The sequence below is a fragment of the Myodes glareolus genome, chromosome 2 (assembly GCF_982192425.1).
Source record: "Myodes glareolus chromosome 2, mMyoGla1.1, whole genome shotgun sequence".
NCBI lineage: Eukaryota > Metazoa > Chordata > Mammalia > Rodentia > Cricetidae > Myodes > Myodes glareolus.
The window spans coordinates 107,895,326-107,950,662 of record NC_142027.1 but is presented as its reverse complement, the minus strand read 5'-3'; the positions used below and the strand labels follow the sequence as shown (position 1 = coordinate 107,950,662).

At 37.1% G+C, this 55,337-nt stretch overlaps 1 protein-coding gene across 2 annotated transcripts; it reads left to right on the top strand.

Annotated features, from left to right (window-relative positions):
• The first annotated feature begins 9,269 nt into the window (after positions 1-9,269).
• Positions 9,270-47,966, top strand: LOC146895478 (cytochrome P450 3A6-like). 2 transcript variants are annotated; one of them, XM_087903413.1, is made up of 13 exons: positions 9,272-9,509; positions 11,100-11,193; positions 19,855-19,907; positions 21,730-21,829; positions 24,960-25,073; positions 25,314-25,402; positions 26,198-26,346; positions 33,915-34,042; positions 34,793-34,859; positions 35,498-35,658; positions 38,056-38,282; positions 40,869-41,031; positions 47,638-47,966. In XM_087903413.1, the coding sequence occupies exons 1-13, from the start codon at positions 9,439-9,441 to the stop codon at positions 47,731-47,733; spliced, it is 1,512 nt and encodes a 503-aa protein (XP_087759539.1). In that variant the 5' UTR covers positions 9,272-9,438; the 3' UTR covers positions 47,734-47,966. The 2 variants fall into 2 exon arrangements, with proteins under 2 accessions (XP_087759540.1, XP_087759539.1); XM_087903414.1 differs by lacking the exon at positions 40,869-41,031 and having other exon boundaries at positions 9,270-9,509.
• Positions 47,967-55,337: the final 7,371 nt, after the last annotated feature.

Here is a 55,337-nt window from a genome sequence, read left to right as displayed (position 1 = left end):
GACTGCTGAATGTAGCCTGTGCCCTGCCCAGGCATGGCAGGCAATGAGGGACTGGCCTTCAGATTCCATGTCCCCAGTAGGAAAATACTAAGAAGACAGAGCATGGCTTGGACCCCACTGTATGTTCCAGCTTCAGGTGTAAGCTAAGATTCTGGTTTCCGGCCTGACAGCCAAGCTGAAAAAAAAGTAGGCACACATATTTTGGGGCCTCTACACTCCAGTGTGTGAAAGTGGGATCTGTGCTTCAGGAGGTCCCTCATCTTCAAAGTGGTGCAGATATATCCTGTGGAATAGGTGTTCTTCCTCCAGGTGCAGGCAGTTTCATGCTTTTGGTGGACACTGGCACTGCAATGATGATCCTCCAGGGGTTGGCAGGGCTAAGACTTTAGTGGATCCAGATGCCATTGTGGGTGGAGAGGTGTGGGTGGAAGCTGCTCCCAGGTCTTCTGGGCTCTGGTGGTTGGGGTAAGATTGGAAAGAAAGAAGTCAATCTTTCATTATTTGCAGATGATATGATAATGTACATAAGTGACCCCAAAAACTCTAACAAGGAACTCCTAAAGCTCATAGATACCTTTACTAATGTGGCAGAACACAAGATCAACTAAAAACATCAGTAACCCTCCTATATTCAAATGATAAAGAAGCTGAGAAAGAAATAAGAGAAACATCACCCTTCCCAATAGCTTAGCAACCCTTACAATGAAATGTCTCCCTATACTTAGCTCATTCACAGTCAAAAGATTCAAATAAAGCACAATAATATACATAATTCAGATTCTCTGTGTATAATCCATCTTTATGTGGCTTATTTCTCTTTACCCCTTTAATCTATGACTGCCTGTACTCTGTCATTTTGAAGACTTTGTTTTATTTTTTTTAAATTATTTACTTCCTTTTATAACTCTCTATACTCTTTTTCTTCCCTCTTCCAAGTCTATGTACATTTTTTAAACACACTGTCTTGTCTAGAGGTCTTTTATGTCTGAATCTGTCCTATTGCAAATGTGAAATCCTTTTCTCTTCAGAAGTGCTTCTTAAAATGCTAGGTGGCATGACTAAGACTAGGATTGCTTTGCCTTTGCCTTAGCCCAGTGCAAATGGCAAAGGTAGACATTCACTGCCTCTGAGACTGCTGGATAGGAGCCATCCTCACCACCTCAACTCTGGGTAGCTCGTGCAGCACAAAAACCCTTTTTATCTGAGTAAAAGCTAAATCTGTCATGCAGCACACTGCATGGCCAGGGTATAGCTCTATGTATGGAGGAAGGAATCCACCATGCTCGCCTTCCTGTGCACTCTTAGTAGACCTGTTCACACTGCCTGCTCAGGCAGGGGGCACTGAATTGCAAACATGGTCCCAGCTATTTTATTGCTAACCCCAACTGGACACACAACATCTGTATCTGAAGTGGTTGGAGGTCATCATCCCCACACACTTGTTGTGCACGATTTTCTACATGGGGGCTGCTTATTTGTTTCCTGGCTGGCCAGACCTGAAATAATCACACAAAATCTATCTCTATCTATCTATCTATCTATCTATCTATCTATCTATCTATCTATATCTATATCTATATCTATATCTATATCTATATCTATATCTATATCTATATCTATATCTATATCTATCTATCTATCTATTATATATATATATATATATATATATATATATATATATATATATTACTACACTTCTTGGCATATCAGCTCATGCTTCTTATTGGCTAACTATTATATCTTAAATTAACCAATTTCTATTAATCTGTGTATCATCACATGGTTGTGGCCTACCAGTAAAGTTCCATCTGGTGTCTGTTGTCTGTTTCCTGTGACAGCTACAAGGCTTCTTTCCAACTCTGCCTACTCTCTCCCTACATCTCTGCCTGTATCTTCTGCCCAGCTCTACTCTGTTAAGACATTGAGTAAAAGCAGCTTCTTTATTAATCAGTCACAATAAAACATTTACTGCATACAAAAAGGAATTCCACATCATAATATTTAAACTAAGAGGGCTTCAAAAGATGTATTAAAGCATAAGTGTCATAAATCATAATGTTTCTTGTTATAGTTATATGATTGTCCTCCAGTGGCCCATGTGTAAGGCATGGTCCCTGGATTGGTTCTGTTGGTTAGGGATGAAGCATCTGAGAGTTCTAATGTCACTTGAAATGTTTCCCAAAGACAATGTTAAGTCTTTATCCTGTCTGTGTCCTGGCATGAGATATGTGTGTTCACTCTAATATTCATTCCATCCACAATATGTGACCATTGGCCTAAGCCAGCAGAAAAGCCCAATCTTGGACTCCAACCTCTACAATTAAGCCTAAATGAATCTCTCTTTACTTCGTAAAATTTTTAATCAGTAAAAAAGATATTCCATCATGATATTGTCTTGCACCTTATTTAGGATATGTGTGTGCTCAATGTATACTTTGTTGTACGAAGAAATGGTTGCCCCACCCACACTTGAAAAGTTGAGTATCTGACTCACCAGCTGGAGGGCTTTACTCTCTAGACCATAGTCCCCAGAGGCACATCTTGTGTCCCATCCCACCCATTGTATCTCTAGAGATCTAGAAGTAGCCTCCCCACATCCCCAACTACCCCCAAGGCATCTGCTATTGCATTATGATAGGCCTGCCCCCACCTGGAAAGGTGTACAACTGTTCACCCGTTAGAGGGCCCTAATCTCCAGACCATAGCCCCCAGAAACACATCCTGTGCCTTACCCCAACCACCAGAGCCCAGAAGACCTGGGAGCAGCCTCCACCTCCACCTCTCCACTCACAATGGCATCTGGATCCACTAGAGTCTTAGCCCTGCCAACCCCTGGAGGAGCATCATTGCTGTGCCCGTGTCCACCAAAAGCATGAAACTGCCTGCACCTGGAGGAAGAACAGCTATTCCACAGGATATATCTGCACCACTTTGAAGACGAGGGACCTCCTGAAGCACAGATCCCACTTTCACACACCGAAGTGTAGAGGGTACAAAATATGTGAGCCTATTTCCATCTTGACCAAAGATCAAGGAGTTGGAACTTCTAATCCTTCCAGGTTACCATCTGTTCCTACCTTAAAGAAAGGTCCCACTTAGATTTAGAGCAGAGAGTTCTGATTTCTCAAGATTATTTTCAATAGGTGTAGCTAATATCCAGATCTTGTATTTCAGGAATAGAGAAGTAGATATTTTTCTTTTTCAAACAAAATTCTAGGGATCCAACTAAATCTTTAGTTCCCTTAAGGAGATAACATTGGGTTCCACCCATGGAGTGGTTTACCTGCAGAATATTTTGGTCTAGGGTATGAGTATTACTTGTTTTGTTGTAACAACAGATTATTAAATATTAATGTAACTCACAACCTTCAACTGCACTGTACATTTCCTTGTATTGTTTTAATTCAGTTTTTTAAAATCTTACTGCTATCTCTTGGGGTTGGGGTATTTTAAGCAATTGGAAGTTAAATGTGGGCAATTTTTGTGTTCATTCACTGGAACTCCCTTCCAGTACTATTCTATTTTTTCTGTTTTATTGGTTTCCTGTTTTCATACTCATATATTTCTAATCCCCCACAACCCTACCATGGCAAGCTGCATTTGGTGTTGAGGCTGGTCTGCAATATATGGTGCTACTACATGGGGGCAACTGGTAAACCCCAAAATGCACAGAAGTCTGACCAGGCACACAAGGGATCACATGAGGGACCCTGTAAGAAAATTGCACCACAGGTATAAAAGTGAGGAATAAGCCCTCAGAAATAAATAGTAGATAATATAATAAAAAAACTAAGGCAAGGCAAAAAAAGATGGGAGTCAAACTGTAAATATTTGTAAATATGGGACAAGGAAATAGTCTTCAGTTATCTGTACAGTTGTTTAGATTATTTTGATAGCTAGAGGAGCTGAAATGGAGTAAAGACAAAGGCAGAGATTTTTAGAGTTTGAAAATATTATATTCCTGCCCCCGTGTTGGTGGCATATCCACTGCCACTTTCAGACTGCTCCAGGACATGGAGAGGCCAAAAGGAGCCCTAGTACCAGTTCTGTAGTCACCTAGTCACAGCTTCTGTGGATGCTTAGTTGGTAGTAAGAGTAGAAGGAATGTGGTATATAGCCCAGAAATGGCCTGGGTTACTGCTGAGTCTGGCCCATGCACATGTGTTGTAGCCAGATGAGTCTGTGCAGTGGACCCAGGAAAGGCAGGAGACATAAATGTTTAAGAGACTATACCTCCCACAGTCAGTTTCAAGAGCCAGACACTGTAAGTGCCTAGAGGCTAACTGACCCAAGATCCAAGGAGCCTATATGGACAAGTCTATGGCTGGTATATGGCTGTTAACAGAGAAGAGGTTTCAGGAATTCTCCTAATTTTGTGATTACAGGATTTAAAATAAAAAAGCAAGGATCGTTAAAAAAAAATCATGTTTATACCTGTCTAAGCTTGTGGTCTCACATGGCAGTCTCTCAGAGCCACTAAAATGGCAGGCACCTGGAAGCTGAATTAAGTTTACAGTCTAGATCACATAGATCACAGTCTATGGCAGGATTTCTGAATGTAACCTGTGCCCTGCCCAGAAACAGCAGGCAATGAGGGACTGGCCTTCAGGGTTCCATATCCCCAGCAGGAAACTACTAAGGGGACAGAGCATAGTATGGACCCCACTTCATGTTCCAGCTTCAGTTGTAAGTGAAGATCATGGTTTCCAGCCTGACAGCCAAGCTGAAAAAACAGTAGCCTCAGTGAACTACAGCTCCAGGCCCAGACACATGTCTAGTGTCTGTGAAAATGTAAATGATCAAGTTAACCCTGTCAACTAGGCAGACATGCAACCTGGATTAGAAAGAGAGCTTACAGACATTTAATAAAACATCCAATGGTAAAGGCCTTATTTATAATATTCTAGAGGAAATCTTGAGCCACCAGCTACAATTATTAAAGGATTGTATAATAATCCTTATATTATAATAATGATCCTAGTTCCACTAGACAACTTACAGAAGCTACCAGACAGGTAGATATTCATGCAACTACAGTATGCTATACCGAAACAGCAAGTACATTATATTAATTACAGTCAGCCTTAGCATGCATGCATATTACCTACAAAACTTACTTCTACGACAGTATTATGGCAAAATGGTCTGCTTTTATGGATACAAATAAAATATAAGTTATTAAACCCTTATATTGAAGCAGTAGCTTTCTTAGCACAGAAGAGTATGATGGAATCTAGGAGATATTTTGGCAGAGACCTGACTGTAATCATAGTTCCTTATACTAAGCAACAGATTGATTGGTTATTTCAAAATAGTAATTCTTGGGCAATTGTGTTTGTTCAATTTGAAGGCCAGATTAATAATCTTTAACCAACTAATCAGTAACTGCAACTCACAGAACTATATTCCTTTAGTCTTTCTAAACTTGTAGCAAAAGATCCCTAGAGGATGCTATGTTAATTTTTACAGATGGTTCTTCCAATGGAAGAGTTGCATATGTTGTTAATGGAATAAGTTTAAGAAAAAAATTTAAACAATATGCAGTCACAAATTCAGTCTTACAGAAAGTAATACAAGGAAAATCACAACCCAAGGAATCAAGTAATGCCTACAATAACTCAGACATCTAGCGACCCTTCACCAGCACAACTCAAAGAAGGGAAACACACAAATTCTACTACCAAAAAAAAAAATAACCAGAGTTAACAACCACTGGTCATAAATATCTCTTAATATCAATGGACTCAATTCACCTATAAAACGGCACATGCTAAGAGATTAGATGCAAAAACAGGATCCAACATTCTGCTGTTTACAAGAAACATACCTCAACCACAAAGACAGACATCTACTCAGAGTAAAGGGTTGGAAAAAGGTTTTTCAATCAAATAGACCTAAGAAACAAGTGGCTGTAACCTTACCAATTTCTAACAAAATTGACTTCAAACTAAAATCAATCAGAAGAGATGGAGATGAACATTTTATACTCATAACAGGAACAATTCATCAGGAGAAATTAGGGATAAAAGGCTCATTCCTAAATATAATAAAGCAATATACAGAAAGCCAATAGCTAACATTAAGTTAAATGGAGAGAAACTTAAAGCCATCCCACTAAAATGAGGAACAAGACAAGGCTGTCCACATTCTCCATTCTCTTCAATATAGTGCTTGAAGTTCTAGCAATAGCAATAAGACAACATAAGGAGATCAAGGGGATTCGAATTGGAAAGGAAGAAGTCAAACTTTCATTACTTGCAGATGATATGATAGTGTACATAAGCAACCCCAAAAACTTTACCAAAAAACTCCAACAGCTTATAAGCACCCTTAGTAATGTGGCAGAATACAAGATCAACTCCAAAAAATCACTTGACCTCCTATACACAAAGAACAAAGAAGCAGAGAGGGAAATCAGAGAAATATCACCTTTCACGATAGCCAAAAATAGCATAAAGTATCTTGGGGTAACTCTAACCAAGGATGTGAAAGAACTACTTGACAAGATCCTTAAGTCTTTGCAGAAAGAAATAGAAGAGGATACCAGAAAATGGAAGGATGTACCATGCTCTTGGATTGGGAGAATCAACAAGTAAAAATAGCAATTCTACCAAAAGCAATCTATAGATTCAATGCAATCCCCATCAAAATCCCATCAAACTTCTTCACAGACCTTGAGAGAATAATAATCATCTTTATATGGAAAAACAAAAAACCCAGGATAGACAAAATAATCCTATACAATAAAAGTACTTCCGGAGGCACTACCATCCCTGACATCAAACTCTATTACAGAGCTTCAGTAATGAAAACAGCTTGGTATTTGCACAAAAACAGAGACGTTGACCAATGGAATCGAATTGAAGACACAGATATTAATCCATAAACCTATAAACACCTGATTTTTGACAAAGGAGCTAAAAGTATACAAAGGAAGAAAGAAAGCATCTTTAACAAATGGTGCTGGCATAACTGGATGTCAACCTGTAGGGGAATCAAAATATATCCATATCTATCTCCATGCACAAAACTCAAGTCCAAATGGATTAAAGACTTCAATATTAATCTGACCACACTGAACTTGATATAAGAGAAAGTGGAGAGTAGTCTACAACACATAGACGCAGGAGACCACTTCCTACTTAGAACCCCTGTAACACCGACAATAAGAGAAACAATAAATAAATGGGACCTCCTAAAACTGAGAAGCTTCTGTAAAGCAAAGGACACTGTCAGTTAGATAAAAAGACTACCTTCCGACTGGGAGAAGATCTTCACCAACCCCTCATCAGACAAAGGTCTGATCTCCAAAATATACAAAGAACTCAAGAAACTAGACACTAAAACTCTAATTAACCCTATTAAAAAAATGGGGTACTGAACTAAACAGAGAATTCTCAAAAGATGACGTTCAAATGGCCAAAAGACACTTAAGGTCATGCTCAACCTCCTTAGCAATCAGGGAAATGCAAATCAAAGCATCTTTGATATACCATCTTACACCTGTCAGAATGGCTAAAATCCAAAATACCAATGATAGCCTTTGCTGGAGAGGATGTGGAATAAGGGGAATACTCATCCATTGATGGCGGGAATGCAAACTTGTGCAATCACTTTGGAAATCAGTGTGGCAGTTTCTCAAGACATTCGGGATCAACCTACCCCAGGATCCAGAAGTGCCACTCTTGAGAAAATACCCAAGAGTTGCCCTATCATGCTACAAAAGCATTTGGTCAACTATATTCATATCAGTATTATTTATAATAGCCAGAACCTGAAAACAACCTAGATGCCCCTCAATGGAAGAATGAATTAGAAAGTGTGGAATACATACACTTTAGAGTACTACTCAGTTGTAAAAAAACAAGGACATCTTGAATTTTGCATGCAAATGGATGGAAATAGAAAACACTATCCTGAGTGAGGTAACCCATACTCAAAAAGATGATTATGGTATGTACTCACTCATAAATGGATTCTAGCCATAAATATGAGACATTGAGCCTATAATTCAGGAACCTAGAGAAGCTAAATAAGAAGGTGAACCCAAAGAAAAACATATAGTTATCCTCCTGGATATTGAAATTAGACAAGATTGCCAGGAAAAAATTGTTAGATTGGGGGAGGGGTTGGGGTGGACGTAAGGGGAGATGAGGAGAGAGAAGTGAGAAAGGGAGGATGGGGAGAGCTTGGGGGCATGGGATGGTTGGAATGGAGGAAGGGTAAATATGGTAGCCGGGAAGTATATATTTTAATTAAGGGAGCCATTTTAGGGTTGGCAAGAGACTTGATTCTAGAGAGGCTCCCAGGTGTCCAGGGAGATGTCCCCAGCTTGTTCCTTGGGCAGCAGAAGAGAGGGCGCCTAACCTGGCCCTATCATATAGCCACACTGATGAATATCTTGCATATCACCATAGAACCTTCATGTGGCAAGGGATGGAGATAGAGACAGAGACCCACTTTGGAGCACTGGACTGAGTTCCTAAGGTCCAAATGAAGAGCAGAAGGAGGGAAAATATGAACAAGGAAGTCAGGACCGCGGGGGGTGCATTCAGCCTGCTAGATGGTGGGACTGAATAATGGGAACCCACCAAGGCCAGCTGTACTGGAACTGAACAGGCATGTGATCAAAGAGGACTCTCTGAATGTGGCTGACAATGAGGGCTGACTGAGAAGCCAAGGATAATGGCACCGGGTTTTGATTCTACTGCATGGATTGGCTTTGTTTATTCTTAAGAGTCTGTTTATTGAGTTAGGCAAGACCTAAAACATACATAATTGTGTATATTCTCATTAGTTGTCTTTGTAATCAAAAAAGTATTTTAATAAAAAATAGAAATGAGAAAAAGAATATTCTATTAATTAAAAAAGGCAACAAAAATAATGCAAGATGAACTTTAGGTTTTGAAGGAACGACATGATTGTTTTGCCAGAAGTGCTTATGAAATATAATATTCCTTCTATAATACACAGGAATTCCAGAGAAAGGAATACACAAGTATAAAGATTTAGAGATGAGATTTGTATGCAAAGATTTAATGTTTTTAACAGTGAAGACAGCCACAGAAACATTAAAAGAAAGTTCATGTCAATCAGTCTACTGCATTTCTGATAAACAACTATGGCCTCTGGTCTCACTGAGAGCATTGGTTTAATTATTTATTAATGTCCTACAGAAAAAAAACAGTGCATAAGTCAAAATGTGGGTTAGCATGAACTATGGTGAACTGTCAACTTAAGAGAACACCCACATTCTCCATACCCATGACAGATACACACTTGGTCTTTCTATTGGCAGTATCAACTGCTCCACCCCATTTCTTAAAACATAAATACTGGGGCTTAGCTTCACAGTTTCACCCCTGGTCTCAGAAGGAGAACTAAAGTCCTCACCTACAAGGAAAAGTCAGAGAGCAGATTTCTTGGAGGAAAAGAGCAATGAACCCGATTCTAAACCTTTCCATGGAAACATGGGGACTCCTGGCTACCATCCTGGTGCTCCTCTACCTGTGAGTAAGGGCTGGATGCCTCTCCTTTGTGGCTCTAGAGATCGAATGATTCTCAGACTCTTTTTATCTATCTGAAAACAGGAAGATATAATCCAGTGGAAATTAATACTGCCACAGCTGAGCACATTTTGACTGTAAACTAAACCATGGATCTCACTGTGTTTTTCAGTCAAAAGTTCTCAATTACTGTTAAAGTTCCAGTAGGCTTAAAATGGTTAGACTGAGTTGTTTCTATAGGATTGTTTCCTGCCTTTGTTTGTCATTTGTTTGTTACAACAGAATATGAGGATTTGCAGGATATAGAACCCACAATGTGATAATCTAAATATGAGATATTACTTAGATTCAGGCCTGACTATTCTGAGAATATTGTCACAGAAGTTGGATTACAGACAACAGTTAATACCTAAATGTCTTGTGAGTGAGCATCTTAGTACAGAAAGCTGGCCTTGTGTATCTATGAAGAAACAGTATAGAATTAGTCACCTATTTGGGCACAGCATAGTGCTGTTCAACCTTTCCTGGAAAGACGAGAGGAAACAATATTTCACTTCAGTAGGGCACCACTGAAAGACCAAGGTAGACGTTTGTCTAAAGTCTACCTTGCAGAAACATGAGTTTATGTGGTTATTACAGGAATTTTTTTTGAAATGTTTATTGCAAGAACAGGAATGGCTCAAAGACAGGTGAAGCACCAAAATTTTATTCTTAAACAGAAGATGATTCGAACTTTATATCTTTAAAACTATATTTATTTTTATTTTGTGAATATCACAGTTTCTCCTGCATGTACCACCTGCATTTCAGATGCTCATTGAGGTTAAAAATAATGCATTGGATTTCCAAGGCACTGCAATTATAGACAGTTGTGAGCTGTCATGTGGCTGCTGTTAACTTAACCTGTGTTCCCTTCTAGAGCAGCAATTGCTCTTAGCTGAAAAGCCATAATTCCAGTCTAAAAGCTGCATCTGGGAAGCTCTGCACAATTTTCATTCTGAGGGGCAGAACAAATCAGAGAGTCTTCTTGTCAAGCGGTTATGCTGGTGGACTACCCATCACCACTGATAAACCTCACTATTGATTGCTCACATAATGTTGTTAAGGAATCACATGAATCTTCCATTGTGGTTTTCCACACTGATGATGATGGCTTACTTGATAACTCTGGTGAGCCTCTCTGTAACATTCAAATTCAAGGTTACAAAATTTTATTACATATTAACTCTAGGACTGGGGCCTTCAAGAATTAACCTAAAAGTTTATAATAAAATTATATGTTAACTGGATTATTGTACCACATTTTTATTTTAAATTTTTCTCACTAGATAGATTTTTTAGTTGTCAATAGTTGTACCCAAGGGGAAATAAATCAGTACTTACTGATATACTACTAAATAATGTGCATAAATGAGGAAATATGTGAATAAGTGTATTTATGCTTCTGAAAGATTGAATATGTATATTTATGTATGCGAATTTGTGAATGTGTGTTTAATATTCATGTTTAAATGTGTGTATTTTTGTATTACATGTGTGAATATATATGTGTGTTAACAAGCTCCCGACCTGTTTTATTCCTCTATGTTTTAGGTATGGAACCTCTTCACATGGACTTTTTAAGAAGCTAGGGATTCCTGGCCCCAAACCTCTGCCTTTTGTTGGGACAATGCTTGAATACAGGAAGGTGAGTTAAGTTTGTATTTCTTAATTTAGTTCTTGTGTCTGTGCCAGTTTCATGAACGTCATGAGACTATGTCAGTTCATCAGTGTATATGGCCATTGGATGCTACATTTTCCAGCTTTCAGAATAGTTTGTGCTACACGCTGATCTTTGATCATTTATCCTGGGCAGGATTTGACATGTGGATTTGGGGACCTGAATTCTGTGTCAGGTGTCAGTCTTAAATGTTAACACAGTATTACCAGATGCTATAAACCTGAAAATAAAGAATATTTTTAATTAATTAATGTATTTATTAAAAATTTCCACCTCCTCCCTGCCTCCCCTTTCCCTCCCCCTTTCCACCTCCTCTTCCCTCTCTAGTCCTAAGAGCAGTCAGTGTTCCCTATCCTGTGGGAAGTCCAAGGTCATCCCCCCATCCATCCAGGTCTATAAAGGCGAGGGAGCATCAGATTTAAGTATTTTCAGTACAGATTCCAGAAAATTACAGTTTCACTGATCAGTGTTTGAAGAAATATATATCAAGGTTCTTGGCAACATTTCAGCAACTTTAATGCAGTAGTCACATCAGAATTAAATACTAACATTTGCCTGTCTTGCTGAGTAGCTCTGGTGCATGCTAATAAAGGCACAGAGTTACTTATGAGGAATATGCACATAATTGAATCCTTGATATAACCATTACATATCCTGTTATTATTTTTAAGGCTCTAGCTGTGTTTTCTTACTTATGATTTCCTGTTTGTGTAAGTGGGGGTGAACTGAGAGCTCAAACAAAAAGGTTTTACTCCTTTTTACTTCAAAGTATAACCTTTTGCTGGATGCTGAAGTATGGAATTATGAGAGATGGGACGATATTACCTGTGAACCTCTGATGTTTAATCATTAAGTGAGTTTTGTACTTTGAAACAGAAGCAGATTTGATATTCAAAGAAAGCATTCATAAAAGTGAAAAAATTAGTTGTGGTGAGAGGTATATATATACATATATATATGTATAATGTTTATGTATTTTTATATAAATGTATATATATATAAACACACAAAACCAAATAATTTGACCTGTTAATATATACAGAGTCTTTGTTGATGCTTTATAAAGAGAAGGGCTCCTGTACTGTCATCCCTACGTTCACACCTGGGAGACCAACAACAGTGTCAGAGTGAAGTTTTACTGCTGAAAGATTTTGATAAAATCATAATTCTTCAAAACTGAAATTTTCTTTGCTTAATTTACTAATAATTTCATACTCCCATGCAAATTGAAATAGCAATAATTGTTCCTTCATTTTTCAGATGACCTTTTACACGTATTTCTTTTGAAATATACTTTTTGCATTATGTTTTCTTTTGTTTTGGGTTTTGTTTTAAGAAGTATCTCCTGTAGTGAAAACTGGCCACAAGCTTGCTGTATAGATGATGGCCATGATTCCCTGTATCTGTTTATTCATAACTTGTGTGTACAACAATATCTTAATTATGGGGTTAATTACAGGGAGTTGAGCATCAAATTCAGGGCTTTGCATATTTTAGGCTGAATCTAATCCAAGGAATGAGGGTTTCACATGGTGAGGAACTGATGGGGGAAGACTGAGAATGAGAAATATATAATAAAAAAAGGACAGAAGGAAGAAAGGAAGGAAGGAAACAAGCAAGGAAGGAAGGAACGAGAAAAAGAAAAAAGGAAAGAAATCCAGGAGGAATGAGAGAAGGAAGGAAGGAGAAGTGAAGGAAGGAAGAAGAAAGACAGACAAAATAAAAAAGAAAGAAGGAAAAAGAAAGAAGAGAAAGAAAAAAGGAAGGAAGGAAAGAAACAGATAAAGAAAAAGGGGAGAAAGAAAGAAAAAGAAAGAAAGAAAGAAAGAAAGAAAGACAGACAGACAGACAGACAGAAAGACGGTACTGGGTATTGTTTCATCATAAATCCATCAATAGGAAACTTTCTTGGCCTTCATAAGTATTATTGTTTTTTTTAACCATTCACTTACATGTTTACATGCCATTAAACTTACAGAACCTTCTTCAGGGAACCAAGGAGATATTTTTTAAGTTGAAATGTTTGTAGCTGTTTTATTCTGTTTTTTATATATTTTTAAGATCCAAGACATAATTTATTTATTAAAATTTCCACCTCCTCCCCTCCTCCCATTTCCTTCCCACTCCCGCCACTCCTCCTCCCCCTCCCTCTCTGGTCCTAAAGCAGTCAGGGTTCCCTGCCCTGTGGGAAATCCAAGGTCCTCCCTTCTCCATCCAGGTCTAGGAAGGTGAGCTTCCAAAGAAATTAGGCTCCCCCAAAGACAGTCCTAGCAGAAGAATCAAAACCCAGTGCCATTGTCCTTGGCTTCTCAGTCAGCCCTCATTGTCAACCACGTTCAGAGAGTCGGATTTGATCACATGCCCAATCAGTCCCAGTCCAGCTGGCCTTGGTGAGCTCCCATTACATTAGTCCCATTGTCTCAGTGGGTTGATTCACCCCTCATGGTCCTGACTTCCTTGCTAATGTTCTCCCTCCTTTTGCTCCTCATTTGGAGCTTGGGAGCTCAGTCCAGTGCTCCAATGTGGGTCTCTGTCTCTATCTCCATCCATCGCCGGATGTAGGTTCTATAGTGATAAGAAAGATATTCATCAGCGTGGCTATGGCATAAGGCCAGTTCAGGCACCCTCCCCTCTGCTGCCCAAGGAATAAGCTGGGGACAACTCCTTGGTCATCTGGGAACCCCTAAGAGTCAAATCTCTTGCAAACCCTAAAATGGCTCCCACAATTAAGATATATACTTCCCTGCTCCCATATCCAACCTTCCTCTATTTCAACCATTCCATTTCCCCAAGCTCTCCCCAATCTTCCTCTTCTCCTTTCTCTCTCCCTATATCCCCTTAACCCTGTTCCACCCCCGTGTTCCCAACTTTTGCCTGACAATGTTGTCTACTTCCAATATTGAAGAGGATAAATATATGTGATTCTTTGGGTTCACCTTATTATTTAGTTTCTGTAGGATCACAAATTACAGGTTCAATGTCCTTTGTTTAAGGCTAGAATCCACTTATGAGTGAGTACATACCATATTCCTCTTTTTGGGTCTGGGTTATCTCACTCAGTAAAGTGTTTTCTATTTCCATCCATTTGCATGCAAAATTCAAGATGTCATTATATTTATACCACTGAGTAAAACTCTAAAGTGTATATGTGCCACACCTTCTTTATCCATTGTTCTATTGAGGGGCACCTAGGTTGTTTCCAGGTTCTGGCTATTAAAAGAGTGTTGCTATGAACATAGTTGAACAAATGCTTTTGTAGTGTGATAGGGCCTTTCTTGGGTATATTCCCAAGAGTGGAATTGCAGGGAACTGAGGGAGGTTGACTCCCAGTTTCCTGAGAAACTGCCACACTGATTTCCAAAGTGGTTGCACAAGTTTGCATTCCCACCAGCAATGGATGAATGTTCCTATTACTCCATATTCTCTCCAGCATAGGCTGTCATTGGTGAATTTGATTTTAGCTATTGTGACAGGTTTAAGATGGTATATCAAAGTTGTTTTGATTTGCATTTCCCTGATTGCTAAGGAGGTTGAACACGACCTTAAGTGTCTTTTTGCCATTTGAACTTCTTCTGTTGAGAATTCTCTGTTCAGTTCAGTACCCCGTTTTTTAATTGGAATAATTAGAGTTTTAAAATCTAGTTTCATGAGTTCGTTATATATTTTGAAGATCAGAGCTTTGTCTGATGTGGGGTTGGTGAAGATCTTCTCCCATTCAGTAGGTTGCCTTTTTGTCTTAATGACTGTGTCCTTTGCTTTACAGAAACTTCTCAGTTTTAGGAGTTTTATTCATTATTGCTCTTATTGTCTGTGCAACTGGGTTCTACATAGGAAGTAGTCTCCTGTGCCCATGAGTTGTAGACTACTTCCCACTTTCTCTTCTATCAGATTCAGTGTCGTCAGATTAATATTGAGGTCTTTAATCCATTTGGACTTGAGTTTTGTGCATGGTGCTAGATATGGATCTATTTTCATTCTTCAAAATGTAGAAATCTGTTATGCCAGCATCATTGGGTAAAGGTGCTTTCTTTCTTCCATTGTATAATTTTAGCTCTTTGGTTGGAAATCAACTGTTCATAGGTTTGTGGATTCATATCTGAATCATTGATTCGATTCCATTGGCCAACATCTCTGTTTTTGTGCCAATTCCAAGTAGTTTTCATTATTGTAGCTCTGTAATAGAGTGTGAAGTCAGGGATGGTAATGCCTCCGGAAGTACTTTTATAGTATAGGATAGTTTTGGCTATCCTGTTTTTTGTTTGTTTGTTTGTTTTTCCATATAAAGTTGATTAATGTTCTCTCAAGGTCTGTGAATATTTCTGTTGGGATTTTGATGGAGATTGCATTGATTCTATAGATTGCTTTTGGTAAAATTGCCATTTTTATTATGTTGATCCTCCCAATCCAAGAGCATGGTGCATCCTTACATTTTCTGGTATCCTCTTCAATTTCTTTCTTCAAAGACTTCAAGTTCTGGTCAAATAGATTTTTCACTTCTTTGGTTAGAGTTACCCCAAGATACTTGATGCTTTTTGTGGCTATGTCAAAGATTATGTTTCTCTGATTTCCCCCTCTGCTTCTTTGTTCTTTGTGTATAGGAGGGCAAGTGTTTTTTTTTGGAAATGATCTTGTATCCTGCCACATTACTAATGGTGTTTATTACCTGTAGGAATTCTTTAGTAGAGATTTGGGTCGCTTATGTACACTATCATGTAATCTGCAAATAACGAATGTTATTTCCAATTCAAATCCCCTTGATCTCCTTATACTGTCTTATTGCTATTGCTAGAACTACCAGCATTATATTGAAGAAGTATGGAGAGAGTGGACAACCTTGTCTTGTTCCAGAATTTAGTGGAATGATTTTGAGTTTCTCTCTATTTAATTTGGTGTTAGCTATCGGCTTGCTGTTTATTGCTTTTATTATATTTAGGAATGAGCTTTGTATCCCTCATCTCTCCAAGACCTTTATCATAAAAGGGTATTGAATTTTGTCAAATGCTTTTTCAGTATCTAATGAAATGATCATATGCTTTTTCTTCTTTCAGTTTATTTATATGATGGATTACATTGATAGATTTTCATATGTTGAATCAGCCCTGCCTCTCCGGGATGAAGCCTACTTGATCATAATGTATAATTTTTTGGATGTGTTCTTGAATTCAGTTTGCCAGTTTTTTATTGATAATTTTTACATCGATGTTCATGAGTGAGATTGGCCTGTAATTTTCATTCTTGGTTGAGTCTTTGTGTGGTTTTGGTATCAGGGTAACTGTAGTTTCATAAAAGGGGTTCGGCAATGACTCTTCTGTTTCTATTTTGTGAAACATATTAAGGAGTATAGGTATTAGCTATTCTTGGAAGTTCTTATAGAATTCTGCATTGTAACCATCTGGTGCAGGGCTTTTTTTGGTAAGGAGGTTTCTGATGACAGTTTCTAATTCCTCACGACTTACAGGTCTACTTAAAATGTTCACCTTGTCTTGGTTCAACTTTGGTATATGGTACTTATCTAAAAAAGTGTCCATTTCTTTTACATTTTTCAACTTTGTGGCACACAGGCTTTTGTAGTAAGATGTAATGATTCTCTGAATTTCCTCTGTGTCTGTGGTCATCTCCCACTTTTCATTTCTGATCTTGTTAATTTGCATGTTCTCTCTCTGCCATTCAATTTGTTTGTCTAGGGGTTTGTCAATCTTGTTGATTTTCTCTAGGAACCAGCTTTTGTTTTATTGATTCTATGGATTGTTTTCTGTGTTTCTATTTTGTTGATTTCAGTGCTGTTTGATTATTTCCAGTCTTCTACTCCTCCTAGGTGAATCTGCTTTTTTTCTAGAGCTTTCAAGTGTGTGGTTAAGTCTCTAATGTGTGCTTTCTCCATTTTCTTTATGTGGACACTTAGTGCTATGAAATTTCCTCTTAGCACTGATTTCATAGTGTCCCATAGGTTTGAGTATGATGTGTCTTTATTTTCATTGAATTCAAGGAAGTCTTTAATTTCTTTATTTCTTTCTTGACCCAGGGGTGGTTCAGTAGTTGATTGTTCAGTTTCCATGAGTTTGTAGGTTTTCTGAAGTTAGAATTGTTGTTGAATTTTAACTTTATTCCATGGTGATCTGGTAGTACACATGTGGTTACTACAATTTTTTGTATCTATGAATGTTTGCTTTGTTACCAATTATGCGATCAATTTTTGAGAAGGTTCTATGCGATGCTGAGAAGAAGATATTATCTTTTCTCTCTGGGTTGAATATTCTATAGAAGTCTGTTAAGTCCATTTGTTTCATTACATTTGTTAGTTCTCTTATTTCTCTGATAAGTTTCTATCTGGTTGACCTGTCCATTGGTGACAGAGAAGTGTTGAAATCACCCACTATTAGAGTATCGGATTTGATGTATTCTTTGACTTCTAGTAATTTATTTTTGTATGTGGGTGCTTTTGTATTAGGGGCATAGATAATCAGGATTGAAACTTCCTCCTGATAAATTGTTCCTGATATAAGTATAAAGTGTCTGTCTCCATGTCTTCTGATTGATTTTAGTTTGAAATCAATTTTTTTAGAGATTAGTATATCCACACTTGCTTTTTTATTTGGTCCATTTGATTGGAAAACCTTTTCCCAACCCTTTACTCTGAGGTAGTATCTGTCTTTGAGTTTGAGGTGTGTTTCTTGTAAACAGCAGAAGGTTGGATCCTGATTTTGTATCCATTCTCTTAACCTGTGCCTTTTTATAGGTGAATTGAGTCCATTAATATTAAGTGATATTAATGACCAGTGGTTGTTAACTCCGGTTATTTTTTCTGGTGTTAGTATTTGTGTGTTTTCCTTCTTTGAGTTGTGCTGTTGGAGGGTTGTGAGATGCTTGTGTTATTATGGGTGTTGTTGGCTTCCTGGTTTGTGATTTTCCTTCTAATATTTTCTGTAAAGCTGGGTTTGTGGTTATGTATTGTTTAAAACTGTTTTTGTCCTGGAACATCTTGTTTTCTCCATCAATGATGAATGGAAGCATATTCATTTATAAAAACCTAAGCAAAGCAAATGTTTTTTAAATGAAATATAAGTAATTTTTCTAAAGGCTTTACAAGCATTAGCTAGAGCAAGAATGCAGAGACAAATGAAGTCTATGAAGGGAAAGAAAGTGCTCTTTAGAATCTCTCAGCTGGCCTATCACCCTTTCCTTCTTATAAACCAGTCCTCAATCTGATTCATTTTATATGTTCATCAAGGCAGTGATCATTCTTAATGATATTTACTATACTTGATTCCCATGTTGGACACAACTTCACCTTAATCTGCAGGAATTAGGGTCCCAAATGGGTAGATTGTGAGATGTGGAAGGTGAGGACTGGAGACAAGAAGTAAAGAAGACATATAATTAATACTGAGAGTCTTACATATGCTGATAACTCATGACAAGCATGTATATTAAACAGCATCACTTTTTTAACATACTATTTGCATGGTTTAATGGAAAAGGTCAGCAGAGAGGTAAATCAAACAACATTGGCAAATAGAACACAAGATATCCCAGATCTAGCTGTTTTAGAACTGACAATCACAGCCCAGGGGAAAGAATCTGATCCCAATAAACTACAACCTTAACTCCTTCAAGGATCAGGTCCCAGCCCTAGTCCAGCCAAGTCTGCTACCTGACAAGCACACAGAACTCATGTTTCCTTCTCCTTTCATTATGGCTTCTGAGAAACTATACACGAGCCTGGTTCTCAGCATGAGGCAGATGATCCACAGGTAGAACTCCATCACCTGCCCAGTTACCGAATCTCACACAGCTGAAATTAACATTGCTGAAGAGGAAATTCATATACTGGCCATCACACAAATCTGTTATTTACAGGTGATAAAATCAGAAGGATAAGGATTTTAAGGTCACCCTTAGTATATACACTGATTTTGAGGTACACTGAGTTACATGCAATTATATCCTACAATATTGCAATACCATTTAATTACAAATTACAAATTTTAGAGGTGTAAATGCAGACCGATTATTTAATTTTTATGTTTGCTTTATGTAAATTGGTATTTCCTCATCTTTCCATGTTGAGCATGTACACTAAATGGTCAACCTATTTTGCCTATACCTTATTGCTTACTTTTCTGTTAATCTTATCAATAAAATTTATATAAATTTAAAAATCTCCAAGCATAAATTATATGTTCAATTTACAGATTACAATAGAATTTTAGGTGCTTGGTCAGGTGATAGGGGCAGTAAGTGAGGATCAAATAGATTTTGCATATTTTTGGCAATCTTCCAGATTCTTGGTGCCCTCACACACCCAAAGAATAAAAAAGTCAGAGTGTTTCAGGATTTCAAAATCAATACATTATCAAAACAGTACAACAGATAATGAACAAATTCTTAGTTTAAATAGAGAAGAAAACATTTGAATGCATAATACTCTGGAAAATAAATCATGAATAACTTTAATTTCTTCATGTAATGTGTCTCTTGCAGCTTCTTCTTTTCCCTCAGAGACCTTTCAACTTCCTTTAGAGGAGTTAAATAAGGAACCTGGTGTCCGAGATTTGTGTCATGTCTTTTTCAAATAGTGGTCAACACACATAGAAAAGTAATGGCTTTTCCTTTTATTTTTCTTCCCAGGGTATATGGATATTAGATGAAGAATGCCGAAATAAGTATGGGGATATGTGGGGGTGAGTATTCTGGAAATGTGTATCAGATGGTATTGTGGTATTGTGATATGGCACCAAACTGCATGAGTAGCTTGTCAGCAAAGTAATTGGGAGGCATTGTTTATTTTATAGTGTTTGGAAGCCTGTCCTACCAAGGGTAGTATATGCCAGTATATGTTGTAACCTTCAGTCTTAAAGACTGAGAATGTTACATGTAATGATTTGTCTGCATCCTTTGATGGTCAAGCGGCTACTTTTGTCAAATGTCTTATAAGGCATTTTGCCTTTATTTGTTCTACCTTGGGTTCCTTTATATTGTGTGCATTTCCAATGGTTATAAAGAAAGTGTACCTTGTAACATTATTGCTTGTCAGTTGTTAATATTTTGACTTTAAAGCCTGGAAAGTTGGCTCAACATTGTAAAACATTACTATTTTGCAGAAGACCCACAATTTCTTTCCCAGTACCCACATGCTATATCAAAACCCAGGGAATCCAAAACCTCTTCAGACCTTCACAGGCTTCGCTGTGTTCATTGTATGCATACATATACTCAGGCATATGTTCAAACATATAAAATAAAAATATAATGCAAAATTATTTAATCTTTAAATTCAAACATGATTAATATCTGGTAATATTTTTATTTCTATGTATTTATATTGAAATCCACCAGCCTATGTTATTTTACAATGTAGGAAGGACTCTATTCCCAGCCTACATTCCACACATGGTGAAATGTTTTTATTATTGAGTAAACTAAACTTGCTGTGATATAGGGATGCCAGATATCTTCTACCACTGAAAATCCAATTCTCCTCTCCGAATAATAGATTTTTTATTTTATTGAAAAAGAATCATGTTCTTCTTAGTCAAAGACTATATCGCTCATTGGATGAAAATAGCTACAGAAGACTGATTTGTCATCACCTCTGTGTCCCCCAAAACATTTCTGGTACCATAGCTCTTATGGATAAATTCTGACACTGGAATATCAAGTTAATTATCCATCAAGTTATTACATATTAAATATTTAATATTACATATTAAAGAACACTGTTTGCAGAGGCAGAATGGAATCCCTTCCTCACTTGAGCTCCATCCAAGTAGGAGAGCATATGTGGTTAATATAATGATAGAAAACACATATTTTAGAAGCTTGGCAAGAAAGTGCTTATCAAAGGCTGCACACTGCATAGTTGGATGCAGTTTGACTCTTTTCTCGTATTACTAGATAACATCATTGCTAGCAGTGTACTTCTATCCTTGATCAGCTATATATATTGCTTTGACTAATTATGAGTCTAATTTTCTCACTTCCTTGTCCCTGGAATATAAAAACCTCATATTTAGAGTCATCTGAACTCTGATTTTCATCTTGTCATTCTCAAAACTCCTGCCCTCATTACAGTTTTGGGGCTTTTTCACTCTTTGTTTGACCTTTCTGCATAACTTAGAAAAAATATGACTCTTGTTCTGTTTTCTTTCAACTTGACCACTGCTGGGATTTACAGCTTCCTTCTGTTACTGATTTCCTCTGAATATCCAATAAACTTGTGCATGCACTTAAATTATGAAGAATAGTATGTTTTGTTCCCATGTGTTTACTTTCAGGGATATTAGTTCCTCCATGTTACCTCTAACTGTGAGGAATTTAGAGAGCTATTTTGTTGTCATTTATTTAATCCTTGCCTGGGTTATGTTTCTCTTCATCTCCTGAACTAAGCAGTGGCTTCTTATGTTGGAAATCCTAAGGTGACCTAGGAATGGTTGTTACTGTGTCTTGTAGAACCAAGAGTAACGTCAGCATCAAAGTTTAACCATATCTGTTTTTACAATACAGGCTATATGAGGGGCTGCAGCCTGTTTTGGTCATTGCAGAACCAGACTTGATAAAAAACGTACTAGTGAAGGAATTTTATTCTGTCTTCACAAATAGGCAGGTATGTATTTCTTTTTTAACAAATGTGATCAATATGCACACTGAAAGTTTATTATTATGAAATGAAGGTATATACCTATGACAATTAATATGAAAAATTGACCATCAATATGAAAGACTGCAGTAGGAGATATGGGTGGGTTTGGAGGAAGAAATGAGAAAGGAGAAACTTAATTATATTATAATTAAAAAGTAAAATTGTGACTATTAAAAATTTCAGTTACAAATATCCCAAGTGTTGGGATTGAAGGTTTGTGCCTCCGGGGCCAGTAATGGTTTCCTCTTCTTTAACTTACTACATATAAATTCAGATGAATATACCTAACTGCAACCTGCTGAGTCCATTGTATGTTTCTAAGGATGACCACTTGGTATGAAACAATCAGAGTGATCATCCCTGAAGTATACTGATTCTTCCTCTCTCAACTGCTGATAATTGTCTGTAGATCTTCATCTAGTAGTGGGTTCCTTGGAACTTCCTCACATGTTGTTGCAATTGTGCAGGTCTTGTTTAGACAGCCATGCTGTTGATATTTCATTGGTGTCCCTTCCTTGGTATAGCTAGAAGGTACATTCTCACAGAAGACTCCCTGGTCCTCTGGCTCTTAAAATCTTTCTGTCCCCTTTTTTGAATTATTTCCTTAGCTTTATGTGCAAGAGTTGTGATATATCTATGTATCAGTTGAGGAGAATACCATTACTCATTGTTCTCATCTTTTTGACTAGTCCTGTTTCATGTAGTGGCCTCCTTATGTTTCAAAGGAATCTTTTTGTTGAGAGGAGAGATCTACATTTCCATGTAGATATCAGAATAAGTTTTTTTTTTGTAATTTTATTAAATTATAAAAAGTTTCCATTTACGCCCCTCCTCCCAACGCCCTCCCACTCCCCCCCTCCCTCTCCTCCTCCCTCTTTGTCCCCAAGGGAAGTAAGCTAATTAATTATACTGGTTTAGAAGAATGGTCAAAGTAGGTTTACCTCTATGATCGATAATGTTCCTAGTCTTTTATTTTGATCTAGGTTTTCAGTACCAGGCATCATTTCCCTACATTGGAAAGGTTTTTCATCCAATTAGATAACTGTTGGTTATTACCAAGATGTGAGTACTACTATTTCACCTTTATGGATAACTTGCCATGATAGATCTTGTTTTGATTCATAGGCAATATAACTAAGTAGGACTATTGGTTGCATCACTTCATTGGTAACATGGCATCTCAGAGTCTTTGAATTACATTTCCCTTATAGTTAAGGATAATGAACACTTATTTTTTTTAAATGTTTATTTTTTTATTATGTATACAGCATTCTGCCCATATGTACACCTGCAGGACAGAAGAGAGAGCCAGGTCTCATTATAGATGGATATGAGATAGCATGTGGGTGCTGGGAATTGAACTCAGGACCTCTGGAAGAACAGTCTATGTGCTTATGCGCTTAACCACTGAGCCATCTCTCCAGCCCTGAACACTTATTTTAATGTAGTTTGACCATCAAAATTTTTTCTACTGAGAATTCTCTCTTTAAACAAGTACACTATTTTAATGAGATTCAATTGATATTTTGATATCTACTTTCTTGAGTTCTTTACTTATATTTCAAATCAACCCTTTGTCAGATGTGGGGTTGGTGAAGATCTTTTCCCATTATTTAGGCTACCATTTTATCTTATTGACAATGTTCTTTGCCTTACAGAATCTTTTCAGTTTTAGGAGGTCCCATTTATTAACAGTCAATCTCAGTACTTGGGCTACAGGTGTTAATTCAGGAAGTAGTGTCCAGTGCTAATGCATTCAATGTTATTTCCCACTTTCTTTTCCATGATGTTCAGTTTGGCTGGATTTATGTTATGGTCTTTCATCTACTTAGACTTGAATTTTGTGCATGACAATAGATACGTATCTCTTTGCATTATCCTACATGTCACCATCCAGTTATACCTGCACCATTTTTGAAGATGCTTTTCTTTTCCCACTGTATCATTTTGACTTTTTTGTTAAAAATCATGTGTTCATAGGTATGTAGATTTATGACAGAGTCTTTATTTCCATTCCACTGATCCATAATACCATCATAAAAAAATTCATCAAGACAAAGTCTCAATCTTGAACATCTATGCCCATTTTCTTTATATTAGGACCTCAAAGAAGGCTTGGGATGGCCTGTCTCTCAACACAACCATGATTTTTATTTTTTAGTGATAGTAATTCTTACATATTTTTATGTTTTCATTTTCATTCATTTACTTGTATGTGTGAAGGGCTCATTATTGCATTGTTGTAATAAATATGAAACATACTAGTATATAATATATCCATTTATAATGTAATTTGCTTATAATTATTTACTAGTACATAATTTTTATACCACTTTTGCTGTTTGCCTTCTCATTCCAAAATATACTTCCTTCTTTTCAGATGTCTTTTAAAAGGTTTTGGTGACTGATTGACTACAATAAGGGTTAATTTTCAGTAGCATGTACACTGAAACGTACTTGCAGGAACATAGCATCCTATCTGTATATTCACTGCTAAATGAAATATTTCTTTCTTCCCTAACAATCATTACCTCCTTATAATACCTCAAAAAAAGGACTAGATGAGCCTTTCTCTTCCCCATAGTGGAGTGTTCCTGGGTCATAGCTTATGCAGTTCTTTTGCAGGAAATTTGAGACTTGGGATTTTTAGGTTGCAATGGCCTTCTAAGTCCTAGATGGTGGCTGTTCTCATGTGTCTAGCAATTCATCTTGACTCTAAATTTTTTAATATATTATTTTAATTATTTGCATATATGTATGTCTGTGAATGGGTTTGTTAACATGAGTGCAATGTACACAAAGGCCAGAAGAGTATGTTTGATCCCTTTGCTCTGGAACTGCAGACAGTTTTAAGCCACCTGACATGATGCTGGGACCTGAACTCAGGTCTTCTGCAAGAGCAGCATATGCTCCTAACTGCTGAGTCTTCTCTCTGTCCCTAGTTTGAGTCTCTTTTGGTGAATATTTACTGAAAATTAAGCATAAAACTTGTCACCAGGAAGATGGTCAGTATCTATTAAAGAGGTTCTGACTGTTTTATACATGTTTTGTAACCAATCTCAAGGAGGAAAAACCTATTTTATTTGTATTATAGTCTCGTGGTCCAAATGGATTTATGAAAATAAGTATCACTAGGTCTGAGAATGAAGAATGGAAAAGAATTCGAACATTGTTGTCTCCAACCTTCTCCAGTGGAAAACTGAAGGAGGTAAGAAAGTGGAGGACTTTTCACTGTCATTGTATAAGACTGTGTCTGAGGACAGGTAGAATAATATCATACTCATCACAGTCCTTTGAGCATAATATTCTTCAGAATGGTTTTTGTTCTTTCTAGGTCTTACACAGACCGTTAGAATATGTGACTGGCCATTCATCATTTCTAAAGCCTTGTTATATTGGGACTCAGAACCTTACATTAACAACAGACTGTGTTGTGTTTTGTGATTAGATGTTCCCCATCATCCAGCATTATGGAGATTCACTGGTGAAACACATTGGTCAGAAGGCAGAGAAAGGCAAGCCTGTTAACATGAAAGAGTAAGTAGTGATGAATGCATTTTCTGGGGTCTCTTTGCCACATCTGGAGATCTCTTCAGACTGCTAGGTAGCTAATATTCCCTGTGTTAATTATTCCAGAACAATATTCCCCGTGTTGAATTAACTGAGAGCTAGAGTAAATGTGGGGTACGATGTTACACAGCTTTGAAATATTTGCAAAAGGCAAACTCCCAAATTACCTTGGTTAACACAGTTCACCCCCTACTGTGTGCAGGAAACAATATTAGATTAACTGTTGTCACCCTGCATATTCTGGAAGACAAACTATATATCTTAGAAAGAACATAATCTTAGGACAGCTCAGTTGTGGAGATTGGGAACTGTGGGAGGAGAGTGTATATGGAACATCCTCAGGAGTTGGTTTGGCTAAGAGTGTTACAGACTGTAACTTTGAAAAATCAAAAATCATAGTTTTTGTTGAGGTATATAGAAAAATATCAAAAAGAAAATCTCCCACATCTCCATCAAACTCAAAAGCAAGAACCTTCCAGAAAAGGAGAATTTAGTAAAACCCTGTTATCTTATAATGACATTGAAGTGATAATCTTAGGCTGTCCTGAGCATACTAAATACAAAATTTCAATAACTCTAAGGTAGTAAAAACTTTGTGAGTCTACTTTTATATTTTACTCAGAAACATCCTTAGTTCCTATATCACACTGGATGACTTCCTCTAGGGTATCACAGTTTCTAAAAGTCTGAGTAGTTTGCATGCTGTATGAGTTCAAGACTGGGGCTGCATGGGTAACATCCTAACTCTGTTTCTTGACTCAGGATCTTTGGAGCCTATAGCATGGATGTGATTACCAGCACCTCATTTGGAGTGGAGGTGGATTCCCTCAACAATCCCCAGGATCCTTTTGTGAGAAACACCAAAAAGCTTTTAACATTTGGCCTTTTCAATCCATTGATTTTCTCTACAGGTATATAGATTATTTTCAACTATATTAAGATATTAGACATATTTTAACAAATGTATAAAGCAAAAGATTTCTCACAGTACATACATACACTCTTGCCTTCCCCATCTTGCTTTCACTCCCATATGATCTGGTTCTCTTATCACCCATTGTTTTTTCACAACACATGTGGTTATCCATCATTGCCACATACTTTATATTTTTTGATAAATATTGGATGATCATGGCATTTTGTCTTTAATGTACTGAACTCATAATTTATATTTATACATTTACATATATTAATTCATCCCTCTATCTCTTGAATTAAAGTTAATTCAGTGTCATCTGCTTCAAATGTTTCTGATTTTTTGCTATGGATAGTGTATTTATTTTAGGAGTAGGTGTAGAAGTCTCTATCACAGCTTTGGAATCAAGGTAAATTCCGTTAACAAGCCCAGGATTCCTTTGTGAAAAATACCAGAAAGTCTTTAACATTTTGGTTTTTATCTATAGCTATGTAGGGTATTTTTTAAGTCTATCAATATTCTAAATTTGTTTTTAGCTAGCATAGAAAGTAAAAATACTCATGGCATACACACACACATGCATACACACACACATACACACACATATACACACACTACAGTACACTCTATTCTCTTCTATGTCTCTATTGAATGTTCTCATCCAGTCCTCCTTTATTTTTGCATATTAAACATGTTTTTATCAGTTTTGGTGCAAGTTGAGTTGTGAAATATGAAAAAAACCTATGATTTCTGTCCTTGAGTCCATTTATTTTATTTTTTTATGAGAAAGTAATTTTATTAAATTATGAAAGTTTCCATTTCCGCCCCTCCTCCCAACACCCTCCCACTCTTCCCTCTCCCTCTCCTCCTCCCTCTCCATCCCTAAGAGCATCAGGGTTTCCTGCCCAGTGGGAAGTTCAAGTTCCTCCCCCCTCCCTCCAGGTCCAGGAAGGTGAGTATCCAAACAGACTGGATCCCCAAAATCCAGTATATGCAGAGGAAACAAGCACCAGTGTCATTGTCAATGGCTTTTCAGAAAGACTCCGGGCCAGCCACATTCAGAGAATCTGGCAACATTCAGAGAATCTGGTTGGATCACGTCCTCGTTCAGTCCCAGTCCAACTGGCCTTGGTGAACTCTCATTAGATCAGTCCCCTTGTATCAGTGGGTGATCGCATCCCTCGCAGTCCTGATTTCCTTTTTCATTTTCTTCCTCCTTCTGCTCCTCATTTGGACCTTGGGGGGCTCAGTCCGGTGCTCCAATGTGGGTTTCCGTCTGTATCGCCATCCATTGTTGGATGAAGGTTCCCTCTGGTCTTGCCTTCTTTGCTCACGTTCTCTTTCCTTCTGCTTCTTGTTTGGACCTAGGGAGTTAAGTCCAGTGTTCCAATGTGGGTCTCTGTCTCTATCTCCACCCATCGCTAGATGAAGGTTTTATGGTGATAAGTAAAATATTCATCAGTATGGTTATGGGCCAAGGTCAGTTCAGGCACCCTCTCCTCTGTCCAGAGAGCAATCTGGGGATCTCTCCGTGGACCTGGGATCCCATTTATAATCAAGTCTCCTGTAAACTCTAAAATGACTCCCTTAGTTGAAATATATTCTTCCCTGATCCCATATCCATCCTTCCACCCTCCACCCCATCCCAGTCCACCGAGCTTTCCCCATTCCTCCCCTACTCCCTTCTCTCTAACCCTCTCCCCTTCCAACAACCCTCCCACCCCCCCATGCACCCGAGGTTACCTGGGACTCCTGTCCATTGAAGCTGCAGGGGGATTGGTAAAGAAAAGTCCCCAGACTATCTTGATACAAAATATACAGCTTTAATAAACAGAAGTAAGAACTACAACAGCTTACATCAGAATCCAACCGATCTGTCAGGATGCAGGAGCCAGGGGAAAAGAGAGCTTGTGGAGCACGTTTGCTAGGTTTATAGGCAGGCTTTTGCCTGAGGGCTGCATGCCCCGAAAACAGAATATGATTGGCTGAACTCCCCTATCAGTCTATTTCCTATCTCCAGGAGGATTGCTAAATCCTTGAGCCCATTTATGTCAGGATTTATGTTTATACATTTACATGTACTGAACCATCCCTCCATTTTTCGAATGAAAATGAAATGAATGTAATTTAATTCTTGCTACATTACTGATTTCCTACTCTCTATATTTTACTTATTCTCTTTTACTTAAAAGCTACCTTAGTATTGTTTTTCCCATCTAGACTCTTGAATGTGTTGATCTTTTTCTTGAGGAAGAATTATCCCTTCCAGTATGTTCTATAACATGGGCAAAATCATTTAGTCTGACTTATTCCAAATAATATTTCTTTCTTCTTTGATTTCCATAATAGTTTGTTGGCATGTTAATCTTCTTCAGCAGGTCTTGATTTTCAAAGACTGAAATACATCTTTCTAAGCCCTCTGATCTTACATGATTTGCATTGAGAATTCTGCTATAACACTGATGAATCTACTTGATATGTAACTTGGTCCTTCCCTCTTGCTTGTTTCAGTACACTTTCTTTATTCTGTGTGTTGTGAGCTTTTACCTTTATTTTATTTTTTTCATTAAAAATTTCCACCTACTCCCCTCCTCCCATTACTACTCTCCCCTACTCCCCCATCCCCTCCCTCTCCAGTCCTAAGAGCAGTCAGGGTTCCCTGCACTTTAGGAAGTCCAAGGTCCTCCCCTCTCCATCCAGGTCTAGGGAGGTGAGCATCCAAACAGACTAGGCTCCCACATAGCCACTACATGCAGTAGAATCAAAACCCAGTGCCATTGTCCTTGGCTTCTCAGTCAGCCCTCCTTGTCAGCTATGTTCAGAGAGTCCGGTTTGATCACATGCTCCATCAGTCCCATTCCACCTAGCATTGGTGAGCTCCCATTAGATCAGCCCCATCATCTCAGTGGGTGGGTACATCCCTCATGGTCCTGACTTCCTTGCTCATGTTCTCCCTTCTTCTGCTCCTCATTTGGACCTTGGGAGCTCAGTCCAGCGCTCCAATGTGGGTCTCTGTCTCTATCTCCATTCGTCGTCAGAAGAAGGTTCTATGGTGATATGCAAGATATTCATTAATGTGGTTATAGAATTGGGACAGTTGAGGCACCCTCTCCTCAGCTGCTCAAGGAACAAGCTGGGGCCATCTCCTTGAACCTGGGATCCCCTCTAGAGTTAAGTCTCTTGCCAACCCTAAAATGGCTCCCTTAATTAAGATATCTACTTCCCTGCTCCCTTATCCACCCTTCTTCCATCCCAACCATGCCATTCCCCCAAGCTCTTCCTAACCTCTCCTTCTCACTTCTCTCTCCCCATATCCCTTTACCCCACCTCACCCCTATCTCCAAGCTCCCAATTTTTGCCTGGCAATCTTGTCTGCTTCCAATATCCAGGAGGATAGCTACATTTTTTTCTTTGCATTCACCATCCTATTTAGCTTCTCTAGGATTGTAAATTATAGGCTCAATGTCCTTTAATTATAGCTAAAATCCACTAATGAGTGAGTATATACCATATTCATCTTTTTGATTCTGGGTTACTTTACTCGGCATAGTGTTTTCTATTTCCTCCATTTGCATGCAAAATTCAAGATGTCATTGTTTTTTACCACTGAGCAGTACACTAATGTGTATATATTCCACAATTTCTTTATCCATACTTCCATTGTGGGGTGCCTAGTTTGTTTCCAGGTTATGGCTATAACAAATAATGCTGCTATGAACATAGTTGAACAAATAATTTTGTCGTATGATTGGGCATCTCTTGGGTATATTCCCAGGAGTGGTATTGCTGGATCCTTAAGTAGGTTGATCCCAAATTTCCTGAGAAGCCACCACACTGATTTCCAAAGTGGTTGCACAGGTGTGCATTTCCACCAGCAATGGATGAGTGTTCCCCTTACTTCACATCCTCTCCAGCAAAGGCTATCATTGGTGTTTTTGGTTTTACATACTCTGACAGGTGTAAGATGGCATCTCAATATTGTTTTGATTTGCATTTCCCTGATCACTAAGGAGGTTGAGTATGACCTTAAGTGTCTTTTGGCCATTTGAACTTCTTCTGTTGAGAATTCTCAGTTCAGTTCAGAGCCCCATTTTATAGAATCAGAAGAGCTTTACCTTTAATATCACATAGGATGTTTTTTTTCTGCTCTTGCTTATGTGATGGTCTCCCTACACTTTTATATCTACTTGGACATCTCTTTCTTAGGTTTGGGAAGTTTTCTTCTGTGTTCTTATCAAGAATATCTTATATAACTTTGACATGAAAATCTTCTCATTTCTCTATGATGAAACTCATAGACTTTTTCTTGATCTCCCAAAAGACTTCACAAGTTTTACCTACCCTCTTGAACAAATTGATCACAAACCATAACTGAATTGTCCTATTCCTCTGTCTTGTTTCATGGTCCTCATCTTTTCTCATATATATTAATCATTTTATCTTTGATGTTTTCCACTGAATCTTATATTTGTGTTAATAAATTTTTATTTCTGTTATCATCTCATTGTTATCTCCTTTCTGTTTCTCTAACATTTTATGGAATTTTATTTTAATTTCTTGCCTCAATTCCCTGAATACAGCATTTAGTGTTTTCTTGGAATTATCAGAAGATAGGTATGTGTTATTTGAATTTTTTGAACAAATTTATAATCATTTTGATTTCTAATTTGGAGTTATATCTGCTTTTCTTTTTAAGAGTTGCTATTAACTTAATGATTATTGAAGGAAAATTCACTTGGTTTTTCATCATACTAGTACATTACTGCTGAGATTTTTCTGTCTGTGTTTGCATTAGAAGTGTAGTTCTTGTTGATTTAATTCATATCATCTTTTTTCCTTCAGTGAGAGTGTTTTTTGTTTAAGAAAGTCTAGGTTTGAGTAGGGTTAGAGATGAGTTTTCTTCTGTTAGCCTTGTGTTCAGGGCTCCAAGATCTCCACTCAGTCATTCTCAGTTCATTGATCATTTTCTTTAACAAGAGTTGTTATCCATCAGTAATACTGCCATGAAAATGTATTAGTAGCTAGTTAAAAAACTATCTTTATAAATTCTTTAAGTTCCAAATGTTTTAGCAACTAAGGCATACTCAATTCTCTCTCTACTATTTAGCTTTTTGTACTATAAGTGAGAAAAGGAGGGAAGAAAAGTAAGAAGTAAACTTTGGAGGACCTAGTGACTAGTTGAATGTTTCCTAGTAGGAAATAGAAGAGGTATGAGTATATAGAAAGGAAAAGGTTGAGACAAGAAAAAGATGGGGAAAGATGGGGAAATTTTATTTAAATGTACACTGAAATCAGAAGGCTAAAACTGTGCACTCATATCATATAAAACAGTCTCATCTCTCAGAAAACTGAGTCACAGAGATACTGGGAATGAGACCAGTCTATGTTCTAAAAAAGAAGAAAGGTTATAGAAAAAGGTTTGTTAAACAAAGAAATCATATAACGCAAAAAGTGAGAAAAGCAGGAATCCATATTGGCAGTGGACATGGTAAAAAAATGAGTAAAACTATAATGGAGAAAAAGACTGTGGAAAAATTTAGATAAGAAAATAACCTCGTCAGAATATCAGTTTATCTCACCAAAGGAGGATCCTCTGCATTATTCTCTTCCCTAAGTCCTGCTCCAGAATATATTTGATGTTGAGTTTCATTATCAAAATCTTCCCTGGGTCAGCCCAATTAAGGTTATGGGGTCAGGAGGATCAGTGTGCAGTTGGGGCTATGACTATTTATGTTTTAATGATTTTGTAAATGGAGTTTTCTTGCTAGTTTTTCATTGGGCTTGTTTTGTTCTATTAAATATGAATACAACTAAATAAGGGAGCAGTTTTCTGTGTCAGTTGTGTTGGCGAATGCTTTTAATTCCTGAGGGAATAATATAGAGGCAGGACGATTGTAATTCTTGATCTACTTGACCTAAGAGCAGGATTCTTCTTCAAACACAGAGCTTAGGGATGGAACTTTGTGGTATGATGCTTGGCTAGCAGGTCTAATGCTGCTTATTGTACCACCAACAATGAAATTTTTGCTCATTTTATTCAGATTATATTTAGTAATTTAATCTGCTCTAAAACATGTGATTCTCCCCCTCAGCACTTAGAGAGATGTCATACTGAGAGTGCTAGAACTCAGAGTTGCAGATAACTTTTGTGTATCCTTGTATATTGGTGCTGTACCCTGGTAGACATAGAAAACTTTTGGTTACAGTCACTGAGGAATGGTGAAGATAAAGAGAACAAGCTCTCATGGTCCCTTTTTAACTTATCAGGAAATATCTTCTCTGTAAATATCTGCGTAAACTCTTGGTTTTCATAGACAATTTTAATCACGTTAAGAGAATTCCCTGAACATCTAATTTTACGAGAACACTAGACAGGATGGATTATTGGATACCCTGTCCTATCTTTTCAGTTTACTTCATTCAATGTGCTTGTGTGCAATTTGATTTTATTCTATTTAAACCTCTTTAGATAGCATGTTTCAAGGTATCATGTTTCTGCATCATTGTGAAAAGTGTTTTATTGATGAAGTCTCCATCAAATGTATAAGTCACATTTGATACTATTTTACTTTGCATGGCATATTCTGGTATGACTAAGAAGATAGTATAAGCCTTTAAAATGAATTCTGAAGCTTTCTGTAATTTTGTAAGTTTTGGACATTCCTGTGAAGAATTAGTTTTGGATTTCTGTAAATATTTTAGTAGAATTCCATAATGACTTCCTGTAGAGAAAATGTATTCTTTGTGTATATGTTTTTATTAAAACTTCAACATCTTTACACTGACAAGGATATTTTTGTCCTCCAGTTATGTTTGGTTCTATGTTAGGTTTGTAGGTCCTGACACTCTAGGCAATATTTGTGTGGTCATACTTTCCTGCCCAAGTAATCCTGCAGAAGAGGGAGAAAAGGATTTTAGGAGACAGAGGAGTCAAGAACATTACAAGAAGACTTACAGAATCAAAAACTTGGGCTCATAGGGGCTCCCAGGGACTGGAATGACAATGAGAAAGCCTCTATGGGACTGATCTAGGCTCTCTGCATGTATGTTACAGTTGTGTAGCATGATCCTCTTGTGGGACTTCTATCAGTAGGAACAAGGGCTGTCTCCAACACTTTTACTAACTTTTGGGACCCTACTCCTCATATGGATCACTTTGCCCAGCCTTAATGTATGGGGAGGTGCTTAGTGTTACTGCAGCTTTATATGCCTTGTTTTGTTGACAGTCATAAGAGATCTTCCCTTTTAAACAGTAAAGAAGATGGAGTGGATTGAGGGGTGTGAACAAGGAGCGGGGTTCGGTATTGAGAGGAGAGGAATGAGGAGATAATGTAGACAGGATATAAAATAAATAAATAAATTTATTTTCAAGATTTAACATCTTAAGGTGTAATAAGCTTTATATATTTTACAACTTTTTTTTAGCTTTTTGTGCCAATTTTGTTTCTGTCATGTGATTTGAGTGTTTTACTTTTTAATTATACAGTTTTAAACATTGATGAATAAAGTAACTGTCAATAGTTAAGTTAACATTTTCATCCTGGTGTTTCTTTTTCTCTATAGCACTCTTTCCATTCCTTAAAGGATTATATGAAAAACTGAATATCTGCATTCTTCCAAGTGATGCTACAAGTTTTTTACAAAATTTTGTGAATAAAGCAAAAAAAGATCGGCTGGAAGATAACCAGGAGGTAAAATGTATTAAAAATTCATTTCAATTTCAAAGCTCTTCTGTCACATGCCACACATTTCCTATGAAAAATCTTATTAAGATATTTGATGAATTCATTGTGTTTAATCTGTGTTGTGGCTTGCCATCAAGTTGGGCAATTTCTTTGAGCATTGAGAGTGCCAATTGAATAAAACAGCTTTGTCTAATGAGACCAGTACATGGCAGAAAGTTACTGTCAGTAAGTTGCCAAAGAATCAGTATCTAATCATATTTTTATTACTCTGGGTATTTGGAATATTTGCACATAATCACATAAAATCTAACAATGAGCTCCAGAAACAGCAGTCAATAAATACGGGATGTTGTTTAAGAATATGTTAAGTAAACAGCAGGTTGATATTCAGGACTTTTTGCTAAACAAATGCATATGTTAGAAAAATTCAACAATGCAGTCAAGGGTCTGTCATCAGCAGCTACAGATGCTCAGAATGAGGAAAAGCCCTGAGGAAAGGTGTTAGATATGGCAGCATGATACGAGGCTATGATAAACTTCTTGTTCTTCAAAATCTGTAGATAACAGTTTTAGTAACCAGTGATTTAGGCAAACTTAACCATAGATTGGCCTGAAATAAGTCATTATTCATAAAAGAATTTAAGGTCTCTATCCTATATTATTTTTTACTTTCATTTTCACTATTTATTTTACTATTTCATTTTACTATTCATTTTTAACACAGCTTCTGACTTTGATATTTTTGTATCTTTTCAGCACCGAGTGGATTTTCTTCAGCTGATGATGAACTCCCAGAATTTGAAAGACATGGAGAACCATAAAGGTAATAATGGATGCTGAGAGTCTACAGAGAAGCATAGGGGAAGAGATTTGTATTTGAAATGTAGAGGGGGGGTCATTTAACCAGAGAAGGCTTCCTGTTAAACTGCAATGAGACACAGACATGTATTTAAAAAGCAGCAGCCTGAGGAACTTTCTAAAATCATGGAGTATATACATAAAGAAAATACCAATGCTATTGTGCCTCCTATCTATGACAGGAAAGCTACAGCCATGCATTCTCAACAGCATGAATGCCTAAACAAGACCTGAATTGTCCCAACAACAGCTGACATTCTAACATAGATGGAGAAAATCTCATGAAAACCCATCTTAGATCAAGAGACACATATAGATAAAGACTGTAGAAAGATTATTAGTTTTCCTCAGAGATGGGTCCATGATTGTTTATCCAATACTAAATAGTCAACCCAGAAACAAATACAAGAAGGGAAGGCAGAACTGAGCAGACTGATCATGTTGTATTTATATGATTTTTTATTTTTATATTAATAAAAATTATTAAAGAATTGCTAAATTTGAGAAAAAGTGTGGCATTGTAATAGGAGGAGGGGGGAGAGAAAAGAGAAAATGAAATAATAATTTAATTAAAAGTCTAAAATCTGTCTAATTTTATTTTAGCTCTTTCTGATATGGAGATCATGGCCCAATCAATCACCTTTATATTTGCTGGCTATGAGACTACAAGCACTACACTTTCGTTTATTATGTATTTGCTGGCAACTCATCCTGACGTCCAAAAGAAACTTCATCATGAGATTGATTTAGCCCTACCCAAGAAGGTGAGTTGATATTGCCTGGAGATAGAGGGAAAAGGTGAAACCTCAACAGGAAAATAGTTCGGTACTTGCATTTGAAATTATAGTAAGTACAGTAAGAACTGATTCTTTCAGCAATAGTGTCTGAAAATTAGACAGAGAAAAAATATATATACAAAAAAACTAATCTTTGTAAGTCTGTACAAAACCTGTAACATCCACTATCTCTAACTACAATAACACAGTCTAAATCAAGCCTAAAATATTTTTAGATTTTTAATATAAGCAAATATTTTCTTTAAACTTAAATGGGTGTTTTGCTTACATACCTATATCTGCTTTTCATGTACATATCTGAAATGTGACTAAGCCAGAAGAGAGCATCAGATTCCTAGGAACTAGAGTTCTAGGAAATATGCTCACCGTGAGGGTACTGTGAACTGAGCCTGCATCCACTGCAAGAAATTCAATGCTATTAACCACTGAGGCATTCCTCTAGAACCTCAAACAAGTGACCTGATACCTCTGTTATTATTAGTGGATATGCTATGGTCTGACTGCTGTTAATGGGCCCTTGCCTTGTCTCTGCTGGGCAGGCTGATTCAGCTATTCTCATTATTGCTTTCTAATCACATGATTCAGTTTGAACAAAGCAGATCATGGCGGCTTTCAACCTACACTGTTCACCTCTACAGTATGGTAGCTTCAGTGTCTCACAAAGTGACAGCTACATATCATATAAGCTGTTTTCTCATCTATGCCCAAAATTGGATGCAATGAGGTGTGAGGGACCTACTGTGGGACAACGGTTTTATCCTGTAAACATTTGTTTCTTGTACTTGTTTAATAAAATGCTGATTGGCCAGTAGCCAGGCAGGAAGTATAGGTGGGGCAATAAGAACAGGAGATTTCTGGGAAGAGGATTCTGAAATCTGCAGTCATGACCGAGCCACAGAGGAAGCAAGATATGATTGCCTTGCCAAGAAAGGTACCAAGCCACGTGGCTAACTCAGACAAGAATTATGGAATAATGTAAGTTACAAGAATTAGGAAATAAGAAGCCTGAACTAATGGGTCAATCAGTTTATAACTAATGATTACTAATAAAGACCTCTTTGTGGTTTGTTTGGGACTTAATAATTCCAGGAACTGGGCAGGACAGAAACATCAGTCAAGAAAGAAACTATATTCTGGGACCAGCTATGTTGTCAGTGAGGTGCCCTCAAAGCATCTTCAGACCTCATACTCACCCTCTGTTTTTGTTTCATTATGTCAATGTAACAAATACCATGACCCAAAATAACTATGGGAAGTAAACAATTACTTCATCTTATATTTTCACATGATAGTCTGTCACTGAGGAAAGTCAATAACGAACTCAAGACAGGAGCTTGAAGACAGGGCTGCATGCCACTCTACTTATCACTACTTCTGGCCAAGGTACTCCCTCACCACCAATAAAGCACAGCAGGATATGGAGGATGCTGGCTGCTCTCTGGTCCACACATTGGCCATAATTTAGATGTTCTCCTACAACTCAAATTTATCCTATAAGGATACAGTACCACTTGCAATTGGTGGGCCCCTGCTACATCAATGAACCATCAGGACAACTCTGCCAGATACACACAAAGAAATCTAATCTAGTAATTCCTATTCTTTCATCTAGACCTCCTTCTCAGTTGACAAGGCTGTGGGATATTGGAAGTTAAACATTCATTAGAACACCATTTTAAGCACCAGTGGAGGTACTCTATCAGGAACTATGCATGGGGCTGTTTCGGCTTTTAACTGGAATAGAAATTTTTGTTCAATTAGTCTCTATTTTTATCCATTTAACTGTGATGAGTTTCAAAGAAAAAAGATCTTATTGATGTTAGTCACTGTAATTTCATACACTATTCCTGTTTACTATGGCATTGGTTAATAAGAACATTCAAATTGCTCATTTATAGTAATGTTAAATTTAATCACAGGATTTAAAAACTGTGAATTATCCTCTGAAGGATTGATATGGATTTTTTAAAAAAGAAATGACTGTTATCTTCATTCTATTTTCACAGTCTGAACTTGTAGCCTCCTTCCTTAATAAGTTATCACACCCTCAATAACTAATTTATGTTGAAGAGATAGACATAATATGCCATTGATTATTACTGAAAAGGAAAATCGTACAAAAGAACACTCAAGATTTGGACCTAAGTATAAGTTTCTGTGAATATTCTTCAATCCTTATGGATTTCAGTGGCCCTTTAGCATGTGAACATACATGACTATTATAAGTAAGACTTGGCAGTGATAAACCCAGTCACTAGTTTGGTTTAATGAGGAGTTCCTACAAACATAAAAGTGCTTGATAATTTGGCATGAAAGTTAGTTTCTAATATCCAAATCAGCAAAATCTTTTTTTAATCTTCCCAGGCCCCTGCCACTTATGAAGCCCTGCAAAATATGGAATACCTTGACATGGTAGTGAGTGAAGCTATGAGATTATATCCAGTTGCTAACAGGGTTAGCAGAATCAATAAGAAAGATGCTGAAATCAATGGTATGCTCATTCCCAAAGGGACTGTGGTGATTATACCTGTCTTTGCTCTACACCGAGATCCAAAATACTGGTCAGAGCCTGAGGAGTTCCATCCTGAAAGGTATGAGGACCCTGAAAAGGGGAATGTACACAGAATCAGACTTCTCTAAGAAGGTTGATATGCTCAGCCTCTTTCTGTAAGCACATTAATATAAATTGATATTATCTTGCATGCATGTTTGATTTCAGAAAATTAGTAGTACAAAGTGATAATTATAGGAGAAAGTATATACGCTTTAACTGAACAGAAAATGACAGTTCCATATTTTGTAATTTTGTTTTAGAGTCTTAAAACCTGACTTAGTTATAGTTTTCAATACTGTGAAGAGACACTATGACCACAGCAACTCTTATAAATGAAAACATTACATTTGGTCTAGCTTAATGTTCAGAGGTTTAGTCTATTATCATCAAGACAAGAAGTATGGTTGCTTGTAGGCATACATGTGGCTAGAGAAATAACTCAGAGCTGTACATCCAGATTAGCAGGGAGCAGAATGAAAAGACTGAGTCACTATATCTGCCTGAGCTTCAGAGACCTCATAGGCACTCCCAGTGACACACTTCCTTCAAAATGGCAACAACTTCCAATAGTGCCAGTCCCTATGATCCTGTGGAGCCACTTTCATTCAAACTACCATAAGTACTTAATACCAATTTCACTAATATATGAAATGATTGAATATATTGCTAAATGTGTATAGATATTTAAATATTAGAAAAATATAAATTTCATCCTGTTTTAACAAATTTTTGCTTTCTATGACCTACAAATGCTGTTTTGTAATACATGCTTGTGTTTGAGTGTGTGTGAGAATGAATATATGTGTGTCAAATAGAGCAAACACAAATAACATGATTAGAAAATCAATTAGATAATTTTCTAAATTGTTAGGTTAATATTTCTTTAATATTGTTCATATTGTCACAAGGACTCTTGGACACCTTCCAAAAATGTAAAAATCATTTATTAAATATAAGAACCAATTGTATTAGATACTGATGCAGATAGAAGCTGCAGAAAGTCTCCTCTTTGATGTTAATATGAGTCCTCTTATTCTTGTTTCTCTCTTATATTCCTCTCTCTATATTTCTTCAAGTACATGACCTCTTTTTTCTCAAATTCTTATTTAGGTGCTCATATGTATTGCTATGGATTATATATACCTATAAATAAACTGACTAATTCATATCATGCTCCTCATGTAGAAATGATAGTTTAAGATAGATGCAATTAAATTATGAGACCAAAAATTTATACACCTCTGTTGTGAAGTTCTGGATGCCTAAGTTATTGTATCCTTAGCCATGTGTCTCTGGTGTTGGCTGTTGTTCTTTGTATAGTGCTTATTAGACAAGAAGAATTGACTTGCTCCTGTTTTCTGATTAGGTTAATTCTATGTCCCATCTATATAGCCACCATATACACATACTTTATCTTAGTGACTATAAGCTCAGACATCAATTATTATCAATTTCTATGGTTGTTCCAACTTTCAGATAATATAGACTCAGGGGGCATCTTTTACTAGGCTAGGGAGTGAGGAATGAAAATAGTTAAAAAGATACTGTTATTGGACAGGTATTGGTAATACATGCCTTTAATCTCAGCACTAAGGAGGGAGAGTCAGGCAGATCTCTGTGAGTGTGTGGCCACCCAGGCCTACAGAGCAAGTTCCAGGACAGGCTCCTAAGCTACTCAGAGAAATTCTGTCTTAAAGAAAAGAAAAGAAATATGATTGTAATAAATCATCATATATAAGAAGTCTATAGAAACTCCTGTGTTTCTCATGTGTGTGTATGTACTCTTCCCCAACAGGATTCCACCAAGCTCAACTTGTACACACAAACCAATACAACCTTCACCTGACCCCAATGCTGTCCTACAAAATAGCTTAGAAAATGTTTCATAATCTTCTTTGATACTTAATAACTCTCACAGAATAGATGGTTAAAAGTCTTCTAGAGCATTTACTGAATCAGCATTTCTCCTATGGGAAGGATGGACACAAATTTCAGGGATAGCAGAGTACAGAAGCAGCTGTGTCCTTGCTAACTACTTCACTAAATGACTTTTGGAGAAGGGTAAGGGGGTCACAGTTATTGGGAAAGGACCATAATGAGCAAAAAGAGGGCTGGAGAGAAAGAGGACAAGGAAAAGGAAAGAGACTGGGATGACTAGAATAAAATGCTTACAGGAAGAAAAGAGAGGATGGTGAGGGGAGTAGGGATTGGAATAGAAATAACTCATTCATAGCACGTATTTTCTCCATCCCCAGTGAACAAATCCCCAACTCAAGTGTCAGGTCAATCCTTCCTTCTCCAGAGCAAGTACTTTGTGATGTTTACACACTGATAACATTCAACATCTTTAATAGTTTAAACGTTAAAGACACATTTAATTTCAATGAGCATTCACCACTCATCATCTTGTTAACATTAGGAGCTCCTTTACTGTAAAGTTATAGAAAGAATATTAACTTCCAAATCTCATAATGAATTAAACACTCCATGATTGGAATATTGAACACCCAGAATCTGTATGATTCTGGCAGAGGGATGTAACTGAAAACTGAAAACTGCAAATGTGTTGCTCTTGTGCATTTCACGTTTCGTTATTTATGTTCTTGTTTAATTGTGATACCAGGTTCAGCAAGGAAAATAAAGATAGAATTAATCCTTACACATACCTACCTTTTGGATATGGGCCTAGAAACTGCATTGGCATGAGGTTTGCTCTCATTAACATGAAACTTGCTATTGTCAAAATCCTGCAGAACTATTCCCTGCTGCCTTGTGAAGAAACAGCGGTGAGACAGAATATTTTATTTGGGGGATGTTTTTGTTTTTTATTTATAGGTATTTCATAAACTAGTATATATAAAAATATACTGAATATATATAACATATATTGAATATATATATATATATTTATATATATGGATTGTACTGTTTTATTTCTTCCTAATGTATCCTCTATTGAGAGATCTGTATAAAGCCATGTGTGGGCTCTCGGGCCATTGAGTTCTGGAGCAATAAGTCTTTATCTAAGTTTAAATGAAAGATCCTGATTATTAAATGAAGATATTACTTATATGATTATGTATAGTATTATTGAAACTGAGTAATTTTTCTTGTTACCATTATATAATTATTCTACAAAATAATAGACTTTGTTATAGCATATTTTATACTTGTTTATACCATACATGGAACAGACATATTTTGTTATTCTCCTCTGATAAAATCCATACTTACCATAGACTCCCCTTTCTTTCTCCCCTTCTCCAAGTCCCCCTCGCCTCCCTTATCCCAAGATCCATTGATCCTCCATTTCCCTTCAGGAAAGAACAAACCTTTTAGGGATATATCAACTGAACACGGCATAATGAAATGCAATGAGACTAGGCATAAACTCTCATAACAAGGCGGGTGGAACAACACAGTGACACAAAAACTGCCTCACGAGCAGGAAAAAGAGTCAGAGACATCCATTCCTACTCCTACTTTTAGGAGTTCCTCAGAAACCCCAAGCTAAACAATCACAGCTTGTATGCAACAGGCCTAGTACAGCCCCATGCAGGCTCTAAGATTCCTGCTTCAGTCTCTAAGCTGCTATAAGATCTGTTTATTTGATAGTTTGGTACATGTTCACTAGTATCCTTGATCCCTTGGTTCCCACAACCATGGAGCAAATTTTTAAATTATAAATATATATTAATTTTCAAATTATATATTATATATATTTATATATAAACCTGAAACCATATATATATATACACACATATATATATATATATATATATATATATTTCCAAGAGGTATAATGGTCACCTTCTTGTCCTTATGCCATATCAGATTGTCTGTCCAAAATCCTTCACCAATCAAGAGACTTTCAACGTTCCACAGTAGTTCCCATTTATAAACACAGACAAAAATCCATGCATCAAACCATTATTCATGAATATGAAAGACTCCTTTGCTTAGCCATTTTATGTACTTTTCCACATATTTTATAGATTCTGGTCTAGACAATCGGGCATCCACCTACATTCTTATATATTCATGTGTTTTCTTTCCCTCTTCAATCATCATTATATCTTATCCTGAATGTTCAAATCAACCAAGCCACATCCAAGCAAGAACTTTCAGTAGATTTTCTCTGTGAAATTTTTTCCTGTCTTTTACATATGTTATCTTCAGGCTGCCACTGCCGCTACGCCCAAAGCCCATTGACTAACACATGCACTTTCCTGTTTTATTTTCTCTGTATTCATTAAAGCATCCTCTACTTTGTAAATCACCTAATTTTCTTCTTTCCAAAACTTAAAATGATTCCTCAAAGAACTTTTGTATATTAAAATCTATGAATACATTGAAACATTTTAAAAATATTCTAAATATTAAAAATTTATAAAATTATTTTAGCAGATGAATTTCTTTATGTATTCTTTTAAATGCTTTATTAATTATTGGAGAATTTACACATTTCAACTCATCCCATGACTACCCTCACCTCATGTCACACTCAGTGTTGTGCTCTATCTCCATTTTTTTCAAAGTTTATTAAAATATAAAAGTTTCCATTTCCGCCCCTCCTCCCAACACCCTCCCACTCCCCCCACTCCCTCTCCTCTTCCCTCTCCATCCCTAAGTGCAGTCAGGGTTTCCTGCCCTGAATGTAGTTCAAGTTCCTCCCCGCTCCCTCCAGGAACAGGAAGGTGAGTATCCAATTAGACTGGATCCCCAAAAATCCAGAATATGCAGAGGCTACAAGTCCCAGAGTCATTGTCAATAGCTTTTTAGAAAGACTTCGGGCCAGCCACATTCAGAGAATCCAGCCTCCTCCAGAGAATCTGGTTGGATCAAGCGCTCCTTCAGTCCCAGTCAACTGGCTTTGGTGAACTCTCATTAGATCAGTCGCCTTGTATCAGTGGGTGATCGCTCCCCTTGCGGTTCTGATTTGCTTTTTCATGTTCTTCCTCCTTCTGCTCCTCCTTTGAACCTTGGGGGGCTCAGTCCGGTGCTCCAATGTGAGTCTCCGTCTGCATCGCCATCCATCGCCGGATGAAGGTTCCCTGATCTTGCCCTCCCTGCTCACGTTCTTCTTCCTTCTGCTTCTCGGTTGGACCTAGGGAGTTAAATCCAGTGTTCCAACGTGGGACCCCATCTCTATCTCCATCTATTGCCAGATGAAGGATCTATGGTGATAAGCAAAATATTCATCAGTATGGTTATGGGCCAAGGCCTGTTCAGGCACCCTCTCCTATGTCCAAAGAACAATCTGGGGATCTCTCCTTGGACCTGGGATCCCATTTACAGTCAAGTCTCTAGTAAACCCTAAACTGACTTCCATAGTTGAGATATATTTTTCCCTGAACTCATATCTATCCTTCCTCCCCCTCCCAGTCCCCCGAGCATTTCCCATTCCTCCCCTGCTCCCTTCTCTCTAACCTCCTGCCCTTCCAGCTACCCTCCCAACCCCCCATGCACCCTTGGTTACCTGGAACTCTTGTCTATTTCCAGTCTTCAGGAGGAAAACTACCTGAATTTTCTTCAGGTTCACCTTCTTATTTAGCTTCTCTAGGATCATGAATAATAGGCTCAAAGACCTTTAATTATGGCTAGAATCCACTTATGAGTGAATACATACCTTATTCCTCTTCTTGGTCTGGCTTACCTGACTCAGTAAAGCGTTTTCTTTTTCTTTTTATTTATATATTTATTTTTTTATTTAATTTTTACTGGGAACCCCTCAAGAATCAAGTCTCTTGCAAACCCTAGAATGGCTCTCTTAGTTGCGATATAAACTTCCCTGCTCCCATAACCATCCTTCCTCCCTCCCCTCTCCCATTCCCCCAAGCCATCCCCAATTCTCGCCCTCTCCCCTCACCCTAACCATCTTCCCTTACTTCCACCCCCCCCATGCACCTGACTTTGCTTGGCAATCTTGCCTAGTTCTATTATCAAGGAGGATAACTATATAAATTTTCTTCAGGTTCACCTTCTTATCTAGCTTCTCTAGGATCACTAATTATAGACCCAAAGACTTTTAACTATAGCTAGAATCCACTTATGAGTGAGTACATACCATATTCCTCTTTTTGGGTCTGGGTTACCTCACTCAGTAAAGCGTTTTCAATTTCCATCCATTTGCATGCAAAATTCAAGAAATCATTGTTCTTTACCGCTGAGTAAAACTCTAATGTATATATGTTCCACACCTTCTTTAACCATTCTTCTATTGAGGGGCACCTAGGTTGTTTCCAGGTTCTGGCTATTACAAATAGTGCAGCTATGAACATAGTTGAACAAATACTTTTGTAGTATGATAGGGCATCTCTTGGGTATATTCCCAAGAGTGGAATTGCTGGGTCCTGAGGGAGGTTGACTCCCAGTTTCCTGAGAAACCGCCACACTGATTTCCACAGTGGCTGCACAAGTTTGCATTCCCACCAACAATGGATGAGTATTCCCCTTATTCCACATCCTCTCCAGCATAGGCTATCATTGGTGTTTTTGACTTTAGCTATTCTGACAGGTGTAAGATGGTATCTCAAAGTGGTTTTGATTTGCATTTCCCTCATCGCTAAGGAGGTTGAGCATGACCTTAAGTGTCTTCTGGCCGTTCGAAGTTCATCTGTTGTGAATTCTCTGTTCAGATCAGTACCCCATTTTTTAATTGGGTTAATTAGAGTTTTAGTGTCTAGTTTCTTAAGTTCTTTGTATATTCTGGAGATCAGACCTTTGTCTGATGAGGGGTTGGTGAAGATCTTCTCCCAGTCAGAAGGCAGCCTTTTTGTCTTACTGACAGTGTCCTTTGCTTTACAGAAGCTTCTCAGTTTCAGCAGGTCCCATTTATTCATTGTTTCTCTTATTGTCTGTGCTACTGGGGCCCTACTTAGAAAGTGGCCTCCTGTGCCTATATCTTGTAGACTACTTCCCACTTTCTCTTCTATCAGTTTCAAAGTGGACAGATTGATGTTGATGACTTTAATCCATTTGGACTTGAGTTTTGTGCATGGTGATAGATATGGATCTATTTTCATTCTTCTACAGGTTGACATTCAGTTATGCCAGCACCATTTGTTAAATACGCTTTCCTTCTTCCATTGTATACCGTTAGCTCCCTTGTCAAAAATTAGGTGTTCATAGGTTTGAGGGTCTTCTATTCGATTCCATAGGTCGACTTCTCTGTTCTTATGCCAATACCAAGCTGTTTTCAATACTGTAGCTCTGTAATAGAGTTTGAAGTCAGGGATAGTAATGCCTCCAGAAGTTCCTTTATTGTATAAGATTGTTTTGGCTATCCTGGGTTTGTTGCTTTTCCATATAAAATTGATTATTGTTCTCTCAAGGTCTGTGAAGAAGTTTGATGGGATTTTGATGGGGATTGCATTGAATCTATAGATTGCTTTTGGTAGAATTGCCATTTTTACTATGTTGATTCTCCCAATCCAAGAGCAGAGGAGGTCTTTCCATTTTCTGGTATCCTCCTCAATTTCTCTTTTCAAAGGCTTAAAGTTCTTGTCAAATAGGTCTTTCACTTCCTTGGTTAGAGTAACCCCAAGATATTTTATGCTACTTGTGGCTATCGTGAAAGGTGATGTTTCTCTGATTTCCCTCTCCGTTTCTTTATCCTTTGTGTATAGGAGGGCCACCGATTTGTGCTCTATCTCCATTTTTCTCCTTAATTTTTAAGTCAATCAAGACCATTTTATGTTATATGATTGTTCTTATTTTGGGGTCTGGTGTGAAATCTGACTTAAGAGATGTCCCAGCCTTAAAGAAAACAGACTGCATTTCAGAGCAGTGATCAAATAGTAATGCTCCTCAGCCTAAACTCAACCATTGTGAGTTGAGTTTACACATGTTACACATGTTCTTATGGGATATACACCTGGTGATTCAAGTCCTCAGATCTATTTTGTGTGTCCTTTTAATGTAAGGTATCACATTTAGAAATATGGTTGAAATTCTTTCTCTGAAGAACTTAAGAATGGGTTGTCATTAACTTAAATGAAACAATGCCCAAAAAGTTTAACATTATGATTTTTATATTAAACAACATTCAAAAGTCATTAGGTTATCATCATAGAAGAGGAATATAATATTGTCATTTTCTCTTTGGTGACATGAGGGTAGCTTTCTTTCTGCTCTACACATGAACACAATACAGATGAATAATTTTATTATGATCATAGGCAAGATTTAGCTATAACAATCAACAAGATGGCTCTAGCTACCTACAAGAAGAGTTTCTCTAACTAAGAGATAACGTGTTTGTACATTTTCATGCTGATATAGGATTCTTATTCTATTGGATGGCCATCTCTGCCATAAACTGACAAGAATATCATTTTAAAAGTTAATAAAATGAGTGAAAATTCCCTTTTGAGTACCATCCTTGAACTTTAGAGATACAGATAATTCATACCTTAAATGTTCCCAAAGTCCTTCCATTATCATTAACCCACAAGTATCAGTTTGAAAGTTTTAGAAATTGTTTAGAAATCAGAGTCATACAATAGCATTCACCATGTACAAAACCTACTTGTGATTGTCTTTGCAGGTTTACTGAATAAAAATTAACTTTATATAACCTGTTAAAATTTGTTTTCTGTGTGTTCACAAATGTTTTTTACAAGGTTCAAACTTCTAATTTTCAGTTAAAATTTAGATCTCTAGGGAAGACATCAAAATTTTGTTTTAGGCCTTTTACAGAATAGGTGTTCAATTTGTATGTTGAAGTGTGAATAGATTGAAGCATGTTTCAATATTCCAGATAAGCAATTAATGATTTTTTTGTGTTTGTCTTAGTAGGGGTCTCTATTTTTGTGAAGAGACAACATGATCATGGCAACTCTTAGAACAAAACTTTTTTAATGAGGTTGTGATTTAGCATTTCAGAGATTTACTCTAGGGAGCAATACAGCTGGGCATATTGTGGTGTAAAGGCAGACATGTTGCCAGGGAAGCCCACATCTTAATCCAAAGGCAGCAAGAAGTGGCTTGAGACACTGGGCATGGCTTGAACATATGATACCTCAAAACCCATCTCTATAGTGACTTACTTCCTACAAGACCACACATTCTTGAACAAGTCCACACCTCCTAATAGTTCCACTCCCTTTGGTGGCCATGTTTTGTCAAACCACCACATTCAGAAAAAGTAATTTGCTTAATTATAATGATAGATTTCTTTCTAGAAAGGACGCAGTCCATGAGGTTCAAAATTCTAAAGCCTTAACTTTGCATTCTGCCTCTCTCTTACTTTTAGATCCTGAAAGCTAGGGTAAGAGCCGTGTGATAACACAGAAATAAGTAGCTATTTTTCTTAATATGTTGGTTCTATCAGCCTTCTGTGGAATTCGATGATTCATTTAACTTACCAATGTATTTTTCAACTATTTTAGGTTCCCTTGAAATTAGGAAAGACATTCCTTCTTACTACAGAAAAACCTATTGTTCTGAAGATTATATCAAGAAATGGAAACATAAATGAAGGTTGATTTTTATCTCAAGTACTGATGTGTTCTTCAAACACTGCATACTAAGTACCTGGATCTTAATTTATTCCTGAAGAAAACCTAGATAAATATTACTTTAATCTACCACACTTCACGACAGAATCTTCAATTATTTTTCATTGACTTGATAGAGTCTTAATTCTTGTGTATGAAGGGAAAGTGATTATTTAGCAATCCATATGTTCTTTCATATAAAAGCTTTCCCATACCCAAAATAGTGCCATATGTTTCATTTCAACTCTGTTAAGAATTTTTAATAATTTTGTTAATATTGTTTCCATTATAAAAATCATTATTTTATCATAATAGTTGTGTATTTCACCGACAATTATTCCTTACATTTTGATGAGTTGTAAGTTTCTGTGTTAACCAACATCTACTTCACAAATACATTCCTTTGTTTAGATATGAGGCATATAATAGTGTATCAAAAGAAGATTCAAATTTAGAAGGCAATTTGATATTAGAAGGCATTTATCAGAATAATAAATAGTAGGTTCATTCTTGGGCCTCTTGGCTCTAAAATCATAGGTCCTTGGCTTGAAATACAGTACTCAACATGTGTTTCCTCCCACTGAATGGATTTGAAATATGAGCAGAGAGTGGTTTGTTACCCCCATAATATTAACGACACTATGCTATATATGCACTCCTTTGCCATGTTGATCATTATAGCAGTTCATAGGATTTACGCAGGTTAAGACTGTTAATTACTCAAACACACACACACACACACACACACACACACACACACACACAAATCCTCTCAAGCATTTTCCAGTACTATAAAAGATTGCAATCAAGAAAAAAGTTTCCTGGTCAGTACACTGTTGACATGGCCTATGACTAATGTGTTTACTGTTTTCTGCAATAGATCTTTACTCACATATTTTAGTTAGTAGCCAAGAGCAAGGACAGTATTTTCCATTACAGGTGGTCTTCGGAACACCACTGATGAACAATCTGACTGTAAATATCCTGTATATGATAAAGGGTTATTTATTAAACCCCTTTGGCTTCTGGAAGGTGCACAATCATCCATGTAGGGCATTTTTCATATGTACTTGTAAAGATTATCAAAGTGTAGCTTTCATCAGGGTTTGTTTGCATTACTCACAAATTGATTCCAGAAATGGCCTTGGTTGCTGCTGAGTCTGACCCATGCACATGTGCTGAGGCCAGATGAATTTGCAGTGGAGCCAAGAAAGGTAGGAGATAAAAACGTTTAGGGGGCTTTACCTCCCACAGTCAGCATCCAAAGCCAGACAATGTAAATGCCCAAAGGCTAATTGACCCATGAGCCAAGGAGCATATCTATGACTGTTAACAGAGGAGAGTATTCAGGAATTCTCCTAATTTTGTGATTACAAGATTTAAAATAAAATAAGCAAGCATAGTTTAAAAAAAACATCATGATTATACCTCCCTAAGCTTGTGGTCTCACATGGCAGTCTCTCAGAGCCGCTAAAATGGCAGACAGCTGGGAACCTGAATTAAGTCTACCAGCTGATCGCAGTCTATGACAGGATTGCTGAATATAGCCTGTACACTACCCAGGCATGGCAGGCAATGAGGGACTGGCCTTCAGGTTTCCATGTCCCCAGGAGGACACTACTAAGGGAACAAAGCATAGCTTGGACCCCACTGCATGTTCCAGCTTCAGTTGTAAACCAAGATCCTGGTTTCCAGCCTGACATCTAAGCTAAAAAAAAAAAGTAGCCTCAGTGAACTACAGCTCCAGACCCAGACACATTTCTGGTGTCTGTGAAAATGTAAATGAGCAAGTTAACCCTGTCAACTAGGCAGACATGCAACTTGGATTAGAAAGAGAGCTTACAAAATTTTAATAAAACATTCAATGGTAAAGACCTTATTTGAAATATTCTACAGAAAATCTTGAGCCACCTGCTACAATTATTAAAGGATGATCCCAGTTCTACTAGACAACTTACAGAAGCTAACAGGCAGGTATTCATGCAACTACAGTATGATATATCAAAACAGCAAGTATATTATATTAATTACAATCAGCCTTGGCATGCATGCATATCACCTACAAAACTTACTTCTACAGCAGTATTATGGCAAAATGGTCTGCTTTTATGGATACAAATACGAAATAAGTTATTAAACTCTTATATTGAATCAGTAGGTTTCTTAGTACAGAAGAGTATGATGGAAACTAGGAGATATTTTGGCAGAGACCTGGCTGTAATCAATGTTCCTTATACCAAGCAACAGATTGATGGGTTATTTCAAAATAGTGATTCTTGGGCAATTGTGTTTCCTCAATTTGAAGGCCAGATTAATAATCTTTAACCAACTGATCTGTAACTACAATCCACACAACTATATTCCTTTAGCTTTTCTAAACTTGTAGCAAAAGATCCCTTAGATCTATGTTAATTTTTACAGATGGTTCTTCCAATGGAAGAGTTGCATATGTTGTTAATGGAATAAGTTTAAGAAAACAGATTTATACAATACATAGTCACAAAACCAGCCTTACAGAAAGTAATGGAAGGAAATCATAACCCAAGGAATACAACAATGCCCACAATAACTCAGAAATCTAGCTACCTTTCAGCAGCACAACTCAAAGAAGGGAAACACAAAACTCTACTACCAAAAAAAAAATAACCGTAATTAGCAACCACTGGTCTTTAATATCACTTAATATTAATGTACTCAATTCACCTATAAAATGGCACAGGCTAAGAGACTGGATGCGAAAACAAGATCCAACATTCTGCTGTTTACAAGAAACACACCTCAACCACAAAGACAGACATCTACTCAGAGTAATGGATTGGGAAAAGGTTTTTCAATAAAATGGACCTAAGAAACAAGTGGGTGTGGCCATACTAATTTCTTACAAAATTGACTTCAAACTAAAATCAGTCAGAAGAGATGCAGATAGACATTTTATTCTCATAACAGGAACAATTCACCAGGATGAAGTCTCAATCCTGAATATCTTTGCTCCTAATATAAAAGCACCCACTTGTGAAAAGAAACATTACTAGAACTCAAGGTACACATCAAACCACACACACTAATAGTAGGATACTTCACCACTCCTCTCACCAATGGACAGGTCAATCAGATGGAAATCTAACAGAGAAATAAGAGAATTAAAATGGTAATGAATCAAAGGGAGTTAACAGACATCTATGGAACATTCCACCCAAATAGGAAAGAATATACCTTCTTCTCAGCATCTCAGCATCCATCGAGAATGGAACATTCTCGAAAATTGACCACATACTTTGTAACAATGCAAACTTCCACAGATACAAAAAAGTATTAATAACCACCTGTGTCTTATATGATTACCATGGAATAAAGTTAGAATTTAACAATAATTCTATTCCTAGAAAGCTTACAAACTCATGGAAGCTGAACAGTCAACTACTGAACTACCCCTGGGTCAGGGAAGAAATAAAGAAAGAAATTAAAGTCTTCCTTGAATTCAACGAACATAAAGACACAACATACCCAAACCTTTGGGACACTGTGAAAGCAATTCTAAGAGGAAAGTTAATAGCTCTAAGTGCTCACATTAAAAAAACCGAGAAAGCTCACATTAGAGACTTAACAGCACAGCTGAAAGCTCTAGAAAAAAATCAGCAGACTCACCCAAGAGGAGTAGAAGACTGGAAATAATTGAACCTCAGTGAAATCAATAAAATTGAAACAGAGAAAACAATCCAAAGAATCAATGAAACAAAGAGCTGGTTCTTTGAGAAGGTCAACAAGATTGACAAACCTTTATCCAAACTAATCAAAAGGCAGAGAGAGAACATGCAAATTAACAAGATCAGAAATGAAAAGGGGGACATAACAACAGGCACTGATGAAGTTCAGAGAATCATTAGGTCTTACTACAAAAGCTTATATGCCACAAAGTTGGAAAATGTAAAAGAAATGGACTTGTTTTAAGATAAGTACCATATACCAAATTAAATCAAGACCAGGTGAACAAGTTAAATAAGCTATAAGTCGTGAGGAAATAGAAGCTGTCATAAAAAACCTCCCAAGCAAAACAAGCCCAGGATCTGATGGGTTTAATACAGAGTAGAATTTTATCAGAACTTTCAAGAAGAGCTGATACCAATACTTCTAAATGTGTTTCACAAAATAGAATCAGAAGACTCATTTCCAACCTCTTTTTATGAAGCTACAGTCACCCTGATTCCAAAACCACATTAATACCCAAACAAGAAAGAGGATTACAGACCAATCTCACTCATGAACATTGATGCAAAAATTCGCAATAAAATTCTGGCAAACAGAATCGAAGAACACATCAAAAAATTATTCATTTTGATCAAGTAGGCTTCATCCCAAGATGCAGGGATGGTTCAATATACAAAAATCTATCAATGTAATCCATCATATAAATAAACTGAAGGAAAAAACATAATAAGATCATTTCATTAGATGCTGAAAACTCATTTGACAAAATTCAACACCCCTTTGTTATAAAGATCTTGGAGAGTTGAGGGATACAAGGTTCATTCCTAAATAGAGTAAAAGCAATATATAGCAACCCGACAGCTAACATTAAATTAAATGGATGGAAACTCAAAGCCATCCCACTAAATTCAAGAACAAGACAAGGCTGTCCACTATCTCCAGACCTCTTTAATATAGTGCTTGAAATTGTAACAATAGAAATAAGACAGCATAAGGAGATCAAGGGGATTCAAATAGGAAAGGAAGAAGTCAAACTTTCATTATTTGCAGATGATATGATAGTTTACATAAGCGACCCCAAACACTCTACCAAAGAACTCCTACAGCTGAAAAACACCTTTAATAATGTGGCAGGATACAAGATCACCTCCAAAAACACCAGTTGCTCTCCAACTCAAAAAGAACAAAGAAGCAGAGAGGGAAATCAGAGAAATCTCACCTTTATGATAGCCACAAATAGCATAAAGTATCTTGGGGGTAACTCTAACCAAGGATGTGAGAGAACTACTTGACAAGAACCTTAAGTCTTGAAGAAAGAAATTGAAGAGGCTACCAGAAAATGGAAGTATCTCCCATGCTCTTGGATTGGGAGGATCAGCATAGTAAAAATAGCAATTCTACCAAAAGCAATCTATAGATTCAATGCAATCCCCATCAAAATTCCAGCAAAATTCTTCACAGACCTAGAGAGAACAAAAATCAACTTTATATGGAAAAACAAAATACTCAGGATAGCCAAAACAATCCTATACAATAAAAGTACTTCTGGAGGCACTACCATCTCTGACATCAAACTCTATTCCAAAGCTTCAGGAATGAAAACAGCTTGATAATGGCAGAAAAACAGAGACGTTGACCAATGGAATCAAATCGATGACCCAGATATTAATCCACAAACTTATGAACAACTGATTTTTGACAAAGGAGCTATAATTATACAATGGAAGAAAGAAAGCATCCTTAACAAATGGTGCTGGCATAACTGGATATCAACCTGTAGAAGAATAAAAATAGATCCATATCTATCACCATGCACAAAACTCAAGTCCAAATGGATTAAAGACCTCAATATTAATCTGACCACACTGAACCTGATAGAAAGGAAAGTGGGGAGTATTCTACAACACATGGGCACAGGAGACCACCTCTTATGTAGAACACCTGTAGCACAGACAATAAGAGCAAAAATGAATAAATGAAACCTCCTAAAACTGAGAAGCTTCTGTAAAGCAAAGGACAGTGGCATTAAGACAAAATGGCAACCTACTGATCGGCAGAAGATCTTCATCAACCTCTCATCAGACAAAGGTCTGATCTCCAAAATATATAAAGAACTCAAGAAACTAGACTTTCAAATGTAACTAACCGAATTAAAAAAATGGATACTGAACTGAACAGAGACTTCTCAACAGAAGAAGTTCAAATGACCAAAACACACTTAAGGTCAACTTTCTTAGCAATCAGGGAAATGCAAATCAAAACAACATTGAGATACCATCCTACACCTGTCGGCATGGCTAAAATCAAAAACGCCATTGATAGCCTCTGCTGGAGCGAATGTGGAGTAAGGGGAACACTCATCCATTGTTGGTGGGAATGTAAACTTGTGCAGCCTCCTTGGAAATCAGTGTGCTGGTTTTTCGGGAAAATAAGGATCAACCTATCCCAGGATCCAGCAATACCACTCTTGGGAATTTTAACCAAGAGATGCCCTATCATATTACAAAAGCATTTGGTTAACTATGTTCATAGCAGCATTATTTGTAATAGCCAGAACCTGGAAACAACCTAGGTGCCCCTCAGTAGAAGAATGGATAAAGAAGGTGTGGCACATATACACTCTAAAGTTTTACTCAGCAGTAAAAAACAATGCCATCTTGAATTTTGCTTGTAAATGGATGGAAATAGAAAACACTTTACTGAGTGAGATAACTCAGAATCAATAAGATGAATATGATGTATACTCAATCATTAGTGGATTGTAGCCATAAATAAAGAAAGGACATTGAGCCTATAATTTGTCATCCTAGAGAAGCTAAATTCGAAGTTGAACCAAAAAAAAACATATAGTTATTCTCCTGGATATTGGAAGTAGACATGATTGCCAGGCAAAAGTTGGGAGCACATGGGTGGGGTTGGTGGGGATTAAGGTGAGATAGGGAGAGAGAAGGGATAAGGGGAAGATTGGGGAGAGCTTGGCGAAATGGGATGGTTGAGATGGAGGAAGGTTGGATATGGCAGTAGTGAAGTAGATATCTTAATTAATTAATATCTTAATTAATTAAGTGAGCCTTTTCAACAAGAACTTTAAGTCGTTGAAGAACAAAATATAAGAAGATTCCAGAAAATGGAAAAGTCTCCCATGCTCTTAGATAGGTAGGATCAACATAATAAAAATGGCAATCCTACCAAAAGCAATCTAGAGATGCATTGCAATCACCATCAATATCCCAACACAATTTTCCCAGACCTTGAAAGAACAATACTCAACTTCATATAGCAAATCACAAAATCAATACAGCACAAACAGCCCTGTACAATAAAGAAAAGTCCTGAGGCATCACTATCAAGCTCAAGTGTTATTTGCTGCTAAAGATTTGCCTGCTGTTTTATAAGGTGGGAAGGTAGTTGAGTATTCTCATTATGTTCTATTTTAGGTCTGGAACTTGCCATATAACTCAGTTGGTTTCAAACATGTAATCCTCCAGGCTATATATTAATTTTTTTATATTGAAGGCATGTGGACTCACACTCGAATTGCATCCTTGTTCTTAAAGGATCTGTTTTACTTGATTTTCATTGATTTTTGTAGATTGTTTATTGTTTCTCAGTATACTCTTTCAACTGATGCAGGTATCCATGAAATTTAAGTGGGAATGTATATTTTTAGACAAACCCATTGTTCTTAAGGCTCTTACAAGAGTTGGAAACAGGGATGTAAATATTATCCATAGGTGCAAACATGAAATCATGTGTTCGATCCCTAGAACCACTCTGAAGAAACAGTCATATGTGTCTACAACACCACAATTGAGCAGGTGTTAATAAGCAGATCCCTATTGTCAACCCCTTCTAGCTGTTACAAAAAAACAAAAATGGAGAGAAAT

Coding starts and splice junctions, on each gene's coding strand:
- LOC146895478 (XM_087903413.1), top strand. CDS start 9,439: ATGAACCCGATTCTAAACCTTTCCATGGAAACATGGGGACTCCTGGCT. Junction 25,074..25,313: donor CCAGTGGAAAACTGAAGGAG/GTAAGAAAGTGG, acceptor TTTTGTGATTAG/ATGTTCCCCATCATCCAGCA. Junction 34,043..34,792: donor GGCTGGAAGATAACCAGGAG/GTAAAATGTATT, acceptor GTATCTTTTCAG/CACCGAGTGGATTTTCTTCA.